This window comes from Hypanus sabinus, chromosome 24 (genome assembly GCF_030144855.1).
Source record: "Hypanus sabinus isolate sHypSab1 chromosome 24, sHypSab1.hap1, whole genome shotgun sequence".
Lineage (NCBI taxonomy): Eukaryota > Metazoa > Chordata > Chondrichthyes > Myliobatiformes > Dasyatidae > Hypanus > Hypanus sabinus.
In genome coordinates this window covers 16,301,402-16,373,490 of record NC_082729.1, presented here as the reverse complement: position 1 = coordinate 16,373,490, position 72,089 = coordinate 16,301,402, and the positions used below count along the sequence as shown (strand labels likewise).

Here is a 72,089-nt window from a genome sequence, read left to right as displayed (position 1 = left end):
GAGGATGTTTCCTATGGTGGGAGAGTCTCGGACTAGAGGGCACAACCTCAGAATAGAGTGACATCCATTTAGAATGGAGATAAGGAGGAATTTGATGAGAGAGTGGTGAATATGTAGAATTTAAAAAACACAAAATGCTGACAGAACTCAGCAGGCCAGACAGCATTTTGTGTTTTTTATTTATTTCCAGCATCTGCAGATTCACTCATGTTGCCTTTGAATGTGTAGAATTTGTTGCCACAGGTGACTGTAGAGGCCAAGTCCTTGGGTAGATTGAAGGCAGAGGTTGATAGATTCTTGATGGGTTGGGGCATGAAGGGATACAGGGAGAAGGCAGGAGACTGGGGCTGAGAGGGAAAATGGATCAACCATAATGAAAGGGCGGAGCAGACTCGATGGGCCAAACGGTCTAGTTCTGCTCCTGTATCTTACGGCCTTATTTGGCGTTGAAACAATAGGTTTTCTCCCTTTTGCGTGTAAGAAAAATCTGACTGATTTACACCTGCTGTTTAATTATAACTCTGCAGCATTTGCTGTTTTGTTTTAAGCCTCTAGAATTATTTGCTTAAACCAGCTCATCTTCAATGATCCTGTGGAATTTTTCAATCAATAAGAAGAAAGGTCTCAATTTCAGATTTAGGCCTCTGACCCTCTGGGTACTTTCAACCAGGACATTGCCTTCCAAATGTTGTCCATTCACTCTAAGCAAATAGGAAGACAAAGCAAAGATCAGGCTGGAGATTCCTGTTTCTCCGGCTACTAACAAGCATAACTACTCAAAATCGAGATTGATATCGTATCTACAAATACACGTGTGCATATGTGCCTTGAAAAAATTATTTGCATAGACAGACAGTGTCATTTAAGCAGCTTTCAATAAAAACCAACATAAATTTAATAAATTGTACGTGACGAACGCCAATAGAACATTGTGCTGCAAAGTGGTCATGGTGTTACTACAGTGAGATGGGGATTGGGATGGTGCAGGTCGATTCAAGGATCAGGCGTGTGGCATGTTCGAGGGGAAGTGGTCGGAGCAAGGGCAAGGCTCATTCGAGTTGGGGTGAGCGGAGTGGGGTTATTTCGGAGCCCGTCCACCTACATAGAGAGCTTGGTCTGACCAATCTCAGCGGAGGGCCGAGTTGGAAAGGTCAGGTATGGGCTGGAATGTGGCGACGGGGTCCAGGCACAGAGAATATCGCTGCGGCTGGGCCCGGTTCCTCGTGCGCAGGATGACCCGGTGCTTTGAACTTTGACAGGTGCATTTTAATCCCAACAAGTGCAAGGTGATGTGTAAGAACATAAGAAATAGGAGCAGGAGTCGGCCATCTGGCCCGTCGAGCCTGCTCCGCCATTCAATAAGATCATGGCTGATCTGGCCATGGACTCATCTCCACCTACCTGCCTTTTCCTCATATCTCTTAATTCCCCTACTATACAAAAATCTATCCAACCTTGTCTTAAGTATATTTACTGAGGTAGCCTCCACTGCTTCATTGGGCAGAGAATTCGACAGACTCACCACCCTCTGGGAAAAGCAGTTCCTCATCTCCATCCTAAATCTACTTTCCCAAATCTTGAGGCTATATCCCCTAGTTCTAGTCTCTCCTACCAGTGGAAACAACATTCTTGTCTCCTATCTATCCCTTCCATAATTTTATATGTTTCTATAAGCTTTCCTCTCATTCATCTGAATTCCAGTGAGTACAGTCTTTAGACAACTCAATCTCTCCCAATAGTCTAACCCCCTCATCTCTGGAATCAACCTGGTGAACCTCCTCTGCACCTCCTCCAAAGCCAGTATATCCTTCCTCAAGTAAGGAGACCAGAACTGCACACAGTACTCCAGGTGCGGCCTCACCAGTACCCTGTACAGTTGCAGCATAACCTCCCTGCTCTTAAATTCAATCCCTCTGGCAATGGAGGCCAAAGTTCCATTTGCCTTCTTGAGAGCCTGCTGCACCTGCAAACCGATCTTTTGTGATTCATGCACAAGCACTCCCGAGTCCCTCTGCACGGCAGCACGCTGCAATCTTTTACCATTTAAATAATAATCTGATCTTTAATTTTTCCTTCCAAAGTGGATGACCTCACATTTACCAACATTGTACTCCTTCTGCCAGACCTTTGCCCACTCACTTAACCTATCTATATCTCTCTGCAGGATATATTTTGGGAAGGTGTCATACATGCGTACTGACTCTTGCTTTTGTTGATGAGAACACATCCTTAGTTTTATCTCTGTTGTGTAAATTTTTTTATGTCTTTCTGTCCTATCAGTGGAGAGCAATTTTGCTTTGACAGGCCAATGTATTAAGTGAACGTAAGATGAGGATAATAATTAATATGTACTGAATGTAATGATTGTAATGTTGCCTGATAACATTGCCAGCAGGACAGAAGAACATCCAATTCTCCTTCAAGGGAAGGTGGTGCTGCCCCTGTTTTTGGGCCTCTCAACGATATGAGGCAGATTCATCACAGAACGGGAACAAAGTTGTACTGAACAGTTTGCAGTCTTCTCCGAAGAGTCATAGAGAAGTGCTGCACCGAAGCAGGCCCTTTGGCCCATTTACTCCATGCAGAAACCATTTAAACTGCCTACTCCCATCACCCTGCATCTGGACCGTAGCCCTCCATACCCCTCCCATCCATGGACCTCTCCAAGCTTCGCTTAAATTTTGAAATCGTGCTCGCCTGCACCACTTGTGCTGGCAGCTCGTTCCACACTCTCACGACCCTCTGAGTGAAGAAGATTCCCCTCAGGTTTCCCTTAGGCTTTTCACCTTTCACCCTTAACCCATGATGTCTGGTTGTAGACTCACCCAACCTCAGTGAAAAAAGCCTACTTGCATTTACCCTACCCATTCCCCTTCTACCTCTATCAAATCTCCATTCAAATTGAAATCCAGCCGATCAGAAATGTGGTAATAAAAACAGCCGTTCAAGGGGCATTTCACAATTGATCTGCTTTGCTTCATTGGATTGGCTGAATTTCAAATACCATCATCCCAGATTGTACGTTTTGTGTGGGCAGATGCCCACTTGTATAAGGGTGTTGGGCTGTCCTGTTACTAGAATTGTGTGATGTGCATGCTCACTGCTCAACCTGCACAGTTTTCTTTGCACACTGCCAACAGTTCCAGTTGAGAGATGAACATTAATTAAAGCCTTAATTAATTTTGTTGTCCTCAAGCATTCAATTCAGTGGTTCAGTTTAAAGTCAGAGAATGTATACAGCATACAACCTGAAATTCTTCCTCTTCACAGACATCCACATAACAGAAAAAAACCGGAAGAATGAATGACGGAAAACATTAGAACCCCAAAGCCCCCGCCCGCCTTCCCACCCACAAGCAGCAACGAAGTGTTAACCCTTCCCCTCACCCCACTTCCTCAGCAAAAACATCAAAGCCCCTCCACCCACCATGCAAGCAAAAGCAGAGCCCCCAGAGACCATGATCGAGAGGCCATCAAAAACCACCGTTCATCCCAACGCTTCAACATCTCCGACCAGCTCTGTTTCTCTCACTAGCAAGAGAGAGAGCGATATCGCTCCTTGCACAGCGAGAAGCTCGCTGTTTCGACGTTACAGTCCGCCGTGTCGCTTGTCCGAGTTCCCCAACTCGACGGCCGGCGGACTTCCAATTTGAATTGAAATTTATTGTTGAGGCAGATCTTCTCCGTGAAGTTTGGCCTCAGGGAAGATTTGAACTTGTCTCGCAAAGTTTGAAGCCGAGGGGCCCAAATTTGACGCCACTTTCACTGTAACGACGTTACCTTAAAGTCGGTTTACAAACAATGAAAGTAAATTCAAATTACTCCTGGATGGGAAGTGAAATTTATGTCTGAGGAAATGCAGATATCCAGGTTCTGAATAATGCATTAGAATAATTCTAATGACTCGGATTCTTGTCTGAAACCTCAGCTCATCACACAAGTCACATTTTGCATGTTAAATATTATCAGGTAATTACCGCAGCAGTTTTGAGTAAAGCAAATACATCCAAATTAAAATTCATTTACCTAAATGGAGATTAGAAGAATGGTGGGGGGGCAGATGGGGATGGAATCTCATTGAAATCTATTGACCATTGGAAGGATTAGATAGAGTGGATGTGCCGAGTATGTTTTTAATTGGGGGGGAGTCTAGGACCACAGGCCACAGAACACAAGGACGTCCAGGGGTTATTTGGCGGTCGAAAGCCACTTCCGCCATTGATCGGCCTGTTTGAAAGTTGCGGCCGCACTTTGCGGATGGTTGGCTTGTTGCCGTGGCACCGATATCCGATTCCGGGCGCCTCAGGGGTATAAGAATAGCACGTCCGGGAGGCTTGGTCTCTCTGACCTCAAGGTTGGTTTCGTACCGAGGTCACAACCGCTGCTGAAACACCGTTGTGACAGTTTGCTCCGGGCGCACACACTGTTTGTTGAACATGTAGTTTTGTAGTCTGTGTAACTTGGCGGGGTGGGGAGGGGCTTAGATGTTTGGTCGAACCTTTTACTGTTTGTAACTAAACGATTAATATCCTTATTCATAATCAGTGTCTGCGGTCTCAATCACCAAACCCTGCTTCCACGTTACAAACAGGTACGAGGAGGAACTTTTTAGCCAGTGGGTGGGAATTTGGGGATTTCATAGCCTCCACATTGGCTGTGGAGGCCATGTCGCTGGGACTGTTTAACCTGGAGATTTGTAGGTGCTTGATCAACAATAAATCAGCCATGATAGAATGGTGGAGCAAATTCGATGGGCTGAATGGCCTAATTCTGCTCCTATGTCTTATGGTGTTATGAATGCTGCAAGTTACATTGCTTGAATTTTATAGAAGGACAGGATACTTTGATACAAAAGGACCACAAAAGCAGATATAGCTTTGAAGTTCAAAGTTCAAAGTAAATTTTATTATCAAGGTACATTATGTCACTATGTACAACCCTGAAATTCATTTTCTTGTGGGCATAATAGAATAGTAACTATGACAGAATCAATGAAGGATGATGCCAACTAGGGCATTGAACCAGAGTGCAGAAGACAAGAAACTGTGCAAATGCAGATATAAATAAATAGCAAAAAATATCGAGAGCATGAGGTGAAGAGTCCTTGAAGATGAGTCCATAGGTTGTGGGAACATTTCGGAGATGGGGCAAGTGAAGTTGATGAAGTTATCCCCTTTGGTTCAAGAGCCTAAAGGTTGAGGGGTAATACCTGTTCCTGAACCTGGTGGTGTGAGTCCTGAGGCTCCTGTATCAGGACAATGTAAATTTGGTTAGCTATATTTCGCCTTTTGTTCATTGTTTTGTTTATATCTGGACAGAATTTATGTTCTGTCTATTTTGATTGAAACGACGAACTTTAAGGAACATTAATGAAAGTGAGCAATTTCAGTTCCTGGGTTCTCTGATGATTGATCCCGGACCTCACCTATCGATGCAGCCACAAAGAAGGCACGGCAGTGGCTATATTTCTTTAGGAGCTTGAGGAGATTTGGTTTGTCACTAAAGACTCTCGAAAGTTCCTACAGATCTACTGTGGAGAGCATTCTCAGTGCCTGCATCACTGTCTGGTATTGGGGGTGGGGAGCGGGTGGCTACTGCACAGGATCAAAGTAACCTGCAGAGACTTTTAAACTTAGTCAGCTCCATCATGGGTACTGGCCTCCACAGTATCCAGGACATCTTCAAGCAGTGATGCCTCAGAGAGGCAGTGTCCATCATTAAGGACCCCACCAACCAGAACATGCCCGCTTCTCATTGCTACCAACAGGAAGGAGGAACAGAAATCTGAAAACACACACTCAATGATTCAGCTTCTTCCTCTCTGCCATCGATTTCTGAATGGACATTGAACCCATGAACAGTACTTCATTACTTTTTTTAAATTTTTGCTCTAATTATTTAATATGAATATATACTTAATACAATTCGTGTCTTTTTTCTACTGCTTATATTGCATTTTACTGCTGCCACAAAGACAACAAATTTCACAACATATGCCATGATATTAATTCTGATTCCGAGAAGCAAAGTTAATTGGAATGGGAGCAATTTCTTCCCATTGCAATAACACTGGTTCTTTCAACAGCTCTTAATCCACCATCTCTTGCCGTCATCAGCCACATGACATGCTTGCTATTTCATTGAACAGGGTAATTATCAAAGGATATCCCATGCCTAATGGCACTGTGGCCGACTCTGAGTCTCAGCAGGGAAGGGCGAAGACAGGCACAGTGATAGGAATCTCGATAATGTGTGTTGTTTTGGATTTCCAGCACCTGCAGACTTTTTTGTGTTTATGATATGGCATGTTTGCCTTTATTAGCCGAGGCATTGAGTTTAAAAAGTCAGGAAGTTAATTTGCAGCTTTATGAAACTCTAGTTGGGCCGCATCCGCAGAATTGCACATCGTTCTGGTCACCCCATTATGGGAAGGGTGTCGAGGCTTTGGAGAGGAGGCAGGAGGGGTTTGCCAGGATGCTGCCTGGTTTAGAGGGGCCTACTGCTCTTGAGGAAATATGGTCTGCCTCAGGAATTGCTGCTGCAGTTCCACACTGCAGTCATTGAGTCTGTCCTGTGCACCTCCATCACTGTGTGGTTTGGAGCCGCCACCAAGCAGGATACAACCAGACTACAGCGCACAGTGAGGACTGCCGAGCGCATCGTTGGAGCCTCCCTGCCTTCTATTGTGGACCTGTACTCTCCCAGGTTGAAGAAGAGGGCAGGGAACGTCATAAAGGACTCCTTCCATCCTGCGCACGGACTGTTTGAACTGCTTCCGTCTGGTAGGCGCTTCAGATCCCTCCAGACTAAGACTAATAGGCACTGGAGAAGTTAACTGTCGGTTAACTGTCGGCTAACTATTACTTGGATTGCACTACCTGTATGTATAATCTATATTTTCATTTATATTTGTCATTATTATTGTTATGAGCAGAGAGACAACATCTGCCGGAAGTAAATTCCTTGTACGTGCACAGGTACTTGGCGATTAAAGTCTGATTCTGATTCTGATGAGCTATATCGAGAGGTTGGACAAACTTGGATTCTTTTCTGTGGAGTGGCGGAGGCTGATGGAGGTTAATAAGATTAAGAGAGAACTAAGAGCATAAGAAATAGGAGCAGGAGCCATTCAATAAGATCGTGGCTGATCTGGCCATGGACTCATCTCCACCTACCTGCCTTTTCCCATAACCCTTAATTCCTCTACCATACAAAAACAGATAGAGAAGCATAGAGGCGTAGATAGGGAAGAGAGACAATATCTTTTTCCGAAGTTTGAAATGTCAAGTGTCCCAGGGTGAGGGGGGTAATTCCAAAGGAGATATGCGGGGGAATTTTTTAATACAGAGTGGTGGGTGTCTGGAATGTACAGCCTGGGGTGGTGGCAGAGGCAGAAACATTAGAGATGTTTAATGTGAGGGAAGTGGAAGGAGAGGGACATTGCGTAGGCAGGAGAGTTTAGTTAGCTATTGGTTTACTAATTGAATTGGTTCAGCCCAACATTGTGGGCCGAGGGGCCTGTTTCTGTTCTGTGTTGTAGAAGCCACCATTCTAACCCTCAAGCATTCCCTTGCACTGTTTATCTGGCTGGATGTGACCAGCTGCGTCGCATACAATGCCACAAAATAGTATGTGTTGTCTCCTTTCTGACACACTTCTCATCTATTCCAGTCATGCCCTGAATTGCTTTTGGCCATAAGTCATCTATATTGATGTGTAATATTGAATCTGATGGGAGCTTGAAATATGTTATCTCGGAACTTGCTTTTGTTTGGAAAACCTTCTGGCAAGATGGAAAATGTAGACGGTCCCGTAACGTGATTATCTGCCTTCAAATCAAAGCATCCAATTCCTTTTATAGCTAACATAGCTGGTCCAGTTATATTTTTATAACTAACATAGCTGGTCCAGTTATATTTCTGGTTGGCATTGGTGTTCCTGAGTATTGGTACCGGACAGCTGGTCATGAATGTTGAACCAACATCAGTAGGTTTGCTTGTCGAGGCAGATAGTGACAGGAGGTCATGGAACGGCGTTAGTTGTCCTTTACAAGCTGGCGTCCAGGTTTCCTGCATTGTCCAGGCAGCCGGCAGGGCAGCGGGACATAACGTAATCCATCATCCGTGAACATCCCCACTCCTGGCTCAGTCACAGGGAGATTTAAGTGAGCAGCACACGCAAAATGCTGGGGGAGCCCAGCAAGTCAGTCAGCATCTACAGAGGGGAAGAAACAGCCGATGTTTCGGGCCGAGACTCTTCATCAGAATTGGAAGGGAAGGGGGCAGAAGCCAGAATAAGGAGGAGGAGGATTATAAAAATTCTATATACTTTTTAAAAATCCTGCCATCGTAAAAGTCCTGACTTGCATACATCCTTTACATCTGGGAGACTGCTGTGGAGCCTGAGGCATCTTCTGTCACCGTGGAAATCCTCTTTGAGGCTATGTTTCCAACGTGTGAACTGTCAGGGTTATGAACAATTCACAGGAAGAGATTTCTGCTGTAATCTGGGTGGGGATTACCTCCACTGCAGCCCGCAGGGAGCTTTCTTATTCACTTCAATTTTTCAGAGCTCCTTGTTTAATCAAAAGCTACCCATGTGTCGGGGTGGGGGGTGGAGGGGCGTGCGGGAGGGTGTCTCTCATCACCTCAGGAACGCTTGAATTTTTCTCCGTTCAAGTTCAGACCGAATGACGAATATATTTTGAGCCAAATAATCCTGGCAGAACCCAAAATGGGCATCAGTGAGCAGAGAGTGCAGACTAATGGCACCATCAAAATTAAAAAGTAAATTTTATTATCAAAGCCCAGATACGTGACCGTACACAACCCTGACATTCATTCTCTTGTGGGCTTACTCAATTAATCTAATAACTGTAATAGAATCAATGAAAGACCACACAAACGGGGCTGACAACCAGCGCGCAAATACAAAAATAGAAATAATAATAAATAAATAATCTATAACTATTGAGAACTTGAGATGGACATTCCTTGAAACTGAGTCCATACATAGATTGTGGGAACAGTTCAGTGATGGAGCAAGTGAAGTTAGGTGAAGTTATTCCCTTTGGTTCAGGAGCCTGATAGTTGAGGGGTGATAACTGTTCCTGAGCCTGGTGGTGTGAGTCCTGAGGCTCCTGTACCTTCTGCCTGGTGGCAGCAGTGAGGGGAGAGCATGATCTGGGTGGAGGGGATCTCTGATGATGGATGCTGCTTTCCTGCAATAACACACATCTATAGAAGTTTGTCGGAGGTTTGGATGTCATGCCAGACTTTTGCAAACTTCTAAGGAAGGAGAGGCTCTATCGTGCTGTCTTTGCCGATGCACGTGTGCTGGGCCCAGAACAATTCAGCTGAAATGATAACACCGAGCAATTTAAAGTTCTCAAAGGTGAGGGGGGCCTTATCTGTGATGGACAGGGCCACATCCAGTACGTTTTGTGGGATTTTCCATTCAGTGCTGTTTCTATACCAGGCTAGGGATGCACCCAGTCAGTACACTCTCCACCAAACACTTATAAAAGATTGTCAAAGGTCTGGATGTCATACTGAATCTTTGCAAACTTCTAAGGAAGTAGGGGCACTGCTGTGCTTTCTTTGTAATTGCACGTGCTGTGCCTTATGCAGGTCGTCTGAAATGATGACACTGAGGAGTTTAAAGTTACTGACCCTCTGATCCCCGATGAGGTCTGCCTCATGAACCTCTGGGTTTTTCCTCCTCGTCAACAGTCATCTCCTTGGTCTTGCTGACATTAAGTGAGAGGTTGCTGTTGTGGCCCCACCCAGCCAGATTCGTCACCATCTTTGATTCGACCAGCGCCAGTGGTGTCATCAGCAAAGTTAAGTGTGGCACTGAAGCCAAGCTTAGCCACGCGGTCATAAGTGTAAAGTGAGCAGGGCAGGGGGCTAAGCACACAGCCCTGTGGTGCGATGGAGATCGTGGAGGAGATGTTGTTGCCAATCCAAGCTGACTGGGGTCTGCAAGCAGGGAAATCGAGGACGCAATTGGACAAGGAGGTATTGAGGCCAAGGTCTTGAAACTTGTTGATTAGTTTTGAGGGTATGTTAGTATTGAATGCCAAACTGTAGTCAATAAAGAGCAACCTGATGTATGCATCTTTGCTGTCTAGATGTTCACGGATTGAGTGAAACGCTAATTAAACTCTGTCTGCTGTGAACCTGTTGTGCAATAAGCAAACTGGAGCAGATCCAAATCACCTCTCTGACAGGAGTTGAAACATTTCATCACCAACTTCTGAAAGCTCTTCATCACTGGACTTGAGTGTTACTGGATGATAGCCATTGGGGAAGGTCACCATGTCCTTCTTAAAGCTCTGGTATGTCTCGGAGAGGCTGCAGGGCATTCTGAAAGGGGAGGGTGAGCAGCCAGCTGCCGTGGTGCACGTAGGTACTAACGATATAGGAAGAAAAGGGCATGAGGTCCTACAAGCTGAATTTAGGGAGCTAGGAGTAAATGAACGAATTGGGCCTCAAAGGTAATCATTTCAGGATCATTACTGGTGCCACGTGCTAGCCAGAATTGGAATAGCAGGATAGCTAGAATGAATATGTGGCTTGAGCGGTGGTGCAGGAGGGAGGGTTTCAGATTCTTGGGGCATTGGAACTGCTTCCGGGGGAGCTGGGACCAGTACCGTCCAATGGTCTACATCTAGTCAGGACCGGGATCAATGTCCCAGGGAGAGCATTTGCTAGTGCTGCTGGGGAGGCTTTAAACCAATATGGCACGGGGAGGGGAACCCACACAGTAAAGAAGAGGAAAGTGATGCAGAGACAAAAGCTAGAGTTAATGAAGAAAAAAGTAAGAGTAGAGTGCATAAAAGTAAAAAGTAAAAATCGCATTGGTCACTAGATTATAAGAGGACAATTTATCTAAATGCCCGTAGTATTAGAAACAAGGTTAGTGAACTTGTGGCATAGATCAGTACCAAGGCATATGATTTAGTGGCCGTTACAGAAACCCGGTTGCAAGGTGGGAATTGGGAATTAAATATCCAAGGGTATCAGGTAATACAGAAGGATTGGCGGGAAGGCAGAGGAGGTGGAGTGGCGCTCTTGAGTAAAGGGGAAAAATCACTGGTGGGTGTTGTCTACAGGCCACCTAATAAAAATATTGCAGTGGCAGAGGCAATTAACCAAGAAGTAACAGAGGCTTGTAAGAGCGGAATGGCAGTTGTCACAGATTTTAACTTCCACATAGATTGGGTGCATCAGGTTGGTCAAGCAAGTCTTGAAGAGGACGTCATAGAATGCACCCGTGATGGCTTTCTTGAGCAGCATGTTAGTGAACCGACAAGGGAGATGCTATCATAGATCTAGACCTCTGCAATGAGACAGGTAAGATTGACGATCTTGTAGTCAGGGATCCTCTTGGAAAGAGTGATCATAGTATGATTGAATTTAGCATTCAGATGGAGGATGAAAGAGTTAGATCTAAAATTAGTGTATTATGCTTGAACAAGGGAGACTACAACGGGATGAGGGAGGAGTTGGCTGATGTGGATTGGGAGCACGGGCTATTTGGTAGAACAGTTGAGGAACAGTGGAATACTTTCAAAGAGATTTTTCACAGTACTTAACAGATGTATATTTCAGTCAAAAGTAAGAACAGGAAGTGTGGGGAGAGCCAGCCTTGGATAACTAAGGAAATAAAAGATAGTATCAAATTAAAAGCTCATGTATAAAGTCACAAAGAGTAGTGGGAGACTGGAGGATTGGGAAAACTTTAAAAAGCAACAGAGAACAACTAAACAAGAAATAAGGAAAGGGAAGATAGAGTATGAAAGGAAATTAGCACAAAATATAAAAACAGATAGCATAAGTTTTTATAAATATATAAAGTGGAAGAGGGTGGCTAAAGTCAATGTAAGTCCCTTGGAAGATGAGAAGGGGAAATTGATATTGGGTAATAAGGAAATGGCTAAGGCATTGAACGACTATCTTGTGTCAGTCTTCATGGTGGAGGACATGTCTAGTATGCCAAAGAAGGGCGTTATGGATGAAATGGGAGGTGAGGACCTCGATGAAATCACAGTCACTAAAGAGATAGTGATGAGCAAACTAGAGGGCCTGAAGGTAGATAAGTCTTCTGGTCCTGATGGGATGCATCCCAGCGTGTTGAAGGAATTGGCAGAGGTTATAGTAGACGTGCTGGTAATCATTTATCAAAACTCTCTAGATTCTGGGCAGGTCCCGGTTTGATCGGAAGACAGTAAATGTTTTATAAAAGGATGTAGGCAAAGGAGTGGTTCCATTAGACAGTTGCAGCATGGATTCAGAAAGGGCAGGTCCTGTTTGACAAACGTACTAGAGTTCTTTGAGGACATAATGGTAGAGGGGAACAGGTGGATGTCATATACTTGGATTTCCAGAAGGTGTTCAATAAGGTGACGCAGGAGAAACTTATAAATAAGATATGGATGCATGGAGTCGGAGGAAGTGTATTGGCATGGATAGTGGATTCGTTAACCAATAGAAGGCAGAGAGGTGGTATAAATGGATGTTTCTCCAGTTGGCAGTTGGTGGTGAGTGGGGTGCCGCAGGGGTTGGTGCTGGGCCTGCAGCTGTTTACCATTTACATTGATGATTTGGAAGAGGGGACTGAGTGTAGTGTAGCAAAATTTGCTGATGACACTAAACTGAGTGGAAAAACAAATTGTACAGAGGATGTGGAGAGTCTGCAGAAGGATATAGATAGGTTAAGTGAGTGGGACAAGGTCTGTTGGCAGATGGAATACAACGTTGGTAAATGCGAGATCATCCACTTTGGAAGGAATAATAGAAGAGCCGATTATTATTTAAATGGTGAAAGATTGCAGCATACTGTTGTGCAGAGGCACTTGGGAGTGCTTGTGCATGAATCGCAGAAAGTTGACTTGTAGCTACAACGGGTTATTGAAAGGCAAATGGAATGTTGGCCTTCATTGCTGGAGGGACTGAATTCAAGAGAGGGAGGTCATGCTGCAACTATACAGGGTACTGGTGAGGCCACACCTGGAGTACTGCGTGCAGTTCTGGTCTTCATGCTTGAGGAAGGATATACTGGCTTTGGAGACAGTGCAGAGGAGGTTCACCAGGTTGATTCCAGGGATGAAGGGGTTAACCTATGAGGAGCGATTGAGTCGCCTGGGACTATACTCTCTGGAGTTCAGAAGAATGAGAAGGGATATTATAGAAACATACAAAATTTTGAAAGGGATAGATAAGATAGAAGTAGGAAAATTGTTTCCATTGGTAGGTGAGACTAGAACTAGGGGACATTCCCTCAAAATTCAGGGGAGAAGATTCAGGATAGAGATGAGGAGAAACTGTTTTTCCCAGGGAGTGGTGAATCCGTGGAATTCTCTGCCCAGGGAATCAGTTGAGACTTCTTCACTAAATATATGTAAGATACAATTAGATAGCTTTCTACATAGTAAGGGAATTAAGGGTTATGGGGAAAAGGCAGGTAGATGGAGTTGAGTTTACAGACAGATCAGCCACGATCTTATTGAATGCCGGGGCAGGCTCAATGGGCTGGATGGCCGACTCCTGCTCCTATTTCTTATGTTCTTATGTTTCTGTGGTATACTTGAACCCTGCTTGAAGCAGGTGGGAATCTCAAAATGCTGCAGCGAGAGGTTAAGGGTATCAGTGAAACACTCTGGCCAGTTTATCAGCACAGGTCTTTCATACTCGGCCAGGTGCCACGTCTGGTCCAGATGCTCTCACGTCGGCCTCAGAGACCGAAGTCACAGGATCGCATGGGAGAGTTTGTGAAGGTTCCTCCACGGTTTGACGGTCGAAGCGAGCAAAGAAGACATTGAGCTTGTCTGGAAGCGAAGCCCTGTTGTCGCCTGTGTTGCTTGATTTCACTTTGTAAGAGTTGGCAGCGTTCACGTCATCTTGCTGACTGAGACTAAATTGGGGGGTGGGGGGTGTTATTAGCTAAGTTGCGCGTGTCCTCCGTTTATGTAGAAAGCACGTCTCACATCTTTCAAATCGGTCAACACATTGACACTTGATTAGCAAGATTAGAAATGTCACAGGACTGAAACACAGTTAAGCCGCCGCAATGGGCAGGTTTTCTCGTCTCCACTCATGTCTGTTTCCCGGTGTAGTATATGTGAATTGACTGAAGCCTGACTTCCCCAAAGGCAGAAACCCTGAGAAGAGCTGCAGATGAACCGTCCATTTGCAACTTCTCCCTGGTGACTGTTGCAGATGGGCGGGCCGTAGTTTTTGCTTTCCGCGCTGTGACCTGAAAGGATCGTTCGCGGAGTCATCCCATCCTGTTATCCTTTGACTGTCCATCGCAAGTCATGAATCAGTTTGGAAAACTTTGATTTGATCTGTTGGGTTTGAACTTTGCGTACAGTTTTGTGCAGGCCATTGACTGAAGTCTGTGAAAACTGCAGCGCTTGTGTGTGTCCAAAACAAAGAAGCAGACAGGAAAAATATCTTTACGGGCACTACCCCACACCTCCTGCAAACTGTCTTTTCCAAAAAGCTGCTTCTGGAAAGAGCTATAGGGCTATTAAAACAAAACTTCAAGCCATCTTAAAAGTTTCTTCCCCTCAGCCAGTGAATCTGACCATTCTGACTAGCCCTCCTACCCCCCCTTAACTATTACCCGCCATCACTGCACGTTGTACCGCTTGTCATAATGCTGTTTACATTGTAAATACATGCTGGTATCGATGTAGTTATGCACAGTTTAGTCCATATCCATACTTTATTTCTGCTTATTTATTTATTCTTATTGAGATTCAACACGGAATAAACCCTCCTGGCCCTTCAAGAAGTGCTGCCCCGCAGTCCCCCGATTTAACCCTAGCCTACCAGGACAATTTACGATGACCAATTAGCCTAGCAACTGGTACGTCGTTGGACTGTGGGAGGAAACTGGAGCACCCAGAGGAAACCCATGCGGTCACAGGGAGAACGTACAAACTCCTCACAGGCAGCGGCGGGAATTGAACCCTGGTCACCTGTTCTGTAAAGCGTTGTGCTAACCACTACGCTTGTCTTATTTTATGTAATTCTTTATTCCTCCTGATTGCTGAATGTTGTGCTTTGTTGCTTGTCGCAACGACGAACCACCGCAAATTCCTGATACATGTAACTGCACGTGGCAAATACAGTCGATCCCCTTGATCCCTTGCTGTTATGTCAAGGATTTAGCATGCACGGTCTTGTGATGCAAACTCTCCAGGTTGATATATCACTTTTAAACACTTGTAGCACTCCGACATGTCCTTCTCAATTTCCTTGCACCTCCGACTTTATGGTTATGGCAGGTCGGGAAGTTATAAATAGTTGTGAGATACAACGCTGCTACTGATTTGGCTTACAATGCCATTTTTGTCCTGCTAAATCTGCTATACATCAAATTAGTAGCCACTCAGGGACTTGGGCTATATTATTTGTTTTCTTTGTGACTCTTTTTCTGGATACGTAACCACGTGTGCTTTTCTGTTCCGTGCTGTGTGCTGTGGGCAACGTGCTTTGCACCCTGGCCCCAGAGGAACGCTGTTTCATTTGGCTATGTGTGGTTGAGTGATAAAGCTGATCTTGAACTCAAATGTTATTTATCACACTAGAGTGACGGGGTGCAAATGTTCTCGAAGGGAGGTGAGATTTCGTGGCAGTCAGATCGTGTCAATGCCGGAGTGCAGATACTGGAATCTGGAGCAAAAACAAACTCGTGGGAGGCACTCAGCATCTGTGGAGACAAAGGGACGGCGGATGTTTCAGATTGAGATCCTTAATCAGTGTTAGTGCCAACGTTACTGATCCTGCAATGAAATTCCAATTATTTACTAATTTAAATTGCACTGATAGAATTCCAAATCCATATGTTGGATTTCAGACCAGCCTTTCGGATAATGCCACATTGACCTGCTAATGTGCTAAAACTGGCCTTGGTACATTCTGGTAATCGTGAGCGTTTGAATCCATGTAAAAGCTCAGGCAAGAGTTCAGTGATTTTTGAAGATAATTCTGTGAATTGTGCACTTGAATATTAAATACTTGACACAGTCAGATCATAGTTTTTCTAAGAATGAAAGTCAGTTTGTAAACTGACAAATGCGTTTAGTTTAATGCTGTAATTTTGAATGTGAAGATTGGAAATTGTGGCGTTACATAAATGTAGACATCACCAATTAGGTCAGACAGCATTTGTGGAAATGAATAACCAGTTGGCGTTTTTGTCCTGAGACCCTTCTTCGGAGGGAGGGTCTTTTATCCTGAAGAAAGGTCTCAGCCCAAAACATTGACAGTTCAGTCATTTCGATAGACGCTGCCTGGCCTGCTGAGTTCCCCCAGCATTTTGTGTGTGTTGCTTTGGATTTCCAGCATCTGCAGATTTTCTTGAGTTTATAATGTTACTAATTGTTTGTTAACTCTTGTTTATAAGTTGCCCTTTTAATTGCTTCTATTCCTTATCACGCTCTTCAAAGAAAGTACTGTCTACTGCAGCTGGAGACCTGAAGTTGCAGTTGTCTTTCATTGAAATGCATTGCTTGCTCATTGGTTCAATTTAAAATCAGAGAATGTATACAGTAGATGACTTGAAATTCTTACTCCTCACAGACATCCACGAAACTAAAGAAAACCCCAAAGAATGAATGACAGAAAATATTAGAACACCAAAGCCCTCCTCCCCCTCCCACACTTGTTCCATCAGGAAGCATCAGCCCCCACCACCCACCATACAAGCAAAAGCAAAGCCCCCAGAGAGACCATGATCTGGGTCCATCAAAAAGTACAGTCATTAACCCAGCACTTTGACATGCACAGTCTCTCTCTCTCTCTCTCTCTCTCTCTCTCTCTCTCTCTCTCCCTGGAGAGGTGTCACCCCTTCTCTAGCGAGAGACCAAAAGCTCACTGTTTCCTTGCTACAGTCTGCAGCGACATTTATTTGAACTCCCCTGACCAAGAACCAGCAGACTCTCTTCCCAGAGAGAGAGAGAGCACGATCGCCCGAGTGCAGAGGCTCTCGACACCCACCCTCCCTTTATTCCAATCTACCACGACGCTTCAGTCAGGAGGCGAGGAATCTGGTCCACAGGAGCCGCCCAAGGCCGCATCCCGAAGGCACACGTCTTCCAGGCCGCTCCTGCAGACATCGAAAACAGCCAGTTGGCGAACCAGGAGCCGGAACCCACTGCTGAGAAGAAGCACAATTTGATGGCAGCTGTAGATCATGAACTCCGACAGGACCCCAGCCACCTTGAAAAGGAAAAAAGAGACAGCAAGGAGAGTGCTGCAGGACATACCCTCCATAATCTTAAAGTACGTCAGTATCTTTAAAACTATCTATTGCTGAATTTTTTTCCCAGTTTCAGAAGCTTCCATTACCACATCAATTCCTTTGTTAATAATAACGTGCCAGTCCTTAAAGTACTTCATGTACAATTACCATAAACTTTACAGTCTAGATAAATATATATGTGACTTTTAAGTGGTCTGCAATTTTAGTCAGGATTGTGTTCCACTTGCTCTTTGATGTTGTAACCTAACACTTTTAATTAAAAAGGTGAAACAAGAATTATTCCCAAGTATGGGAATACAAGGCTTGGTGTGCAGGAGTCCATGAGATCATGACAAATCGGACTCGGCTTAATGACCGAACAACAACAAATGGGATTAAAGCACCTGTTTTCCGTTTTTAACTGTATATCTGTACTGACATTCCAAAAATAATCCCATACAATTCTGTTTTATTTTGCTTCAGTCAATCATAAATTTTACTGTACCTGATTGAAGGATCTTGCCTGCGACATCAACTGTGTATTCCTCTCCATAGACGTCGCAGTTGATTGTTTACCAACAGAACTAAGTTAGGAAACTCACTGCGCAACTCTTAATTAATCAAAGCTCTCACTTTATTGTCGCTGCACAAAAACAACGTAACTATGTTGACCCCGGGCCAACAACTTAGAACATGAACTCTCCTGTTGCCTCTGTACCAATACTCACTCAGACCAATTTATAACACTTAAACAGGGGCTCTCCCGCTGGCCAGAAGATCGAGCTTTTTACCCCCAGCCCTGGCATGGGGAGGGGTTCTTCCTCATGATGATGGTGAATCTCCAGAGTTGTTGCTACTTTGTATTTGAAGCCTCTGCTTTTAAATTCATTCCTTACCAGTTCGACTGTTGCATTTTAGTGTTATTGATTATGGGTCATCTGACTGACCTTTTTATTGGCTTTGGTCCAAGCAAGCATCCATTTATTGCCCTGTTTTGCAACTGACATCTGGTAAATTATGACTTTTTATTTGTTCTAAATCAGTTACCAAACCATTAACCAGCTCAAAACACTCAAGGCAGACACAGACCCCACCAATCACAAACCTGCTTGATATATCATGTGAAAGAACACCTCACAAGTAACTTCTTATTTGGAAATGATCTCTAGTCCAGAAGATCACCTGGAGCATCATTAAAACACTGATACAAATGAGTAAAACCAATTCACAAAATGGAGGATGCAGAGCAGCTTCACAAAATGGTGGTCTCCTTTCCTTTGAGCTCAAGGCAAGAAGACATCCAGTTTATTTATTTCCACTGTCCTTCACCCATTCAGGTTCAATGTGTCCTTCTGTATTTTGTGTGTACTTATTCCTCCAAAATTCCAGATTAATTTATGAAAGCATAGCTATGCAAATAATTGTTGTTCATGTCAAACATTTCATTTTTCAAAAAATGTATAATTCAAAGGAAGATAGAAAACAAATACTGAAATGAATAGAAGGAATTTAAACCACTTGTTATTGTAGAACAAAGGCTGATTAGTACCTCACATGGGGCCAGACTGTGGTAACATTGAACCAAGCAAGTACTCAGCAGTTTAAATAATGAGAGCATTCAAAACTAATGAGGTATTTTGTGAAGAATGACATGTGAAAAGCAGTTTTGTCTGTCATGGGGTCTGTCAGTCAGAATTTTGCTTGCAGAAGATCTCATTTCCTGTAGGTGTGCATGCTGTATACATCAATAACCTTGGCAAAACATCAGCGTGTACCTATACCAATGATACAATTCCTCATTATATTCACCCCTTTTTAAAATTGACCAAAGAATACTTGGCATACTTAGTGTGGGGTACAGTATAGCCTCTCCATCCATTACTGGGGAACTAACTGCAACGTGCAGTCCACAACACTCAATTTGCTGAACTGAAGAATGCACAATGCAAGCCCACGAACTCTACCAGCCAGAAGGCCGAGAATAGCAAGAATGTTATCATCCACTCATTCCCCTCTTGGCTGCGTACAATCTGACTTGGTATCTGAGGAGACAAAACGTCTAAAATGTTAAGACCATGAGACACAGGAGAAAGAATAGGCCATTTGGCCCACACCATTTGATCATGGCAGATTTATTATCCTGCTCAACCCCGTTCAAAGTAAGTACATCTAGGTACATTTATGTCACCATATGCTACCCCGAGATTCATTTTCTTGTGGGCATTCACAGTAAATACGGAGACTCAATAGAAGCAATGGATAACCGCTCTCAAACAGAAACAACCGATGTGCAAAAGATATCAAATTGTGCCAGCACAAAAATAAAAGGCAAAGTAATAATCTTAAATATTGAGAACATGAGCTGTACAGTCCTTTTAAGTCAGTCCATAAGTTGCAGAATCAGTTCAGATTTGAGGGTTAAATGTACACTGGTATGTTAGGTAGGAACATAGAAACATAGGAGGAGGAGGAGGAACGGTGGGGGGGGGTAGTGTGTGTGTGTGTGTGTGTGTGTGTGTGTGGACTTATAATAATGTATTTATATATAAGTATATACGAGGAGTGATTGATAAGTTCATGGCCTAAGGTAGAAGGAGTCAGTTTTAGAAAACCTAGCACATTTATTTTTCACCATAGTCCCCTCCTACGTTTACACACTTAGTCCAGCGGTCGTGGTGCATATGGATCTTGGACCTCCAGAAAGTGTCCACAGATGGGTGATTGATAGGTTCGTGGCCTAAGGTTGAAGGAGATGAGTTATACAGCTCTCGTTACATGCACACGCAGGTCGACTCTTTGAGCGATTATGCAGAAAGTTTGAAGTTAATAACTCATCTCCTTCTACCTTGGGCCATGAACTTAACAATCACCCCGATGAGTTATTAAATTTACTCCTTTCTGATTGTTGATGGCAACATCACTTGCAATGTTTTAATGCTCCCTTTCTTGAGACACTTCATAGAGCTTGAATGTTGTTCTTGGATGATTTATTTTTAATTTTATTGATGTACTATTGCACCTTCAAATACTGTTCTTTTGCTGACATACCTGATATCTAAATCCTTGGTGAAATATTTGCCCTGCTTCAGAAATTTCTCCTGATCAAAGGAAATGTTTGTTCACAGTTTAGATTTCCATCCCTTAATATCTTCCATCAAAGACCTGGCTACTCGACTTGCCAATTATATTGGGAGCTACTGACTGGCAGATAAGTGATGCAAACTGTGATTGACATCCAATTCAATGATGCTTTAAAAGCTGAAAAGGAGACGAAGATCCCTCGTCCTATCACATGATATAAAGCCTTGGCTAAATAAAAAGCATGAAGTAGTGAAGATCATAAAAACACAAAATGCTGGCAGAACTCAGCAGGCCAGACAGCATCTATGGGAGGAGGTAGTGACGATGTATCGGGCCCAAACCCTTCATCAGGAATACGATCGGTAGTGAAGATCGTATTGATTGGTTCATGAATTCTGCGTCGTCTGCTCTGCACAATCTGCAATCAGACATGGAGCATGTAGTGGCGATCAGTTGTCGCCACACCATGAGTTGCTACTGAGTGGGAAACAGCATGGCAAGATGCTTAATTAATACACGAATTTCAAAGTAAGCAAGAGCCTTACAACATCGTCAATCAAAAGATACAAAAGCCTGTGGAATTTAGAAATCTGCTGCTTAAAAGAAAGTCTTCTGTCAAGGGGTCTGTCCTGATCTTCTTGGAGAAATTACTTTCATTTTCCTTGAATGCTGCCTCACCTACTAATTATCTCGTGCATTTTGCTTATTAATTGATTCAATGGATTAGCATTTTATTTTCTGCCTCTCCCTCACTTTCTTTTGTGTGCCATACTCTGCCAGAGCCTGGGCAACCACTATTTTTGCAAGTGATTGTCTTGGAGGTAAGATTCTGTGAGTGGTCCCCAAAGTCCTTCTCACAGCAAATTTCTTTTTTCGCGAGCCCGACACTCAACCCGGCACAGATGGAAGGCGTGTCCGGGTGCAGCCCGACTGCTTTCGAACTCGGGAACCTTCGCTACGGAGTCAGGCGCTGATGTCACTGCGTAATATGTTAGCTAAGAACAGACATAGGAGGTATATATATATAAAAAAAAGGGCTTGTGTGTGTCCTGAATCTGGACCAGCTATAAAAAATGGGCTGAACAATGGCGGGTGGAATTTAATGCAGACAAGTGCAAGCTGGTGCAGTTTGGTACGACCAACCAGGGTAGGTCTTACAGAGAATGGTATGAGTGCGGTAGAACAAAGGGATCTTGGAACACAGGTCCATCACTTATTGAAAGTGGTGTCACAGGTAGATAGGATCGTAAAGAAAGCTTTTAGCACATTGGCCCCCATAAATCAAAGTACTGGGTACAGATGGGATGTTATGTTGAAATTGTGTAAGACATTGCTGAGGCCTAAGTTGGAGTATGGTGTGCAGTTTTGGTCACCTACCTAAGGAAAGGTGTAAATAAGGTTGAAAGAGTACCAAGAGCATTTGCAAGGATGCTACCGGGACTGGAGGATCTGAGTTATTAGGAAAGATTGAATAGGTTAGGACATTATTCCTTGGAACATAGAAGATTGAGAAGAGATTTGATGGAGGTGTGTGAAATTATGAGGAGTATAGGTAAGGTACATGCAAACAGGCTTTTTCCACTGAAGTTGGCTGGGATTACAATCAGCCGTCATGGGACAGGTGAAAAGTTTAAGGAGAACATGAGGGGAAACTTCTTCACTCAGAGGGTCATGAGTGTGTTGAACAAGCTGCCAAGCACAAGTGGGGCATGCAATTTCTATTTCAATGTTTAAGAGAAGTTTTAAATCAGTGGATAGTAAGGGTATGGAGGGCTATGGACTGGGTGCAGATGGACGGGACTGGGCCTCTTAAATGGTTTGACATGGACTAGATGGGCTGAAAGGCCTGCTTCCAGTGCTTTACTTTTCTATGACTCTGTGTCTCTAACTCTTGACTCCACTGGAATCTATTCTGCCCACTATTAAGGATCTCTGGATTGGAGAAGGAAGTCTAAATCTTTTCGAGCATTTTAAGGAAAGATTTTTCTTTGAAAAAATGAATACTACTTGAAATGTCAGTGAAATGGTTTCATTGGGTTTAAGCAGCATATGGCCTTTCTCCTGTGCCATGTGGGAACGTGAACAAACAGTACACCTAGCCTAGGCCGAATACGTTTCACATTCACTAACAATGTCAGGTTCTGCCTCAGAATGTCAGGAACAATATGACATTGTACAAACCTAATTAAAGCAGATTTCATGACCTCTTTCCAGAGCAGCAAGATTAACAACATTGCCTTGTGAACACAGTTTCACTGCCAATCTATCTTACAGTAGTCCCATTGTGTAAGCTGCAAGTTCAGAATTAATTCAGTTTCTTCTTTATTTCTGATTCTTACTGTCATTCACCCTGGTAAAACATCTTCAACAATAAGTAAAGTATTTGATCAGTAATTGTGTTTCTCTGCCATTATTTTTTCTGAAATTCAATCTGAATATTATCTCAGATTTCCTTCTGCTTTTTGGCAACATCCTGAGACAAACAAAGCTGCCTTTTGTTGGCAGCACACACACACACACACACACACAATGCCGGAGGAACTCAGCAGGCCGGGCAGCGTCTACGGAAAAGAGTAAACAGTTGACGTTTTGAGCCGAGGCCCTTCATCGGGACTGAAAGGAAAAAGAAAAAATCGGAGTAAGAAGGTAGAGGCAGTGGAGGGGAGGAAATAAGTACAAGGTGGTAGGTGATAGGTGAAACCGGGAAAGGGGATTAAAGAGCTGGGAAGTTGTTGAAAGAGATAATGGGCAGGAGAAGGGGGAATCTGATAGATGAGGACAGAAGACCATGAAAGACAGGGAAGGAAGAGGAGCCACCAGGGGGAGGTGATGGGCAGGTAAGGAGATAAGGTGAGAGAGGGAAATGGGAATGGGGAATGGGGAAGGAGAGGGGGGGGGGGCAATTACCGGAAGTTTGAGAAATCGATGTTCATGACATCAGGTTGGAGGCTGCCCGGATGGGATATAAGGTGTTGCTCCTCCTCTGTGGCCTCGTCATGGCAGTAGAGGAGGCCATGGATTGACATGTCGGGATGGGAATGGTAAGACGAATTGAAATGGGTGGGGAAGAGCTGGCAAGACTCTGCGCCTTCGGCGTCCCATACTTTTCAGTGCTAAACTAAACAGTTGTGGGGTAGTTCCTTCCAACTAGATATTATCAATTTTCCTGCATTAGCTGTAAAACTTCCACTGTTCTTCTTCGCTTCTGTGCTACGGTGTAAAACTTCAGCAATTCACAAAAAAAAACCTGAATTGATCACCAGATTCTGTTGAAATCAGTTTCAAAGTAGCTTTCTGCAAGAACATCCCTGACTTGAGAACACACCAGACCAAGATGAGGGTGCCTGGGCAGGGGGGAGCAGTGCAGTGCACGGGATCTACCCCTGATGCGTTGGAAGAGGAGCCCGGCTTGGCGTCACCCCACGGCACCAAGAATCAGAGCGCCAGCAACTCCCACTCCAAGCAGAGCAGCAGAACACCAGTGGGTTAAGTCGTCTCCAGCAGGTCATCGGATGGAGTGGCTGCAGTTTGTGGGGGGCGTGGTCCAGATCTTTGAGGAGCCTTTGGAGGTGGGGTGTAGAAGTCTTGCAGGCTGCTCGCTGTGCGAGAACCTACTCCCTGCTTGGTGTTAAGGGGGACTGCAAAGAAAAGAGCCATCGAGACGGTCACAGAGGATTACAGAAGGCTATGGCTCGAGAGGTGTGGCCCAGGGACCAATGCTGCTGGGACACAAGTCAGGGCCTGGTCAACCCTGGGTGAAGGAGCCTGATGTCGAGTGACCCGGAATACCCGAAGATTATTATAACACTATGTGTCCCAGCATACCCTAGTATTTCAGCATCCTTCCCTATACTGAAGGTTCCTTTTATAATTCATTTGCAAAGTTTAGGGATTTAAACTGATTACTAGAAGGAGCTGGGCCTTCAGGAGAGCTCATTATTCTGTTTTTTTTTTATTTTGACTGCTTTGTTTCCCCCAGGAGCTGAGTTTATTTTCTAGCCGGTCCCTTGCCTTCCTGAGCTGGGCCGTTGGGGACCCGTCAGACGCAAGTCCAGCAGCCCGTGCATCTTGCTGGAAGCACTGGGCGCCTCGGGCCAGTCCGCTATCACAATCACTTCAGTCAGCAGAGCTTCGGCCCATGACGAGTGGCTTCTTTGTTGGCGGATCGTCGTGGCAACCGGTCACTGTAAACCAACTGACAGATAATAATCTGGGGGGTGGGGGGGGAGTTGGAAAAAGCACCGTTGGTTCAGTGGCCCTGCGGCCGATGACTCAGTTGGTAAATAACAAGCTGTTGGCTTCTGGTATCAAACTGAAAACTATTTTGGGGAAGGAGAGCAAGCACACTGGCCTCAGTTGTGACAGTGATCAGACTCTGGTTAAGTGGGAACTAGGCGAGTACAAAACCCAGATGCTGGTGCAGAATTAAAGCTGCCATTTAAACCCAAATAGCTGATTTTCCACCTGAAGAGGCCCAAGATGGTTGCCCTGAAACTATTAGTTTGGCTTACTCATCCAGGGGCGGTAGAAAGCTCCCCAAACACGAGGAAATCTGCAGATGCTGGAAATTCAAGCAACACACACACAAAATGCTGGTGGAATGCAGCAGGCCAGGCAGCATCTATAGGCCGAGTTTTGGGCCGAGACCCTTCGTCAGGACTATTCCGTTGCTATCTGACTCGATCGTTGGTTTTCCTTTGTGACGAGCGTAACATGGATATAAAAATGTCCTTTTGCAATTTTAACTTTGCCACGATCAGACATTGTATTAAAATTCTTTTGAAACAATACCCAGTCGTCCCTGGGTATTGCAAGTCTAGAACTTGACTCCCCAGTGCCATTTGCTTTGGTCACAACATTCGAAAGCAGCTGAGAACTGTCGGGTCAGTGGAAAAGGTCATCGGCTGCAGTTTGCCATCACTGCAGGGCTTTTATATGTCCAGGACAGGGAAGCTGATTGCGAATGCTACCCACCATTGTTTTTTTTTTTAAAAAACACTTTTCTGGAATGTGCTACCGGGCTTTTAAAACAAAAACTTAACGCCATCTTGAAAAGTTCCTCCCCCCCCACCCCCAGCAGTAAGTCAGTTAACTAAGTTACTTTGTGAAGCAACTGGACTGGGCCTTCGAGCCACGCCACCCCGGCGACCTCAGGGGTGCCGTGGGAACATAACGATCAGCATGATGCTACCACAGTTCAGGGCGTCCCCGAGTTCAATTCCCACGCGGTTCTGTGAGGAGTCTCTGTACGTCCCACAGTCCGGAAACGTGCCGGGTAGATTGTAAATTGTCCTGTGATTAGGTTAGAGTTAAATCGGGTTTGTTGGGGGTTGCCAGATGGCCCCAGTCTGCACCGAGTTGCTAAAGAAATAAATAACAACCCTGTCCCCCCCCCCCCAAATTTATCCGTAACCTACTCATGGGTTAATTTACAATGACCACTTCACCCACCCGGTACGCCCTCGGACTGTGGGAGCGCGTGGGGGCAACACACACACTCCACAGGGGGAATGGGCAGAGTCCTTGAAGAGCGGCGCAGGAATTGAACTCTGAAATGACCCCCCCCTCCCAAAGCTGTAATTGCGTTGCACTGACTGCTACGTTACCGTGGCGCCCAATCTGATCAACCATTCTAGTTAGTCCCTTCACCCCCCACTCCTATTTATTGCCCCGTCACTGTAGCCACTCTAAATGATTTTTTAATAATGCTATTTACCTTGTAAATGCATGCTGATATTTATGTATTTATGCACATTTTATTCCATCTCTGTCCTTTAAGCTCTCATTTCATTTTCATGTAATTCTTCTTTAATTGTTGAATGTTGTTCTATTTTGTTGCATGTCATTCCCTGACCAGCCCACCACAGCAAATTCCTAATCCATGGATACATATCAGGCGAACCAATCTGATCCTCGCTCCAGTCTCGAAACCGGGACTCGTGACCCTCTTCTTTACAGGTGGGAGTTGTGGGGGTGGGGGGGTTAGTGAGTAACTGGGATAAGTACTTGAGGCAGGTACAATTATTTGAGGCTCGTTAAAAGATGAATGTTGAAGAGGGTGGATGGAAGGGAGGGGCTCGGAGGGTTATTGGCCAATCGAGGGCAACTGGGGGTAGCAGGGGAGATGCTGTGCAGTTGGGCCAAAAGGTCGGTTTCTGTGCCATACGACTCTGACTGATGCAAAATATTTCCCGTGATAACTGAGACAGTACGTTTCCTTTCAAAGTTAAAGCAACTGAATAGTTTAATCAGTGGAAACTGGAAGTGGGGCGATGGTCACCCCAACACTGTAGCGAAGCGGTTAGCATAACGCTATAATGGCGCCATCGACCCGGGTTCGATTCCCGTTAAGGAGTTACTGTATTCTCCCTGTGACTGCGTGGGATTCTTTTGGGGGCTCCAGTTTCTTCCACGTTCCAAAAACGCTTGGGTTAGTAGGTCAATCGGTCCAATGGGTGTAACTGGGCTGGTTGGGCAGGATGGACCCTGACACCGTGAGGTACCTCCAAATAAAAGGGTGCCACAGTGGTATTACAGTGATGTTACCGTGGCCCGAGGTGTCAGAGTTCAATCCCAGCATCCTCTGTCAGCAGCACAAGGAAATCTGCAGATGCTGGAAACCCCGAGCAAAAGCGGGAGGAGCTCTGTAGGCCGGGCAGGGTCTACGGAAAAGACGTTTCAGGCCAAGACCCGTCGTCGGGATCCTCTGCAAGGAGTCTCTGTACATCCGGCCTATGGAATGCCTGGGGTTTCTTTGGCTCCTCCCACGCGTTCCAAAGGCATGCCAGTAAGTTAATTGGTCGTTGTAAGTTGGCCCGTGGTTGGATTAGGGTTAAATTGGGGCTGTCAGGTCTTGCTGGGCTGTGCATCTCGAAGCCCCAGGAGGGCCGACTCTGCATTGTATCTCCACATAAATAAAATTAAATTAAAGCAAGCAAACAAAACGCTTCGTCTGTAATATACTGGAGTGTCCCCTGTGCCGGAGAGTGCGGGTGAAATAAAAATAAATACTGATAAAAGTTTCAGCTGACGGGTAAAATAAAGCCTCTGTTTGAGAGCATTAGGAGACCTTGAATGAAATGAAGAAATTCAGAATTAGCAGGAAGTTTAGCTCAGCGCTTTACAGTACCGGCGACCCGGGTTCAACTCCTGCCGCTACCTGTAAGGAGTTTGAACATTCCTCCCACAGTCCAAAGACTTACCAGTTGGTAGGTTAATTCGTCATTGTAAATTGTCCTGTGAATAGGCTTGGATTAAATCAGATGTTGCTGGGCCAGAATGGCCTATTCCACATGGTATCTCAATAAATAAATAATTGATTTAATATTGCTGTGCGTACTGAGTGAAAGACTTGGCTTTGCAAGCCATGTATATGTATCACTTCAAAATGTAAATACTTTGGGGTAGTGACAAAGAAACAACAAAATCTAGTATGCAGTGTTACGCTTAAGGCTGATTTATACTTGTGTGTCGCTTCCACACCGTAAGTATCGTGTACTTTACGCCGTACCTATGCTGCGCCCTGTGCCGTAGGGTGACATGCACCTCTCCAGAAAGGTTACTCACGCATCGTGACAACGCAGACCGCAACAACTGTGATTGGTCCACTTGGTGCATTTCCTTCTACGCATTTCCGGTTGCTTCTTCTCCGCCATGCCTGTACACCGATACGAAATAGATGAACCAAATCATCAAATCTACCTGCCGACATGCGAAAATGTTTGAATTGCATTTCCTTGCCTATGTCTCTCACAAAGAAACTCAACACAGTGGCATAGAAACCCCACCGTCAGCTAGCGTTTTGGCGCACAACAATGCATGCTCGCTACAGCGTAGAGTGACACAGAAGTGAAAATCAGAGTTAAGGCATAGCTCGTACACACAAGTATAAATCAGCCCTTCGAGATTAGAGTTTAGAGAGCCCTTAGTGCAGTACAAGTAGACAATAAGGTGCAAAAGCCATCACAAGTTAGATTGTACGGTCAAGATTTCAACTTTAATATTCAGATGTCTAGTATAACATTTAAGAGAAGTTTGGATAGGTACTGGATAGAGGGGTAGAGAGGGTTATGGTCCAAGTGCAGTCGATGAGACTAGGCAGAGTCACAATTCAGCAATAATAAGATGGGCCAAAGGAGCTCTTTCAGAGGTTGCAAAGTCTTACATCAGCAGGTAGAAGCTGTCCTTCAGCCAAGTGGTATCTGTTTTCAGGTTTTTGTATCTTCTGCCTGATATAAGAGGGTTGGGGCAGTAGGTGAGGGGAATGTCTTGGGTGAGAGGGGTCTTTGATTTTGCCTGCGTTTCTGAGGCAGTGCCAACAACAGACGGAGTCCATGGAAGGTGCCAATGATGGAGTATTTCCCAGACCATCGATATGTTTACACAGATGTCGTTAGCCGAACTCCACTGTGTGGTAATTCCTGCATTGCTCATGCCTTTGTGATTTATTGTGGTTTTGGACTGTGCACTGAGAAATGGCAGTCGCGAGGCTGTTTGTGGTTGCTCCCAGTTTCAGATCTTAACTTCGCCGTCAAACATGACAAAGTTCCCTTGCATCATTTCCCAAATTACGTCCACACACTCGTTGTTTGGTTTTTCTTTAAAGTTTTTATTCATTTTCGGGACGTGGGCGTCGCCAGCTAAGCCAGCATTTATTGCCCATCCATAGTTGCCCTTGAGAAGGTGGTGATGAGCTGCCTTCTGGAACCGCTGCAGGCCCTGAGGTGCAGGTACCCACGGGGCTGTTAAGGAGAGAATTCCATGACTCTGACCCAGCGACAATGAAGGAACGGCGATATGTTTCCAAGTCAGGACATTGAGTGACTTGGAGGGGGATTTCCAAGTGGTGGTGTCCCAGGTATTTGCCTTTCTCATCCTAGATGGTGGCGGTCGTGGGTCTGGAAGGTGCTGCCTTAGGAACTTCGGTGTGTTGTTGCAGTGCATCTTGTAGACAGTACACACTGCTGCAACAGTTCATCGACGGTGGGGGCATTGGATGCTTGTGGAAGGGGTACCAGTCAAGCAGGCTGCCTTGTACTGATGGTGTCAAGCCTCTTGAGTGTTGACGAAGCTGCACTAGTGTCCAAAGAAACATGAAGGTAATAGGAAGAGCTGCACTTGTTTAAATGGCAGAGTACTATTGCTATTGTACCCCAACTACACAGTTCTCTGTCAGAACTGCTGTGGACTCTATCAGCTCTGCACTCTTTTCTTCAACAGGCCGAACTACTGAGGCATTGGCATTGGTTTAGTATTGTCACATGTTCCAAAACACCGTGGATGAGTAGGACAATATCTCTGCAGAAATTCCTAGTTTAGGAAGGTGAATATAGAAGGTGACCCATTCAGCACAGGGACAGGCCATTTGGCCCACAATGCTGTGCTGGACCAGCTAATCAAAAACACCCAAACACTAATCCCTCCTACCTACACCGTGCCCATATCCCTCCATCCTCCTCACATCCATGTGCTCATCCAAACGTCTCTTAAAAGCCTCCTATGGTGGCTCCACCCTTTGAACCTGCCCCCTCTCAGCTTCAATGCATGCCCTCTGCTGTTAAACATTTCAACCCTGGGAAATGGATACTGTCTGTCCACTCTGTCTATGCCTCTCATAATCTTGTAAACTCCCATTAGATCTCCCCTCAGCCTCCAGCGCTCCAGAAAACACAGCTCAGGTTTCTCCAGCCTTTCCTGATAGTACATGCTCTCAAAACCAGGCAGCGTCTTGATAAACCTTTACTGCACCCTCTCCAAATCCTCAAAGCCTCACTCCTAGAGTGGGGCGACCAGAATTTGTACCTTCAGACTGGGGAATCACCATGTTGAATTTGCACCATATGTCAGCAATCTCCAAAAATACCTGCTGTGCCAAATTCTTTCAGCTGAAACAGAATTGCCAAAATTTATCCCATCAATACTGCAGGTTTAGCTAGATCAGTCATGTTAGCATGTTAGTGAGAAAAGGCTGGTATTTGATGGGTGTGGTGTAGAAACTGGGTAAATATTGAAAGTGCAAACATGAGGAGATCTGCAGATGCTAGAAATTCAAACAACAACACACACAAAATGCTGCTGAAATATTGTAAGTACTGGGTATACATTGAAAGTATGAGCCAGAGGGCAAAGGTACAGATGGAAGGACAGAGATTTATTAATAATAATGTCTCGCTGAACAAGGTCAAAATAAAGAAAACAATAAATGGTTAAAGTTCTAAGCATTAAATCTGAATGTGAAAACAATCACAGTCTAATGGGTGACTAATGACATATAGATTTCAGCTAATAGTTATTAGAAATACTTGCTCAAAGTTACATTTAAATACAATTGACTAATTTCCATGTTGCATTTTCTTCTGATATGGGAAGAGGCAGAGTGTATTCAAGGTCTCAGAGTAATCTCAGTCCCCAACTTATTGTCCTGTCAGATGGATGTACTAATAGCCCCACCAGCACAATCTTTATCAATGCAACTACAGTCGGCCTTCCTTATCTGTGGGGGATTGGTTCTGAGACCCCCGCAGATACCGAGCAACGCGGATGCTCAAGTCCCTTATTTAACCTGTCTCAGTGCAGTGGTCTTTAGGACCCAGTGGAACCCCAGACTTTATTTAACCTGTCTCACTGCGGAGGACATTAGGACCCGGCGGTGCAGCTCTGAATCCGCAATGTTCCTGTTCACAAAAATAATCACGATCACAATTGAAAATCAGGTGGAAGTAATAAAGCGATCGGAAAGAGGTGAAATGCCATCAGTCATTGGAAAAGTGCTAGGCTACAGTCGGTCAACGATCGGAACAGTTTTAATGGAGCATGTGAAAGGCCCTGCCCCGATGAAAGCTAAAATTATTACTAAGCAATGCAGTGGTTTATTTATAGAAATACGTTTGTTTCTTAAGTGTTTGATATGCATAGAATGATAAAATATTAACTATATACTAAGTAAATGTTTGACTAACTGACGCTAAATAATACCAGATGTACCTGTTCTGACTTCAAATCCGACTTAAGGATGGACTCAGGAACGGAACTCATTCATAACCAGGGACTGCCTGTACTTTTATGTCATTTCTAGATTACTTATAATACCTAATACAATGTAAATGCTATGTAAATAGTTGTCACACTGTATTGTTCAGGGAATAATGACAAGAAAAAAATAGTCTGTACATGCTCAAACAACAAGTGCTGGAGAGAGATCTTCTGGGTTTTCCTGATCCGCAGTTGGTTGAATCCGTGCATGCGGAACCCGCGGATAAGGAGGGCCGACTGTATTACTTCCACCTTCATCTATAGCGGGGGCAATTTATCAGTGAAGTTTCTTTCTCCCAGCGGCCCAATCGTATCGAGCGAGGAGACCACACACAAGTCAGGACAAGATACTTAAAAAAGGAATGCTCATGGGTTTTCTGCTTTTTCTGGTGGTCCAATCAAATCGCGATTCATTAGTGGCAAATAGCAATAAGGTGGGGACAAGCGGAGTGGTCATTGTGTGACCGGACCAGTGTTAGAGTGGTGAGGCTTTGGCTCAACAGGCTTGGGTGAGCTAAGTTTCTGTTAGTGCACTGAGAATGGCTCCGGGGGCTGTGTTGCGTCCTTTGTGTGAGATGTAGGAATTCGTGGAGACCTCCAGCCTCCCGGATAACCATATCTCCTCGGAGAATGTGTTAAGGAACTCGAGCTGCAGCTCAATGACCTTTGGCTCCTATGGGAAACTAATGAGGTGACGGAGTTACAGGGAGGTCATCACCCCTATGTTGAGTTGCAGGAGGCAGCTGACTGTCAGGGGAGGCCAGCCACTGCAGAGTACCCCTGTAGCTGCTCCCCTCAAATGGGTACTACTGGGAGAAGGGGATCTACCCGGGGAGAGCAATCAGGTTTCTGGCACTGAGTCTAGTGCTGTGGCTCAGAAGGAAAGTGTGGAAGAAGAGGACTACAGTAGTGAAAAGGGAATCCATGGAGGAGTAGACTTGAGATACTGTGAACATGACAGACAGAGAGAGAGACACCCGGATGGTATGTAGCCTCCCAGGTGCTAGGGTCAGGGACTTCTTGAATCAGATACATTCTAAAGGGAGAGGTGGCCAGCTGGAAACTGTGGGACATATTGGCGCTAATAGCACAGTGTAGCTATGAAACGCGAGGAGACCCTGAAGAGGGAATTTAGGGAGTTAGGTAGAAAGCTGAAAAATAGGACCTCTGGGGTAGAAATCTCTGGATTGTTGCCTGTGTCACAAGTCAGTGAGGCTGATTTGGCAGATGAATGCATGGCTGAGGAACTGGTGCAGGGGACAGGGCTTCAGAGCTCTAGATCATTGGGATCGCTTCAGCTAAGCTAAAGTGGCGGGTTGCACTTGAGCCAGAGATTGACCAATATTCTTGCAAACGGGTTTGGAGGGCTGCAGGGGAGGCTCTAGACTAATGTGGCAGAGGGATGGGAACCAGAGTGATAGGGCAGAGGATGGGGAAGTTGCGATGCATAGACACAGTGTGTGGTGAGACTGTGAGAAAGAAATGACTGATGACAGAGCAGTCAGTGGAATGAGCTGAAGTGTAATATGGGGGGGCAAAATAGGAAAGGGTGACAAATACAGGACTGAAGGTGTTACATTAGAATGCACACATTATACGGTAAAAGGTAGATGATCTTGTAGCACAGTTAGAGATTGGCAGCTATGATGTTGTGGGCATCATTGAGTTGTGGCTGAAAGGAGATTATAGTTTGGAGCCTGACATCCAAGGATACACAATGTGTCAAGAAGACAGGCAGGTAGGCAGAGGGGGTGGCATAACTCTATTGGTAAAACATCAAATCAATTCCTTTAGAAAGAGGCGACATAGGATTGGAAGAGGTAGAAACCTTTTGGGTAGAGTTAAGAAAGTGCAAGGGGATACAGACCCTGATGAGAGTTATACACAGGCCTCCAAACAGTAGCCAGGATGTGGTCTACAAATTACAACGGGAGATAGAAAATGCATGGTAAAAGGGCAATGTTATGATAGCCATGCAATCCACACAAAATGCTGTTGGAACGCAGCAGGCCAGGCAGCATCTATAGGAAGAAGCACAGTCGACGTTTCGGGCCAAGACCCTTCGTCAGTTCTTCTTCCTATAGATGCTGCCTGGCCTGCTGAGTTCCACCAGCATTTTGTGTGTGTTGCTTGAATTTCCAGTGCCTGCAGATTTCCTCGTGTTTGCTTATGATAGCCATGTCAGGATTTCAATTGGTGCTGGATCCCAAGGGAGAGAATTTGTAGAATGCCTTTGATGTTTTTTAGAGCAGTTTGTGGTTGAGCCCACTAGGGAAAAGGCAGTTCTGGATTGGGTGTTGGGTAATGAACCAGATATGATTAGGGAGCTTAAGGTACAGAAACCATGAGGAGGCAGTGATGGTAATATGATAGATTGCACTCTGCAATTTGAGAGAGAGAAACTGAAGTCAGATGTATTAATATTACAGTGGAGCAAAGGGAATTAGAGGCATGAGGGAGAAGCTAGCCAAAGTTGATTGTTAGGGGACACTAGCAGGGATGATGGCAGAACACAAAAGGCTGGAGTTTCTGGGTGAAATTCAGAGGGCACAGGATAGATACATCCCACTAAGGAAGAAGTATTCTAAAGACAGGATGACACAACTCGGGCTGACAAGGGAAGCCTGAAACAACACCAAAGCAAAAGAGAGGGCATACAATATAGCAAAACAGTGGAAAGTTAGAGTATTGGGAAGCTTTTAAAAACCAACAGAAGGGAATTAAAAATCCATAAGCAGGGAAAAGATGAAAATATGGTAAGCTAGCCAATAATATTGAAGAGGAGTCCAAAATATTTTTCAGACATAAAGAGTAAAAGAGAGGGAAGAGTAGCTATCAGTGCTGGAAAATGATGCTGGAGAGGTAGTAATGGGAGACAAGCAAATGGCAGAGGAACTGAATAAGTATTTTGCACCCATCTTCACTGTGGATACACTAATGGTACGCTGGAAGTCCGAAACTGTAAGGGGGCAGAAGTGAGGGCAAATGCCATTACGAGGGAGATGGTGCTTGGGAAGCTGGAAAGTCTGAAGGTACATATGTCAACTGGACCAGGGTTCTGAAAGAGGTGGCTGAAGAGATTGTGGAGACATTAGTAATGATCTTTCAAGAATCTTTAGATCCTGTAATGGTTTTGGAGGACTGAAAAATTGCAAATGTCACTCCGGTCTCCAAGGGGGGCAGGAGACAATAAAGTTTTAGGACACTTGCCTGACCTCAAGCGGTTGGGAAGATATTGGAGGCCATTGTGGTTTCAAGGTACTTAGGGGTCACATGATAAAATAGCACTGTTTCTTGCCTGACAAATCTGTTGGAATTCTTTGAAGAAATAACAAACAGAGGAGCAAAGGAGAATCGGCGGATGTTGTGTATATCGCTTTTCAGAAGGCTTCTATCTGACAAGGTGTTGCACATGAGGCTTACAGGTACTAGCATAGATAGAGCATTGGCTGATTGGCAGGAGGCCAGGAGTGGAATAAAGGGAGCCCTTTCTGATTGGCTGCCAGTGACTAATGGTGTCCTGCAAAGGTTGGTGTTGGGACCGCTTCTTTTTACGATTATATGCCAATGACTTGGATGACGGAATTGATGGCTTTCTGGACAGAGTTGTAGACGATACGAAGATAGGTGGAGAGACATGCATGTGTTGAGGAAACTAGGAGGCTGCAGAAGGACTTGGACAGATGAGGAGAATGGGCAAAGATGTGGAAGATGGAATACAGTGTTGGGAAGTGTATGGTCATGCACTTTGGTCGAAGAAAAAAAAGTGTAGTCTAAGTGGGCAGAAACTTCAAAAATCTGAGGTGCAAAGGCTAATTTGCAGGTTGAGTCGGTGGTGAGGAAGGCAAATGCAATGTTAGCATTCATTTCAAGAGGACTAGAATATGAAGCAAGAATGTAATGCTATGGTTTTATAAGGCACTGGTGAGATTGCAATTGGAGTGTTGTCACCCAGGATGTCCACTTGGAATGGAGACAAAGAGGATTTTCTTTAGACGGGGTGGTGAATCTGTAAAATTCGTTGCCACAGACAGCTGTGGATACCAGGTCATTGGTTTTATTTAAAGTGAATGTTGATTAGGTAGAGCGTGAAAGGTTATGGGGAGACGACTCCGCACATAAAGAATGACTGAGTGTTCTATGAGTCAGTGGAGTTTTGTGTCTCAAAGAAAATTTGGGTTCCAGAAGGAAATAGACTGTGATAAGCTGATTAGATTGCCGGTGAATAAACAACAGTGAACATTGAAAGAAATCTTAAATTTCTGTGAGGTGAAAGTCCTTTAGATAAGCAATCGCATTATAGTTAACTATAGGAATTAAGACAAACAAGGAACTTAAAATCTGGCCACTGTAAACAATAAATTGGGGACTGGAAGATTTATTTCAAAGAACAAAAAAAACCCAGAAAATGACAATAACCAACAGGCAAAAAATATAAAAACAATTTTAAGAACTTCTGCAGTTGTGGGAAAGTACCCAAGAGAATGATCCCTTAGAAGCAGAGATGGTGAAAATATAATGGGCAAAAGAAAATGAATACATTTTTCCATTAAACAACGTTGTGCATCTTTCTTCACTGTCGAGGACACAAATTGGTGCAGAATAATTGATGTTGTGGCAAATGAGAAACATCTAAATAACGTTAATGAACTGAAAATACTGGAGAAAGAAGGGCGACTGAAAGTTGATAAATCTCTTGGGTTCCTAAAGTCATAAAGGGGATGGCTGTTGATATATAATGGGTGCATTTGCGACAATTTTTCACATTTCCTGAGGATTAACTGCAGTGGCTAAAGCAGGACAGGAGTCAAATGGCACCAGCAAGCCTGATAACAATTATCAAGAGACTGGCAATAGATCAGTCACGTGGAAGGCCGTGGAGCACATTTGACAGTTTTAGCATCCCAGAGCTGTTAGCATGTCCAGGACTTGAGCATTTGTCACTGATAGTGCTGAGGTTGCTAATACGCCAAACAGTTCAGAAAGGAAACCATCAGCTGAAGATAGAAATATCTGAATTTGCTGATGATACAAAAGGTGGGGAGGTAAACTATGAAGAGCACATGGCCTCTGTCCAGGAATATCAACTTTTCAGTAAGTGGTTAAGATGGCATGTAAGCTCTTGAATTGGCAAATAAGATTTTTTTACTTTGTTAGGAAGCATAGATTTGGGCGAAGGGAGGGGTCTTCAGGGTTTTGATGTTTAGAACATAAAAATCTACAGCACTTTACAGGCCCTTCGGCCCATAATCTGTTTCTATTGTTCATTCTGTTTCTTGCTGCGTGGATGTCTGTGAAGAGTACGAATTTCAGGTTCTATGCTTTATACATTCTGAGATATTAAATGAACCTTTGATCATTTCTTTGGTACAAACCCGCTGCTGCTTATAAAGGGTTAGTATGCTCCCTGCCCCATGATCGTGTGGGTTTCCTGCATGTGCTTTGGTTTCACCCCACAGGCCAAAGGTGTACTGGCTGGTAGGTTGATCGGCATTGTAAATTGTCCCGTGATTAGGCTAGGGTTAAATCAGGAGTTGCCGGAAGGTCCTATTTCACACTGTATGGCAATAAATAAAAATAAATAATAAAAAGTGTTTTATGATAAGATCTTGATTTCCTAGTTCAAGAGTTGCAGATGATTAAAATCCAGTTCAACAAGGAAGCCCTGCAGCAGAATCTTAAAGACGTCGCAATATTTTGTGCAAAATAAAAGCACGAACTGCTGGATGAAAGTGGGTCAGGCAGCGTCCGTGGAGGGACGTGACATTTTGGGTCACGATCCTTCACCTGGATTGAAGTGCATCCCCACTCTACCTTTCCGATCTAGATGTATTTTGTGTATCTCTGATGTCCTTGGCAAACAATTGATTGGATTAATTCCTGAAGAGGTGATACCAAATGGACAGAATGAGTAATTCTGCATATGGGAGGGTGAGTGACAGGTAGGTGCTGAAAGAGGATATCCTCTGCTTCGGCACCCTAGAACTGCACTTTTACAGTTTAAACATGGGGAGAGAAATTTCCTTCCTTTATAGATGATAACTAGGTGGAATTCTCTACCCTAGAAGGCTATGTGTGTATGCCTAGTCATAAAGTATAGTCAAGATCAAAATCAAACAAGGGAAAATCTGCAGATGCTGGAAATCTGAAGAACACACACAAAATTTTGGGGGAGCCCAGCAGGCATTTTGACCCAAAACATTGACTGTACCCTTTTCCATAGATGCCTGGCTGGCTGAGTTCCTCCAGCGTTGTGTGTGCGTGTATGCTGCTCAAGATCGAGATCAATAGATTTTTCATAAATTTATGTTTGGGTAACCTTCAACCTTCAACGGAACACCGATTTCTTGAACTTCCGGTAATGGCTGCCCACCCACATCTCCTTCACCATTCCCTATTCCTGTCTCTCACTCTCACAAACTTCCAGCTTATTGCATCACAATAACAACACACAATTCTTTTTAAACCAAGCATTGAAACTGCCAAAGATCACTACTAATTGCTATACCTGCACCAGCCAATCATGTGGCAGCAGGTCAATGCACAAAAGCATGCAGACATGGTCAAGAGGTTCAGTGGTTGTTCAGACCAAACATCAGAATGGGGAAGAAACGTGATCTAATTAATTCTGACTGTGGAATGATTGTTGGTGCCAGATGGGGTGGTTTGAGTATCTCAGAAACTGCTGATCTCCTGGAATTTTCATGCACGGAGCAAGGGTTCCCAACCTTTTTGATGCCATTGACCTGTACCATTATCCATAGACTCCAGCTTGGAAACCCCTGCTCTAGAGTTTACAGAAAGTGGTCTGAAAAACAAAAAGAAACTTCCAGTGAGCAGCAGTTCTTTGGACGAAAATGCCTTGTTAATGATAGAGTTCAGAGGAGAATGGCCGGAGTGGTTCCAGCTGACAGAAAGCTGCCAATATCTCAAATAGTCATGAATTACAAGAGTAGTGTGCAGAAGAGCACACAACACATTGAATATTGATAATATAGGATGCTGCTGGCGCCTTTCCCTTGTTCGATGGCATGACAGACAGAGGAGTAAGCTGCGTCCAGGAGAGGAGACGCCAGAAGTGGTGCAGTGTGGTCGGTTGAGAGCTGGCCTCTCCCATCAGTGCTGCCCTCCAGTGTTCGATTAGTGGAATGACAGGCTGGATTGCGCGAGTATGCCTTACGAGCCTGTGAGTGAATAGTTTGAGGATGTGACTGAACACATTGATGAGGGTAGAGCAGTAGATGTAGTCCATATGGATTTCATAGTATTAATGTTAAGACTCTTGGCAGTGTGGAAGACCAGAGGGATCTTGGGATCTGAGTCCATAGGACACTGAAAGCTGCTGTGCATGTTGACTCTGTGGTTAAGAAGGCGTACGGTGCCTTGGCCTTCCTCAATCATGGAATTGAATTTAGGAGCTGAGAGGTAATGTTACAGCTATATAGGACCTTGATCAGACCCCACTTGGAGTTCTGTGCTCAGCGCTGGTCGCCTCACTACAGGAAGGATGTGAAAACCATAGAAAGGGTGCAGAGGAGATGTACAAGGATGTTGCCTGGATTGGGGAGCATGCCTTATGAAAACAGGTTGAGTGAACTTGGCCTTTTCTCCTTGTAGTAATAGAGGATGAGAGGTGAACTAATAGAGGTGTATAAGATGATGAGAGGCATTGATCGTGTGGATAGCCAGAGACTTTCTCCCAGAGCTGAAATGGCTAACACAAGAGGTTTAAGGTGCTTGGAAGTAGGTACAGAGATGTCTCTGTGTTTTTTACGCAGAGAGTGGTGAGAGATGGAATGGGCTGCTGGCAATGGTGGTGGAGGCGGATACGATAGGGTCTGTTAAGAGGCTTTTAGATAGGTACATGGAGCTTAGAAAAATAGAGGGCTATGGATAACCCTAAGTAATTTCTAAGCATGGTTGGCACAGCTTTGTGGGCCGAAGGGCCTGTATTGTGCTGTAGGTTTTCTATGTTTCTAACTACACCGTCAATTTGCAGGACATGCTACTCAAGGACGTGGACTAAGTTTTTTTGCGTGACTGTGTGTGTTCGCTATTTTGAATGTGCTGCGTATGCTTTGCACCTTGGGCCCAGAGGAACGCTGCTTTGGCTGGCTGTATTCATGTCTGGGTGAATGATAATTAGACAATAGGTACAGAAGTAGACCATTCAGCCCTTCGAACCTGCACCGCCATTTTGAGATCATGGCTGATCAATTACTATCAATACCCTGTTCCTGCCTTGTCCCCATGTCCCTTGATTCCCCTATCCATATGATACCTGTCTAGCTCCTTCTTGAAAGCATCCAGAGAATTGGCCTCTACTACCTTCCGAGGCAGTGCATTCCAGACCCCCAAAACTCTCTGGGAGAAGAAACTTGAATTTGACTTGATTTTGATTTGAAGTAGATGGGCTACAGCAGCAGAAGACCACGAGAAAAGTGGCCACTTTATTGGTACAGGAAGTACTAATACTTTATTAGGTAATAAAGTGGCCACAAGTTGTAGCCCTGATTTGAGCTTTTAGATGGAAAACAGTGGAAATGGGCCAAAATGCTCTTAGCTGCATTACAGAATGAGATGTAATAGATATTGTAAATCTGTTACTCCTGTTTAGTGTAAATCTTCAACATCAATGAGTAACTTCACACTAAAGTGTAATTAATTCCATTCAGATGTTTAAATCAACAATGGTATGGAAGAAATGGACCCATGTATTAAACAGATTGCTAACTGAAGATATCCTCACTGATTTGTGTCTTCTGCAGTTCGTTGTCCAGGACATTCTTACTTACTGACACTCTGCCTCAATTGCAAGTCGTATATTTAAAGAAAAAATGTTTTTTTTCATGAACTTGCATTAGAGGAAAGATATCAGTGCTGCTTCATGTGAAGTAAGTTTTGGGGAGAGGAATTACGAAAGGTGCAATTTAAATGCAGCTTCATGGGCGCAAATCACTGAAAAGGCAGTTTAAATGCTGGTTCAGATAGGAGGCGAGAGAAGATTCTGCTCTCTCTCCGTGATGGTCATCTCCATGGCGATGAGGCTATGAAGATGGGCCCGGACGTTGTGCTCCATGCCTGCCAGTATGATGAACTGATACGCGAGGTTTCGGGCCTGGAGGCTGCCCGGGGTTCGGACCCGAAGACTCAATTTTGGTTCAGAATGTCGTTGTTCACTTCAATTGTTTGCATGATTTGTGTTTTTCTTTTTTTTTCCCTTTAATTGGGTTCTTTCAGGTTTCTTGCTTTGCGGCTACCTGCGAGCAAGGAAGTCTCAGTTGTATAATTTATGCATTCTTTGATAGTAAGTGTACTTGAACCTTGAAAGTTAAATATGGGCAAAGGTAATCTAGGCAGTTCATCAGCTGCAGATAGAAGAAGCCGTGAAAAGTTTACTCTTGAGTAACTTAAGAAATTGTGAAGAGTTTGGTCTCTGTACAGAATTGTTCCAGGTGATGGGCTGGATAAATCCAACTCGATTTGGTTCATCAATGTTTAAACACTAGAGGATTCAAAAGCTGACTGCTAAATAATAGTAATTATTAGCTTGCCAGCCCAAAAATAGCCGTTTACCAAACCGGCGTGGTGAAGTGGCAGTGCAGTCGCTTCATAGCACCGGTGATCACTGATCAGGGTTTAATGCCCGCAGCCATCTGTAAAGAGCTTTATTCTTTCTTTGTGGATGCATGAGTTCCCAATGGGAACTGCAGTTTGTTCCCATTTTCCAAATGTGCACTGTTAGTGGTAATAGGTTGTGGGCACATTGTTGCCCGAAGGGTGGCAACACTTCCGGGTGCCCCTGCCCCTGCCCCTGCCGGCACAATCCTCAGACTGTGTTGGTTGTTGACGTAAGTGCCTCCTTTCTCCGTACGTTTCGGTGTACGCGAGACAGATAAAGCTAATCTTTAAGCCTAGTTGTGGAGAAGGATCATCGATCTAAAGTGTCAACTCTGTTCCTCTTCCCACAGATATGACCCTAAGATTGGGGCAGAATTTGGCCATTTGGCCCATCTAGTCTCCTCTGCCATCTCATCCTGGCTGACCCATTTCCCTCTCTGCCTCGAACTCCTGCCGTCCCCCCATATCCCTTCATGCCCTGACTGATCAAGAATCTATCAACCTCTGCCCTAAATATACCCAATGAATTGGCCTCCACAGCCGCCTGTGGCAACGAATTTCACAGATACATCAGTATCTGGCTAAAGAAATTCCTCCTTATCTCCATCCTAAAAGGACAGCCCTCTATTCTGTGGTTGTGTCCTCTGGTTATACTCACCCACCCTAGAACACATCCTCTCCTTATCCACTTTCAGCATTCAATAGGTTTCAATGAGATCCCCCCTCATTCTTCTGAATTCTGACGAGCACAGGCCCCAGGGTCATCAAATGCTCCTCGCATGACAAGCCTTTCAATCCTGGAATCATTTCCATGAACCTCCTTTGAACCCACGCCAACGTCAGCACATCCTTTCTCAGATCACAGGCCCAAAACTGCTCTCAGTAATCCAAGTGAGGCCTCACCAGTGCCTTAAACAGCCTCGGCGTTAGATCCGTTCTAGTGGACCAGATGCATTCTAGTCCACTCAAAATGAATGCTAACATCACACATGCCTTCCTCACCACTGAGTCAACTTTGGTGGAGACGCATCTCCTCCCCGTCATTAGTGCTTCCATCCCATCATCAGTTCCCCGTTTTGCCTTCTATGAGATCGATATTTGCTTTTGCTACTCTATTTCCTTCGCACAATTAAAAAACATTACTACTGCCTTTTGTATTTTTGGCAAGTGTACTCACTTTACATTTTCTCCCACTTTCCAATTTGTTTGTTTCTGCCGGCTGCTCGGGATTACAGCTCTGCATTGCGGTTGTGCTTTCCAACTAGCATCATTACCACTTTGGTTATCCACAAGTGCATCATTTTCCTCATCATTTGATCGACAATTGAATTATTGAGCATTGTTTATCATCATTCCTGCTAATCTAATTTCTCAATCTGTTTAACTCATGGAACTGTGTAGCGGTTACTTTAAAGTAAACCAAAACTGCTCAGAGGCTGAGCACTGTCTGACACACTCCTCAAGTAATAAAGTTCTAAGCTGAAGTACATTCGATCCTTTATTCAGAAACCAGCAACGATGAGCAATCTTGTATCAATAAAAAATAAACCTTAAGACACAATGAAGTAAGCAGTCTGAGCGCATTCAAACGCACTGAAGCGTTAGCGATCTTCGTGTACTTAAACGTTAGTGTTAAGCGATAAGCGCTCACCAATGATTCTGCATTTGAAAGGCTTGTCATATGAGGAGCGTTTGATGCCTCTGGGCCTCTGCTCACTGGAGTTCAGAAGAATGAGGGGTGACCTCATTGAAACCTTTCGAATGTTGAAAGGCCTCGACAGAGTGGAGAGGATGGTTCCTGTGGTGGGTGACTCTAAGACCAGAGGACGGCCTCAGAATAGAGGGGCGCACTTTGAGAATGGAGATAAGGAGGAATTTCTTTATCCGCGGAGCGGTGAATCTGTGAAATTCGTTGCCGCAGGTGGCTGCGGAGGCCAATTCATTGGATATATTTAAGGTTGATAGATAGGTTCTTGATTAGCCAGGGCATGAAGTGATGTGGGGAGAAGGCAGGAGATTGGGGCTGAGCAGGAAGATGGATCAGCCATGAGGAAATGGGCCAAATGGCCTAATTCTGCTCCTATCTCTCACTGTCTAACAAAAAATATCATTCTGGCTGCCTCTGGTTCCAACCTCAACTAAAACTGACTAAAGACAAAGTGTAAATACGTTAACTATATTCTTTGCTTCTACCGTGCCCCAACCCACGTGACCAATTACCTGTAATAAACATGCAACAGAAAATACAATGTAGACAGACAGAAAGTAGATACAAGGCTCCCACAAAATGCTTTAGTTTAATTTCCTGATGGTGGTTATGGAATTTAATTCGATGCTCACAAATAAGGCAAAATGGTCAGATTGTAATCATGCTTCCCAAATAATCCTTGAGTGAATAGTAAATACTTATACACTGCCTTGTTTAGCCTGATTTAATGGGGATGTTACATTGTTCACACTACTGGATAGAATATCTGGGTAAGACGTTCCCTGATTATCAAATGTGGTTAATAATAAACAAAAATTCAGAATGAGAATCAATCTTTTTGGACTCAAACATTTCCATTTCGACCTGCTGATCATTACAATAAGACACAGGAGCAGAATTATTCCATCTGGCCCACTGAGTCTGCTCCGCCATTCAATCATGGCTGATCCTATTTTTCTTAATCTCCTCCTCAACTCCAATTCCCGACCTTCTCCCCGTAACCTTTGAGATGCCATGTCCATTCAAGAACCTGTCTATCTCTGTCAATGACCTGGGCTCCACAGCTGCTCGTGGCAACAAATCCCACAAATTCACCACCCTCTGGCTAAAGAAATTTTCTCCACATCTCTGTTTTGAAAGGGCGCCCCTCTCTCCTGAGGCTGTGCCCTAGACTTGTCCTGGACTCACATCTACTCTGTCTAGGCCTTTCAACATTTGAAAGGTTTCAATGAGATCCCCCCTCATCCTTCTAAATTCCAGCGAGTACAGATAATCGTATGATAACCCTTCCATTCCCGGAATCATCCTGGTGAATCTTCTCTGGACCCTCTGCAATGCCAGCACATATTTTATAAGACAAGGGCCCCTAAACTGTTCACAATACTCAAGGTGAGGCCTCACCAGTGCCTTATAAAGCCTCAGCATCACATCCTTGCTCTTGTAATCTAGACGTCTTGAAATGAATGCTAACATGGCATTTGCCTTCCTCACCACCGACTCAACCTGCAAGTTAACCTTCAGGGTGTTCTTCACAAGGACTTGGGTCCCTCTGCATCTCAGATTCCTGGATTTTCTCCCCATTTAGAGAATTCCCTTCAGATTTTTTCCCCTCTTATCTTTGCTGTTACGGTCTGGAATGATTGTACCAGCAAACACAAGTGATTTGCAGTGTGACGCCCACGGATGCTAATAAAATACTTTTTTAACCCTAGTTAGTGATCCGCTCTTCCTTAAACTGTCACTGGCCAAGTCGTGTAGGTAAAGTAACTGTGGAATGTAAGAAAAAGAGTGAGCCCACATTTACAACGTCAGATGGCAGCTCGTTCCACACTCCCACCACTCTTGAGTGAAGAAGTTCCCCCTAAACCTTTCCCCTTTCACCCTAAAGCCATGTCCTCTCGTTTTTATCTTTCCTAATCTAAGTGGAAAGAGCCTACACTCATCTACTCTTAGTTAGTAACCTGTGTCCAAAATAGCTCCTGCATTTTGAAAGCAGAAAGAGCAAGATGCAGCGTTTTGCCAAGGAAAGGTCAGCGCCTTTAAGCCGTTTTATTTCCTTCATCGTAAATCCTTCGGGCAAGGCATACTTCGGCTGGGATCAGCAGTAATGTCACATAAGAGAATTTATTACTTCAAGGAAAGTCTCTCCTAACTGACTGTGTAAATCATTTGGACTTTTGCAATACTACTTTAAAGAACTGTGTTCGCATTTCTTGTTTAAGAACTGTTCGAGCTGCCGTATAGCAGCTGACTTCCGGTTAAGTTAGTCGTTTGTTTACTTTTGGGTTTTTTATAGCAGTGTTTAATAAATGTTTTATTTGTTATAAAAACCCTGTCTCAATTATATATTCATTGTTGCTGGATCATAACACCCCCAGTAACACATTATTTTGCCACAGATCCAGCACCTGCAGTTTCATGTCTGCCTTTTACTTTGTGACTATTTTAAGACCATAAGACGTAGGAGAAGAACTGGGCCATTCAGCCCATTGTGTTTACTCTGTCATTCCATCATGGCTAATTTACTATCCCTTTAAACCCTATTCTCCTGCCTTCTTCATGTAACCTTTGACACTCTGACCAATCAAGAACCTATCAACCTCTGTTTTAAATATACCCAATGACTTAGCCATCACAGCCATCTGTGGCAATGAATTCCACAGATTCACCCCGCTCTGGCTAAAATAATTGGTCCTCATCTCTGGACTTCCTCACTACAGGAAACATCCTCTTTATGCCCACTCTATCTAAGCCTTTCAATATTCGATAAGATTCAATAAGATGCCCCCTCAATCTTCTAAACTCCAAATGAGTACAGACCCAGAGCTGCTCTATTTTCTCTGCAATTAACCTTCCTACTTTTGCCTCCAAGGTACTTTGTTCTGTTAAAGACACCAAAAGTGATGGTTGTTTAAATACTAACATCGCTTTGTTATCCTTTTCCAGCTGGTGCTACAGAACCACACTACAATGACGGAGGTGGAGCCCGTACTGGATTTTGCTACGTCGGGGCGGACAGGCCGAAGAAACGCTTTGCCTGACATCCTCGGCTCACCTGCGGGGGTCAGTCCGTCAGAACTCCCCATGAAACTGGCAGAGTTATCCATAAATGCAGGTATGCCGATAATCCCGTGCTGTTTTCGGAGCACGGGAATTTTAAGTCGCCATGAGCACCAACAGATAACTATTTTAAATGAAAGCTCAATTGTTCAAGCAGAACAGATACCTCATCAAAACAGGGTGAACACAGAGGAGCAGAATAAATCTTGTTCACGATAGGTTTCTTGAATTATCTCTCCATTTACTTCTGTACCATTAAGCTTATATCACAGACCATCCCGAGGTAAGAAAAATAGAGGGCTATAGGTAAGCCTAGGTAGTTCAAAGGTAAGGACATGCACAGCTTTGTGGGCCAAAGGGCCTATATTGTGCTGTAGGTTTTCTATGTTTCTAAACAGGCTGCATATTTATAGATGTCTAGAAGTTGATTTTTTTTTACTGTAAGTCAGAAAGTGCGCAAAAGTCAGTGAATATTCTAATGACTGGCTTCAAAAGCACACAAGATTGATAAGAAAGAATTAAATTACTAAAAAAAACTGGAAGGAGGAAGCAATATAGAGAAAGGAAAGGATATAGGGAGAAGGAAGGGAGGGGTAACACGAGGGGGAGCTTCTTTACTCAGAGAGTGGTAGCTATGTGGAACAAGCTTCCAGTAGAAGTGGTAGAGGCAGGTTCGATTTTGTCATTTAAAAAAAAGTTGGATAGATATATGGACAGGAAAGGAATGGAGGGTTATGGGCTGAGTGCAGGTACATGGGACTAGGTGAGAGTAAGCGTTCGGCACGGACTAGAAGGACCGAGATGGCCTGTTTCCGGTGTTACGAACCCCGTAACTGGGTTACTTACCAGCAAAGATAGAGACGTCCGTTGAAGTCTGATGATACTATTTTTAACTGTATTAATTAGTAAAAATACACAAAAATAATATCAATGCAAATATACAGATAATATACGTCGACAATACTAAATCTAAAAGTGCGGGTATAATAATAATCAATAAGAAATAAGCTCTATCGTTGTCTAGGGAATAATGAATTGTCCGATGGAAATATATAGTTCGTTCAGTTCATACAGGCTGCAGCCGTTGGGGGCCACTGTGTTGCAATTGTTGGAAAGAGAGAGAGATTAGGAAAATAACTTGCCGGCTTTCCTTTATGATTTCGATCCGTCAGGAGTCTCGTTGTCATGGCGGTTCAATTGTGACCTCTCCTTTAGCTAAACCGTTCTTCTGTGATAAGCCCGCCACCCTGGCAAGGGAGGACGCACACGAGCCCCCACCGGCTTTCGCTATCAAACGCTGTCACGGGATTTCTAGCGTTTCTCCTGGTGCGTCTAAAGGGGTTGTTCTCCAGACCCTCTTTTATCCTTACTCATGGGGTCTCAGATGTCAATCAGGTTGGGATGATGCAATCCCTCAACCAGACCACTCTGGTTGTCCCCTGAGGGGTTTCAATGAATAGTACAGTACTCAATACACAATTCCGTCTCCAAGAGACAATGGCCGTTATCAGTGTCACTGAGGTCAGGACACATTCCAAACCTTGTGTATTCTGGACGCCTCTCTCTCTCATTTCCTGGGTCCCAGACCCGAATTAATAGCGATCTTGCGATTCTCACAAAGGAGAAAGGACTTTGTACCCTTCGGCCCCTCAGAGTTGCGTCACATTCGTAACACCGTGCTGTAATTGTTATATGGTTATATGGATATACAGGGTAGGAGGGGGAGAGAGGGATAGAGGGACAGAGAGAGAGAGAGAGAGAGAGAGAGAGAGAGAGAGAGATCATAAAGGGAGAAATATACGGAGAGAATGAGAGAATTCATTCTTCATTGAAGAAATTTTGGCACGTTTGTCTGACTTTTAACCTCAATAATAATTTGGGAACTCATTGGCAAATAGGGAGAATCCACAAATTGGGATGATCTGTATGAATTAGAGGCATAAAGTTATTCATATTCTTGAGTTGCAGTACACTCAAGTGGTTTAATGATGGTATTACTGCTAAAACTTCTTTTTCTCAACATTTCTCCAGGCACTGTTGCAGGGTGTAGTTTAATAGACAATAGGTGTCCGCTGATAGTCTATTCTTGTTAGATGAGCTACAAGAGGTATAGTTTCTATACTTAGCGCATTCTCACCTATCACATATTAGAAGAATTGGCCTTGATTCTGCTGATTAGACCATGGTGATATAATTTCAGACAACTGCCTTTGCCTCATATCCTTCTCTACGTTTGGCTAATGTCAACAGCAGGAAATTGTATATTTTTATTGTGCCAATTACATACTAAAATGTCTCACAGTACTTTGTAAGAACGTTGAATGTTCGATTTATGAGAAGGGGAATAATTGTAAACCAAATTGTTGCTCTGTCAGAGCCAGTGTAAATCGTGAAGCATGTAATCGAGAGTCAGGTTTATTGCTGCTGATTTCAGTTGTGAAATTTGTTGTTTTGTGGCAGCAGTACAGTGAGGACAGAACAAATTACTACAATAAACATAAACGCACGGGATTAGCGAGGTAATGTTCATGAGCTCCTGGGCCATTCTTAGATTGAGTCGGCAGCTCCTCAGGTGTGTTGGTTGTCAATGCAAACAACGCATTTCACCGTATGTTGTACGTGCAGGAAATAAATTAATCTGAATCTGTCAAAATATATATATAGCATTGAAGGAATAAACACAACAGACTCTGAAAATCCAAAGCAACACAGACACACACAGAATGCTAGAGGAACTCAGTAGGTCAGGCAGCACCAACGGAGAGGAATAAAGAGTGGACTTTTTTGGTCCAGACGTTTCATCAGAAGAGGGTGTGTCCCAAATGGAGAGGATTCATCATTAGGAACCCCCATTACCTAGGTCATGGCCTTGTTTTCTTTGTGGACCGTCAGTAAGGAGATACAGGAGTCTGAAGGCACATTGCGGAACAGCTTCTTCCGCTCTGCCATCCGATTTTGAAATGGATATTGAACTCAATGATGCTACCTCAATACATTTTTAGTTCCTATTTTATCACTACTTATGTAGATTCTCTATTATATATATATATATTTACTGTAATTTACTATAATTCCGTTTTTCTTCTGTTATGTACTGCTGCTGCAGAACAAGTTTCGGCACATATGCTAGTGATATTAAATCTGATTCTTCCTTTTTGAGGATGCCCTCAGGTACAAAGGTCCAGGTTTTGAAGCTTGTGGTTTAGTACTATCAAATTGTAGCTGGGATGACTTTTTAAATTGAGGGAGTGAAGAAGGGGGGCCAAGAGTTCTTTGGAAAGGCGGCACCTAATTAGTTCACACAGGCAGATAATATTGGCTGGGCTGTTCAGTAATAGATTTAGATATTGTGTGCCCACATAGAGAGGCTGGACTGTTCCTGTGCAATGACTCACCTTGAGAGATGTTTGTACTTTGATCATTGCTCATGTCAGAAAATAGCAAATGTATGTCTGGACGTGCTACATGTTGACATTTCATTGAGCTGCAGCGTACTCAAGTGTTCAGGGATGGTATTACAGTTATCACCGCTTTTTCTTTTTCCCTCCGTTTTTTTTCTAACACTGACTTTTGCAGTGTGCTGTTTAATGGATATTAAGCGCCCACTGCTCCTTGGTCCATCCTCGAGAGACGAGCTAAGAGAGGGATCATACCAGGACAGTTTCTGGACTTGCTAAATTCTCTTCTGTAATATGTTTCAAGAATAAACTATTTAATCCCTCAAATCTGCTTTCACATGCAGTGAGACCAGAATCAGGATCACAATGATCTGAAATAGGCCCATACCGACCAAAGTGCTATCCTGAACTAATCTGATTTGCCCCATACCCCTCTAAACCAGGGATTCCCAACCTCTTTTATGCCACGGGCGTCTACCATTAACCAACGGTCTGTGGACCCCAGACTGGGAACCCCTGTTCGAATGTTTTCCTATCCTTATGATTAATTGAACTGCCTGAGCCAAACATAAAAGGACATGAGGCAAAACTTGCCTTTGCTGTTCTGAGGAAGGGTCTCAGCCCGAAACATCAACTGTTTGCTGAGTTCCTCCTGCATTTTATGTGTTCCTTTCTCGTGTTTATGAAAAACTTATGTATTTATACTGTGGCAGTTAATAGTAATAGATCTTCAGATGGTTCACTGGAACATCAAACATTGTTTAGTTGGGTTATTAAAAATACTAATAGATCCACAGATGTTAGACAAAGGAATCAAAGATTCAAAGCACACTTAGTATCATAAAACCATAGAACCATAGAACATTACAGCACAGAAACCAGCCTTTTGGCCCTTCTTGGCTGTGCCGAACCATTTTTCTGCCTAGTCCCACTGACCTGCACCTGGCCCATATCCCTCCATACACCTCTCATCCATGTACCTGTCCAAGTTTTTCTTAAATGTTAAAAGTGAGCCCACATTTACCACTTCATCTGGCAGCTCATTCCATACTCCCACCACTCTCTGCGTGAAGAAACCGCCCCCCCTAATGTTCCCTTTAAACTTTTCCCCCTTCACCCTTAACCCATGCCCTCTGGGTTTTTTTCACTCAGTGGAAAAAGTCTTGCATTCACTCTAACTATACCCATCATCATTTTATATACCTCTATCAAATCTCCTCTCATTCTTCTATGCTCCAGGGAATAAAGTCCTAACCTATTCAACCTTCCTCTGTAACTCAATTTCTGAAGTCCCGGCAGCATGTAAACCTTTTCTGCACTCTTTCAACCTTATTAATATCCTTCCTGTAATTTGGTGACCAAAACTGCACACAATACTCCAAATTTGGCCTCACCCATGCCTTACACAACCTCACCACAACATTCCAACTCCTATAATCAAACTATGTGTATCATACACCTTGAAATTTGCTTACAGGAAGACACAATCTTAAGAGTTTTGAAAAGAGCAGGCATTTTAATCTGAGGAAGGAAAGAAGGCTGGCCAAGAGTGCTTTGGAAAAGTAATGCTTAATAGATAAGGCCATGAGACATAAGATCAGAATTCAGCCACTCAGCCCATTGAATCTGCTCTACCATTCCATCAGGACTGATTTATTAAACCTCTCAACCCCATTGCCACCTTTGGCAATGAATTCCACAGCTTCACCACCCTCTGGCTAAAGAAATTCCTTCTCATCTCTGTTCTATAGTGTGATGTTTGGTAACTCCAGAAACTAACCGAAATAAAAACGCTGGAGCTGGAATGTGATATGTCTGCTTCATATGCCCTCACATATGACGTAGTGGCATAATAACATATGCCATTCACGTACTCTGTACAACCCATAATGAATTATGTAAAAAAATAAAGAATGCTTAATCAAACAGTTCATTTACAATATTGTTCAAATATTACTGAAATAGCAAATACACTATACTCCTCCTGGCTTAGCAATAAACTCCAACTCTATATAACCATATAACAATCACAGCACGGAAACAGGCCATCTCGGCCTTCCTAGTCCGTGCCAAACTCTTAATCTCACCTAGTCCCACCAACCCGCACTCAGCCCATAACCCTCCACTCCTTTCCTGTCCATATACCTATCCAATTTTACCTTAAATGACACAACTGAACTGGCCTCTACAACTTCTACAGGAAGCTCATTCCACACAGCTATCACTCTCTGAGTAAAGAAATTCCCCCTCGTGTTTCCCTTAAACTTTTGCCCCCTAACTCTCAAATCATGTCCTCTCGTTTGAATCTCCCCTACTCTCAATGGAAACAGCCTATTCACGTCAACTCTATCTATACCTCTCAAAATTGTAAATACCTCGATCAAATCCCCCCTCAACCTTCTACGCTCCAATGAATAGAGACCTAACTTGTTCAACCTTTCTCTGTAACTTAAGTGCTGAAACCCAGGTAACATCCTAGTAAATCGTCTCTGCACTCTCTCTAATTTATTGATATCTTTCCTATAATTCGGTGACCAGAACTGTACACAATATTCTAAATTTGGCCTTACCAATGCCTTGTACAATTTTAACATTACATCCCAACTTCTGTACTCAATGCTCTGATTTATAAAGGCCAGCGTTCCAAAAGCCTTCTTCACCACCCTATCTACGTGAGACTCCACCTTCAGGGAACTATGCACAGTTATTCCTAGATCTCTCTGTTCCACTGCATTCCTCAATGCCCTACCATTTACCTTGTATGTTCTATTTGGATTATTCCTGCCAAAATGTAGAACCTCACACTTCTCAGCATTAAACTCCATCTGCCAACGTTCAGCCCATTCTTCTAACCAGCATAAATCTCCCTGCAAGCTTTGAAAACCCACCTCATTATCCACAACACCTCCTACCTTAGTATCATCGGCATACTTACTAATCCAATTTACCACCCCATCATCCAGATCATTTATGTATATTACAAACAACATTGGGCCCAAAACAGATCCCTGAGGCACCCCGCTAGTCACTGGCCTCCATCCCGATAAACAATTATCCACCACTACTCTCTGGCATCTCCCATCTAGCTACTGTTGAATCCATTTTATTATTCCAGCATTAATACCTAACGACTGAACCTTCTTAACTAACCTTCCATGTGGAACTTTGTCAAAGACCTTGCTGAAGTCCATATAGACTATATCCACTGCCTTACCCTCGTCAACATTCCTCGTAACTTCTTCAAAAAATTCAATAAGGTTTGTCAAACATGACCTTCCACGCACAAATCCATGCTGGCTACTCCTAATCAGATCCTGTCTATCCAGATAATTATAAATACTATCTCTAAGAATACTTTCCATTAATTTACCCACCACTGATGTCAAACTGACTGGTCTATAATTGCTAGGCTTACTTCTAGAACCCTTTTTAAACAATGGAATCACATGAGCAATACGCCAATCCTCCGGCACAATCCCCGTTTCTAATGACATCTGAAAGATCTCCGTCAGAGCTCCTGCTATCTCTACACAAACTTCCCTCAAGGTCCTGGGGAATATCCTGTCAGGACCTGGAGATTTATCCACTTTTAAAATTCTTAAAAGTGCCAGTACTTCCACCTCTTTAATTATCATAGGTTCCATAACTTCCTTACTTGTTTCCCACGCCTTACACAATTCAATATCCTTCTCCTTAGTGAATACCGAATACATATAGAATACATCTCAACTCACATATGTAACATATTGCTCTCTAGACATTATATAATATAAAATATACATACAATACAACTACTATATTGATATCATCAGCATAGTAAACTAAATTGTCTCATTGAGGCCTAAAGATTTAGTTGCTGTGGAAGATTTCTTACTTTTATCTATTTATTTATTTATTAAATTTTATAAGATTACAAAGAATAAATGTAATTAAAAAAATGAAAAATGATATTGATCCTCCCCCCTCCCCTTAACCCTTATCTAAAGAAAGAAAAAAAAAGAAAGAAGAAAAAAAAGATTGCCTGGATATCGGAGGATCCCCACATGCTCCAAGGAGTTCAAAATAATTTTAATATTTATTTTTACTTTCCCCAATTACTTTATAATTTTATCTTCAAAGGACCTATATATTTAATCCCATCTTTTGTAGGTATGGGAGCGAAATTTTCAAAAATATATCATATTCATTTCTTAGATTCTACGTAATTTTTTCAAGTGGAATACAACTATATATTTCATTATTCCAATGATCCATAGTTAAATATAAATCAGATTTCCAAGTAACTGTGATAACTTTTTTAGCTACTGCCAATGCAATTTTTATAAATTTTTTCTGATACTTATTCATTTTAGGTTTCGGTATTATCCCTTCAATATCTCCTAATAAAAATAACATTGGACTATGTGGGAGTTGTACTCCAGTAATTTGTTCCAATAAAAGTCTTAGATTTATCCATAATGGTTGAATTTTAAAACAAGACCAAGTAGAATGTAAAAAAGTACCAATTTCTTGATTACATCGAAAACATTGGTCAGACATATTTGAACTTAATCTATTTATTTTCTGTGGTGTTATATATAATTGATGTAAAAAATTATATTGTATTAATCTAAGTCAAACATTTATCATACTATCAGAACAACTTTTTCCATCAATTTTAACATTCAAATCAGATTACCATTTTTGTCTTGATTTATGAATTCCTGATTCAATTGTCTGTTTTTGAAACAAATTGTACATACAAGATGTAAATTTTTTAATTTTTCCTTTTTGAATTAATATTTCTATTTCACTAGGTTTCGGCATCAACATTATTTGGCCCAGCTTTTCTCGTAAATCAGCCTTTAATTGAAAATAACAGAAAAGAGTGTTGTTTGATATTTTATATTTATTTTTTAATTGACCCAAACAACATCAATATACCCCCTTCAAAACAATCACCTATTTATTTAATCTCCTTTTGGAACCAATTATGTAAAAGTTTATTATCCATTGTGAAAGGAATAAGCCTATTTTGAATTAAAGTTCTTTTTGCTAATAAAGATTTCTTTATCTCATCATCCATATTTACCTTATTCCATAAATCAATCAAGTGTCTTAATATAGGGGATTCTTTTTTTTCCAGTATCCATTTGGATTCCCATTTATATATAAAATCTTCTGGTATGTTTTCTCCTATCTTATCTAATTCTATTCTAATCCATGCCGGGTTTTTTTCAGCAATAAATCTAAGTTGATTTGCTTTATAATAATTCTTAAAATTTGGAAGTTGTAACCCTCCTAACTCAAATTTACACGTCAATTTTTCCAATGATATTCTTGACATCTTTCCTTTCCAAAGAAATTTCCTTACATATTTATTCAGTTCTTGAAAAAACTTCTGAGGTAATTGTATAGGTAAAGTTTGGAATAAATATTGCAATCTAGGAAATATATTCATTTTTACAGCATTAACTCTACCTATTAGTGTTATTGGTAACATCATCCATTTATCAAGATCCTCTTTTATTTTTTTTAATAATGGCAAATAATTTTGTTTATATAAATTTTTATCAACTCTAATACCTAAATATTTTATCCCATTTATTGACCATCGAAATTGAGTTACTAATCGACATTGATTATAATTTCCTTTGGTAAGGGGTAAAATGTCACTTTTATCCCAATTTACTTTATACCCTGATACTTTCCCATATTCTTCCAATCTAAAAGATAATCTTTGCAAAGATTGCAATGGGTTTGTTAAATAAATCAAAACATCATCAGTAAATAAATTAATCTTATATTCTTCTGGATTAACTCTAAAGCCCCCAATGTCTGAATCTGTTCTAATTAATTCAGCTAATGGTTCTATTGCCAACACAAATAAAGCAGGTGATAATGGGCAGCCTTGTCTAGTTGACCTCGTTAAGCAAAATGGTGTTGAAATCTGACCATTTGTAACTACTTTAGCTTGAGGATTAGTATTTAAAGTTTTAATCCATTGTATAAAAGATTTTCCTAACTCATATTTTTCCAATACCTTAAATAAAAAATCCCATTCCAATCTATCAAATGCTTTTTCTGCATCCAAAGCAACTGCCACACTCATTTCCTCTCTTTTTTGTGCCAAATGAATTATACTAAGTAACTGGGTTATATTATCCATTGATTGTCTGTTTTTAATAAAACCGGTTTGATCCACATGTATTAATTTTGGTAAATATTTAGATATTCTATTAGATTAAATTTTTGCTATTATTTTATAATCTGTATTCAACAAAGAAATAGGTCTGTATGATGTTGGTTTTAAAGGATCTCTATCTTTTTTTGGCAATACAGTTATGATCGCTGTTAAAAAAGATTGTGGGAGTTAATGCATTCTTTCCACTTGATATATTAATTCCATAAAAGGAGGAATTAATAAATCTTTAAATTTTTTATAAAATTCAGGAGGAAAACCATCTTCTCCTGGGGATTTATTACTCTGAAGTGATTCTGAAGCTTCTTCAACCTCTTTTAATGTAAAGGGCATATCTAATCCTTTCTGTTCTTCCAAATTTAATTTTGGAAGGGTTATTTGTGATAAAAATTTATCTATCTCAGCAATCTTATTTTGTGATTCTGATTGATATAGCTCAGTATAAATTTTTTTTAAAGTTTCATTAATTTCTAAAGGTTTATAAGTAACCTTATTTACACTTGTTCTAATTGCATTTATTGTTTTAGAAGCCTGTTCTGTTTTCAACTGCCAAGCAAGAATCCTATGTGATCTTTCACCTAATTCATAATATTTCTGTTTAGTTCTCATAATTACTTTTTCTGTATGATATGTCTGGAGTGTATTATATTCTAATTTTTATTAACAAGTTGTCTTCGTTTTTCTTCTGTCATATATCTTTGAGATTCTTTTTCTAATTTTATATCTTTTTCCAATTGATCTATTTCTGCCATGTATTCCTTCTTAATTTTAGATGTATAACTTATAATCTGATCCCTTAAATATGCTTTCATTGCTTCCCATAATACAATTTTATCTTCAACTGAATGTAAATTTGTATCCAAAAAAAATTGAATCTGTTTTTTCATAAAATCACAAAAATCTTGACGTTTTAATAAAATTGAATTAAATCTCCATCTATAGATCGATTCCTCCTTATCCATCATTATCATTGTCATTATCATGGGGGAATGATCTGACAGTATTCTTGCTTTATATTCCACACTTCTCACTCTATCCTGAATATTTTTTGATAATAAAAAAAATCAATTCTTGAGTAAGTTTTATGTCTATTTGAATAAAATGAATAATCTCTTTCTCTTGGATTAATTTTTCTCCAAATAAATCAGGTTTAAATCATTCATTAATGATAAAGTTAGTTTTATTACTTTTGATTTTGTAGCAACTTTAGTTGACCTATCCAAAACTGGATCTAAACAAAAATTAAAATCTCCACCTATTAATATTTTATCGTGCATCAGCCAAATTCAAAAAAACTTCTTGTATGAATTTTGCATCATTTTCATTTGGTGCATAAATGTTCATAAAAGTCCATAATTCTGAAAAAAATTGACAATGTATAATCACATATCTCCCCACAGAATCAATTACTACATTTTGTATTTTAATTGGTAAAGTTTTATTAACCAAAATTGCAACTCCTGTCGATTTTGAATTAAATGAAGCTGCAATGACATTTCCAACCCAATCTCTCTTTAATTTCTTATGCTCTGTTTCTGTTAAATGTGTTTCTTGTAAAAAAGCTATATCTTCTTTCATTTTCTTAATATATGTTAAAACTCTTTTTCTTTTCGCAGGTCCATTAATTCCATTAACATTAAAACTTAAAAAATTAAGTAAATTAATCATTCATAATACCTTGGGAACTCTGAAATTCTCCATGTTGCTATGAGTCTCTCCCCAACCATCCAGGCAAAAAAGAAGAAAAATAGAAAAAAGGTAACTAATATATAAGAAAAAAAAACAAAATACCCCCCCCACTAATGTTGCAAATAAAAAGAACACAACATTACCCCCCCCCCCCCCCCGCATTTTACGGGTCAATGCAGTCACCATGATTGTACACGTGAAACTCGCAGCCATCGATCAGGAGCTCCTCCAACTCCCCTGCAAAAAAAAAAGAAAGAAAATAATTAATGTCTTTACTCCCAATTAATACTCCTCAACTATTTTTGTTTTCCTTATAAATGTCCATCAAGTCCAACCTTATTTCATTCTTCATCATCAGTCCACTTCGTTTCTATAATTCTTTAGTCCTCTTCGTGGACATCAAATAATTCTTGTACAAATTTCTCCGCTTTCTGGCAATCAACGAAAGATCTTCTTTCTTCGTTATCCAGGAAAATTATCAATTTTGCTGGGTAGCTCAATAAAAATTTAAAGCCCTTTTCCCATAAAGATTTTTTCACTGGATTAAATTCCTTCTGCCTCTTCAGAAAATCATATCTTACGTCTGGATTAAAAAAAACTCTTTTCTATTGTCAATGGCCCATTTCTCTTTTTAACACCTTGAGTAGCTGCCTTCAAGATCATTTCTTTATCTTGATACCTTGAGCATTTTATCAAAATTGATCTTGGATTTTGATCTTGTTGAGGTCTTGGTCTTAAAGCTCTGTGTGCTCTTTCAATTTCAATTAATTGGCTTCCTTCTTTCATTTCCAAAATTTCCGGAATCCATTCTTGAAAGAATTTTATTGGATTTTCTCCCTCTGTACCTTTCATAAGACCAACAATTTTAATATTATTTCGTCTACTAGAGTTTTCAAGCACATCTATTTTTTCCAAGATCCATTTTCTTTCTATTGTCCAGGCAAGATTATTGTCTTCTATCTTATTTATTCTTTCAGTGTTTTCTTCCATTTTTACTTCCATCTCTTTAACTTTATTATCCATCTTCTTTTGTTTTTCCACCACATTATCGAGTGTATTCTGCATCCTTCTTATATCTGTTCTTATAGCTTTTAATTGATTCATCATATATATCAGGATATCTCTTATGTCTCCTTTAATCTCTTCTTTTCCTCTTCTTCATCCTCTGTATTTCCCAAAGAGTCTGATTCCACTTCCGATTCACTTCCAGCCACAGTTGGGATTTGAAGTTTTGTTAATATCTGTTCATGCATACTTGTTTCTTCGCGCATGCGTTGTTCTTGCCGTTTCTTCTTGGAGACCGCCGACATTGCTGCAACTTCCTGTCCCACATCATCAGAAGTACCATGCACTTCGCCGGGAGGAGATCCAACTTGAGTCCGAGGCTTCACCGATACGGTTAGGCCTTCTTCCCCGCCGATTTGCGTAGTCTTCAAAGTAGTAGCTTTCTTCTGTTTCGGTTTAGGAGCCATATCCAAAAATAATCCTGAGTTACTTATAAACAGTTTCTAGCAGGTATTTATTAATTCTTCTTCATTTAAACCCTATTTCATTACTTTTTACGAGGGAGCTGGATTCCCAATGTCTCGACCCGACGTCATCACGTGACGTCCCCCGGATTTCTTACTCTGATGGGATAATGTCTTTCCTAACAAGTGCATCAAGTTGTAGTTGTCACAGCCAGTCATGGCCCCACAATGTTGATCTTTCTGTTTTTACCATATTGGTTGTTGTATTTCACTGTTACAAATCTCATTCCCGCAGGAGTTATCTTTTCTCCAGTGTAAGTTCTTAGCTGGATATCAGCAGACTTCAGTTCAGTATTTTTGAAACGCCATTCAAACTCATTTTGTGGAATCATTGAAACAGCCGAGTCAGTGTTCCATTCCATTTTAATTAACTTGCCATCTACTTCTGGTGAAAGCCATTTTGCTTGTATCCTATTTAGTTTTCACGTTTTAAATCTCAAGGTCACTCAGTCCTGTATCTCTCTCTGTCATCACTACCAGATTTTTCATCAACAGTAGGCAGTTTAGTGTTCTTTTTGAAACTGCAATTTGACTTTTTTTTTTAATCTTTTTCTCTTCCCTGTGCAGTTCATTTATTTTTGTCTGTTTGACATGCTCTTAGTACGTGTTCTACTTTGTTGCATTTTCTACGAGTTTCACCTTTAAAGGCGTGAGCCCCTACCACAGCAGTAACACGCCTTGTTCAGTCGGGCCGCTCACACTCACTTTCATTCCTGACTGCAACTCAATTGGGTCTGTGGCTGCAGATTCAATCGATACAGCGATTTGAACTGCTCTTTTAAGTGTGAGTTGTGCTTCAGTTAGGACCTGCTTTTGAATGCTGTCTTGTCGGATAACACAAACTAAATGATCCCTCAGTGCAACATTAAGCCCATTACTGAACTACCAGTGCTCAAACAATTCCTTCAGTTCAGCCACATAAACTGAAACGTTACTCCCTTTTGATTCAGTTCGTGAAATCTAAAGTATTCTGCAATCAACAATGGTTTCTGTTCTAAATGTTTCTGCATTACATTCACAATATCAGTACAGCTCATTTCAGCTGGTTTGGTTGGAGCAGTTTATCTTCTAAGCAAACTATATGCTTTTCTACCTATTGCACTCAGCAAAACTAGCACTCATTTCTCTCTGGCTATTCTATTTGCTTTAAAATACCATTAGGTTAGAATCTCTGAGGATCAAACCTGGTCCCAACATATTGATGTAGTTACAAAGAAGGCAGGACAGCAGCTATGTTTTATTGGGAGTTTGGGGAGATTACGCATGTCAACAAATACACTCAAAAAAAACTTCTGTAGTTGTACCATGGAGAGCATTCTGACAGGCTGCATCACTGTCTGGTATGGAGGGGCTACTGCACGGGACCGAAAGAAGCTGCAGAAGGTTGTAAATCTAGCCAGCTCCACCTTGGGCACTAGCCTACAAAGTACCCAGGACATCTTTAGGGAGCGGTGTCTCAGAAAGGCAGCATCCATTATTAAGGACCTCCGGCACCCAGGGCATGCCCTTTTCTCACTGTTACCATCAGGTAGGAGGTACAGAAGCCTGAAGGCACACACTCAGCGATTCAGGAACAGCTTCTTCCCCTCTGCCAACCGATTCCTAAATGGACATTGAATCATTGGACACTACCTCACTTTTTAAAAAAATATAGTATTTCTGTTTTTGCACACTTCTAAAACTCTATTCAATCTACGTAGTTGATTTACTTGTTTATTATTTTATTGTTTTTTAATCTCTCCTAGATTATGTATTGCATTGAACTGTTGCTGCTAAATTAACAAAGTTCATGTCACATGCTGGTGATAATCAACCTGATTCTGATTCAGCGTGTTCAGTACATGTGATCCAGTTACCTGTTGTGCAGTGGCACACATCTACCTTTTCAACACAGCCAGCCATTTCTGCTCTATCTATTTATTTGTTTGTTTGTTTATTATCACCCAGTACTCATTGTTTATGAACCCGTGGCTATTTTCTACCTGTTTTTTTTTACTCGAGCATCTCTCTGCCCTTGCGAAGAAAAACTGTGCTGTGCTTCAGCAGGTGGGCAGTCATCTCTGGTTCATTTTAAAACCAACTCCAGAAACTAATTGAAAGAAAAATGTAGGAGCCCGGACGTGTTTTGCCTGCTTCATCTATCTTTAATGATGTGCTCACATATGACATGCTGGCATAATGACAAATGCCATTCACGTACATCTAACCAATAGCCCATAATTAATTATGTAAACAACCCAAGAAACCTTAATCAAACAACACATTTACAACATTAGTCATATATTACTGAAATAAATATACTACATAAAGGGACAGCCTTCTATTTTGAGGCTAGACTCCCCTACTATAGAAAACATCCTCTCTGTACCCACATCCATTCTATTGATGCCTTTCAACATCCAATTGGTTTCAATGAAATTTCCCATTGTTCTTCTAAATTCCCACGAACAATCAAACACTCAAACAGAACACCAAAAAGGCATAATTAAGGAATTTTACAGCAGGTGAATTAAAGCAGGAATGTGGTTAAGTGGAAAAGAACAACAAAAAATGCAGAACACACTCAGCAGTCAGGCAGCATCAGTGAAGGAGGAACGGAGTGAATGTTTCAGGCTGACCATTTGCAGCATTTTCTATTTTTGTTGTAGAGCTGGGTGACTTTTGCAGAAGTAGAAAGAGCCCATTGTAGATACACCTGATTGTAATCTCAAGCAAGTATAGATACATCCAAATGTAGCCCAAGAAGCAAATTTGACACCAAGATTGTGGATAACATGAGACAGGTTCTGGGAGGAAAGATTGAAAATAATCAGACTGAAACTCAGCAAGTCAAGCAGCATCTATGGAAACAAAGAAATAGTCAACATTTTGGACTGAGACTCTTCTTCAAAGGAAGGGGGAAGACACCAGATTAAAAAGGTGTGGGGTGGAGGAGAGGAAGGAGGGTAGCTAGAAGGTGATAGGTGAAACCACATGGGTGGGAAAAGTAAAGGGCTGGAGAGGAAGGAATCTGATAAGAAAGGAGAGTGGACCATAGGAGAAAGGGAAAGAGGAGGAGACAAGGGGGACAGGCAGGCAGGATAGGCAGGATAGGCAGGTGAGAAATAGTAAGAATAGAAGAAGAGGGGAGGGGGAGGGATTTTTTTTAAACTGGAAGGAGAAATCAATATTCATGCCATCAGATTTGAGGCTACCCAGACAGAATACAAGGTGTTGCTTCTCCACCCTGAGGATGGCCTCATCTTGGTATAAGAGATGGCCATGGACTGACATGCTGGAAAGGGTATGGGAATTGCAATTAAAATGTTTGGCCACCATGAAGTTTTGCTTTTGGTGGATGGTGTGGAGGTGCTTGAAGTGGTCACCCCAGTTTACGACAGGTCTCATCAATGTAGAGAACTGATACAGTAGATACCCTAGCAGATTTGCAGGCAATCTGGGGATGTGAATAGAGGTGAGCAAGGAGTTGAATGGGCAGGTGTAACACAGGCCACTTCAAGGGATAAGTACCGAGAGGGAGATTAGTGGGGATGGACAAATGCACAAGGGAATCATGGGGGGGAGCAATTCCTGTGGAAAGCAGGGAGTGCGGGGGTAAGATGTGTTTGGCAGTAGGATCCCTATGGAGATGGCAGAAGTCACGGAGAATGAGGTTTCGGATGCGGAGGCTCATAGGGTGGTAGGGAAGGACATAAGTATATTCTATTTCGGATGCTGGATTTGCAACATCTGCACAATTTCCTGTGTTGAAAATAATCAAATTCGATAGACAATAGACAATAGGTGCAGAAGTAGACCATTCGGTCCTTCGAGCCTGCACTGCCATTTTGAGATCATGGCTGATCAATTACTATCAATACCCAGTTCCTGCCTTGTCCCCATATCCCTTGATCCCCCTATCCATAAGATACCTATCTAGCTCCTTCTTGAAAGCATCCAGAGAATTGGCCTCCACTACCTTCCGAGGCAGTGCATTCCAGACCCCCACAACTCTCTGGGAGAAGAAGTTTTTCCTTAACTCTGTCCTAAATGACCTACCCCTTATTCTCAAACCATGCCCTCTGGTACTGGACTCTCCCAGCATCTGGAACATATTTCCTGCCTCTATCTTGTCCAATCCCTTAATAATCTTATATGCTTCAATCAGATCCTCTCTCAATCTCCTTTATTCCAGCGTATCCAAGCCCAGTCTCTCTAACCTCTCTGCGTAAGACAGTCCAGACATCCCAGGAATTAACCTCATGAATCTATGCTGCACTTCCTCTACAGCCAGGATGTCCTTCCTTAACCCTGGAGACCAAAACTGTACACAATACTCCAGGTGTGGTCTCACCAGGGCTCTGTACAAATGCAAGAGGATTTCCTTGCTCTTGTACTCAATTCCCTTTGTAATAAAGGCCAACATTCCATTAGCCTCCTTCACAGCCTGCTGCACTTGCTCATTCACCTTCAGTGACTGATGAACAAGGACTCCGAGATCTCTTTGTATTTCTCCCTGACCCAACTCTACACCGTACTCTACAACTCTGCCTTCCTGTTCTTACTCCCAAAGTGGATAACCTCACACTTATTCACATTAAAAGCCATCTGCCAAGTATCTGCCCACTCACCCAGCCTATCCAAGTCACCCTGAATTCTCCTAACATCCTCATCACATGTCACACTACCACCCAGGTTAGTATCATCAGCAAATTTGCTAATGTTATTTTTTATGCCTTCATCCAAATCGTTAATGTAAATGGTAAACAGCTGTGGTCCCAATACCGAGCCCTGTGGCACCCCACTAGTCACCACCTGCCATTCCGAGAAACACCCATTCACCGCTACCCTTTGCTTTCTATCTGCCAACCAGTTTTCTATCCATGTCAATGCCTTCCCCTTGATGCCCTGAGCTTTGATTTTACCCACCAATCTTCTATGTGGGACCTTATCAAATGCCTTCTGAAAATCGAGGTACACTACATCCACTGGATCTCCCCCGTCTAACTTCCTGGTTACATCCTCGAAAAACTCCAACAGATTAGTCAAGCATGATTTACCCTTGGTAAATCCATGCTGGCTCGGCCCAATCCTATCAATGCTATCTAAATACGCCACTATTTCATCCTTAATAACGGACTCTAGCATCTTTCCCACCACCGATGTCAGGCTGACAGGTCGATAGTTCTCTGTTTTCTCCCTCCCTCCTTTTTTAAAAAGTGGGATAACATTAGCCATTCTCCAATCCTCAGGAACTGATCCTGAATCTAAGGAACATTAGAAAATGATTACCAATGCATCCGCAATTTCCAGGGCCACCTCCTTTGGTACCCTAGGGTATCTTAGACCAGCTGGACCTGGGGATTTGTCAGCCTTCAGTCCCATCAGTCTTCTCATCACCGTTTCCTTCCGAATGTCAATCTGTTTCATTTCCTCTGTTACCCTATGTCCTTGGCCCATCCAAACATCTGGGAGATTGCTTGTGTCTTCCTTAGTGAAAACAGATCTAAAGTACTCACTAAATTCTTCTGCCATTTCTGTTTCCCATAATAATTTCATCCAATTCATTCTTCAAGGGCCCAACATTGTTCTTAACTATCTTCTTTCTCTTCACATACCTAAAAAAGCTTTTGCTATCTTCCTTTATATTCCTGGCTAGCTTGCTTTCATACTTCATTTTTTCTCCCCGTATTGTCTTTTCAGTTAAGTTCTGTTGATCCTTAAAAACTTCCCAATCATCTGTCCTCCCACTCACCTTAGCTCTATCATACTTCCTTTTTTTTAATGCTATGCAATCTCTGACTTCCTTTGTCAACCACTGTGGCCCCTTTCCCCCCTTTGAATCCTTCCTTCTCTGGGGGATGAACTGATTTTGCACCTTGTGCATTATTCCCAAGAATACCTGCCATTGCTGTTCCACTGTCTTTTCTGCTAGGCTATCCATCCAGTCAACTTTGGCCAGCTCCTCCCTCATGGCTCCATAGTTTCCCCTGTTCATCTGCAACACTGACACCTCCGAGCTGCCCTTATCCTTCTCAAATTGCAGATAAAAGCTTATCATATTGTGATCACTACCTCCTAATGGCTCCTTTACTGCGAGATCGCTTATCAAATCCTGTTCATTACATAACACTAAATCCAGAATAGTCTTGTCCCTGGTCAGCTCTTGTACAAGCTGATCCAAGAATGCATCCCGTAGGCACTCTACAAACTCCCTATCCTGTGGTCCAGCACCAACCTGATTCTCCCAGTTCACCTGCATGTTGAAATCCCCCATAACTACTGCGACATTACCTTTGCCACATGCCAATGTTAACTCCCTATTCAACTTGCACCCAATATCCATGCTACTGTTTGGTGGCCTGTAGACAACACCCATTTGGGTCCTTTTGCCCTAACTGTTCCTCAGTTCTATCCACACAGACTCTACTTCTCCTGACCCTATGTCCCCCCTTGCAAAGGACTGAATCTCATTCCTCACCAACAGGGCCACCCCACCCCCCTCTGCCCACATTTTTGTCCCTACGATAGCACGTATACCCTTGTACATTCATTTCCCAGGTCTGATCTCCCTGCAGCCATGTCTCCATTATCCCAAAAACATCATAGTTACCCATTCGCACCTGGGCTTCAAGCTCATCTGCCTTATTTCTGACACTTCGTGCATTCAGATATAGAATTTTTAACCCATTTCTCCTCTCTCTGTTTGAATCGCTGCCTATTGTGCTTAACCCAGCTCCCCGAACTCCCATCGGGCTATACGCCCCTAGAATTTTGTTGTCCTTCCTAAATTTACCTATTCTTTCAACGTATTTAGCTCCATGTTCCGTCAGACCATCCCTCTGTACATGAGTCCTCCTTATCACTTGTTCTGCCCCACCTTCCTTTACTACATACTTAATATTCCGGAATCGTGTAGTCCCCACCTGTCCTTTATTCTTCCTCTCGCTATCCTCCCTCACATTCTGGATCCCTGCCCCCTGCAAATTTAGTTTAAACCCCCCCTCCAAGAAGCACTAGCTAACTTCCCTGCAAGAATGTTAGTACCGCTCCAGTTCAGGTGTAAACCATCCCTTCGGAACAGATCCCACCTTCCCTGGAACAAAGCCCAATTACCTACAAACCTGAAGCCCTCCCTCCTGCACCATCCTCTCAGCCATGTATTAAACTTTATAATCTTTCTGTTTCTTGCCTCACTCGTACATGGCCCAGGGAGCAATCCTGAGATTGTTACCCTGGAGGTCCTTCTCTTCAGCTTCGCAGCTAACTCCCTGAACTCCCTACGCAGGACACCCTCACTCATCCTACCCACGTCATTGGTCCCTACATGGACCACAACATCTGGATTCTTGCCCTCCCTCTCAAGAATAACCTGCACCCGATCTGAGATGTCTCAGACCCCAGCACCAGGGAAGCAATATACCATCTGAGACTCCCGATCTTCCCCACAAAATCTCCTATCCGCCCCCCTGACTATAGAATCCCCTATCAATATCGCTCTCTTCTCTTCCCTCCTCCCCTTCCTAGTCAAGGGTCCAACCTCAGTGCCAGAGACAGAACCACTGCAGCTTGTTCCTGGTGGGTCATCCCCACCAACAGTATCCAAAATGGTATACTTATTTTTGATGGGAACGGCCACAGGGGTGTTCTTCTCTCTCTGTCTGCTCCCCCTGCCTCTCTTGACTGTCACCCATTTGCCTACCTCCTGTCTTTTCGGTGTGACTGCCTCCCTTATCTATCTCTGCCTCTGCCTCCTGAATGATCCGTAGTTCATCCAGCTTCTGCTCCAATTCCCTAACTCGGTCTGATAGGAGCTGCAGCAGGATGCACCTATTGCAGGTGTGGTCATCAGGAACAACTGTGTTGACCCTGACCTCCCACATACTGCATTCGGAGCACACCACTGCTCTAACTGTGTCCCCCATTACCTGATCCTAGATTAGTCCGAATAAATGAAAAACAGGCTTCTTGTCGAAGTCCTCTTGTGCCGAAGCCCGCTGAGCCAAAGCCCAGCACTCTGCTCCTGCGCACTCCGCTGCCTGCTCCTGAAAGTGGGTCGCTTTTTAAAGCCTACAATTGATCTTGTATCAACTATAGTTTGCAGAAGGGTATCCAAATTCACTATAGAATTGTTATTTAACTTTACTCTGAAAAGTTCTGGTTCTACATTTTGGTTTCTGACTCCTAGCCAGCAGAAGTATTTTATGTTTGGCTCCCACAAGAATCCATAAATATTATGAAAACTTTGATTAAACCATCCTTGAACCATTCCAAATTATAAGGCGTACAACTTTAATCTTTCTTTGTAATTTAATCATTGAATTTTGCACGGCGTTTTTTTTTGTAAATCTGTTGCACATTTTCCAAAATTAGTATCTTTCCAGTGATTGAATGCCCAGATGAAAACATGGTGAGGGCTGGAAAGGAAGCGGGGAAGGCACCAGAATAAGAGAGTGGTGGAAGGGGAAGGTGTACAAGATGTCAGGTGATAGGTGAAGGCAGGTGAGGGTGAGGATAGGTGGGTGGGGGAGGGAGGGATGAAGTGAGAAGCTGAAAGGTGATTGGTGGAAGAGATAAATGGCTGAAGAAGAAGAAATCTGATAGGAGAGGAGAGTGAACTATGGGCAAAAGGGAAGGAGTACAAGTCCTCAGTGAAGTGAAGGGGCAAGCAGAGAGCCAGAGTGGGGAATGGAAAAAGAAGAGAGAGAAGGGGGAGAAATTACTGGAAATTAGAGAAACCACAGGTCTTTAACAATTTTGTGCTGCCTTGTCTATCTCAAGCTCATTCTGAAAATCGGTTTAGAAGATATTATAACAAAACATCTAATTTTCTTTGTTGTTTTTCTGTTGTGAATGAAGAAGGAGCAGAAGGCGCTCAGACACCTTCGACAGAGGTACCACCAGAATCAACAGAGAGTCCAGAGCTGAAAGATGCATCGTAACATGCTGAAAGGAAGCCCTTACACTAAAGACAAAAAAGTGTTAATAAAGCTTTAAATAAGTGATCTGAATACTGTCAGGATTCCTTGAAGCTACATGCCAAGTTTACCTGTGAGGACAGCACAACGATGGGTGGTGATAATGTATAGAAATGAACAAAAATAAATAATTCAATGTTACATCTTGAAAAGGAAGCGTGGAAGATGTTCATGGAGGAAGATGGAGTCAGGAACTTAATCTTCAAGCTCAACTTTTAATGAACTATCACTTGGATTAAGATTTGGAGAACAATGGCATATCGTGTTTCAGTTGAATTGCAACCTGTCTCTTTGTGTTCTAGAGCAGATGTTTTCCTTTTCTCGGTATAAATCCTGATATATCTGTCAAAGCAGCAATTAGATGTATACAACTACTCCTAAATGTATGACAACCTGGTTTTAAAGTCTTCAAACCGCATTATGGACTTCTATTCCCAACCCTTCTCCCTCCCCGAGTGTAAAAAATGATTTAAAGATTTCAGCTGACATATCAAGAAGTCCATTTTGTATGCCTGCACTTGAGGTAGTTGAGACATTTTGAAATGTTCTTTTTTTTTTGAAGTAACCATTGGGGCAAAATGTTATTTGTCTGAATGTCTTCTATCTGGTGTTTCAAAGAGATAATAACTCATTGGGAAAAATCGCTGTCTAATTTTATCCTTTCATAAGTGTTTTTGCTTGTTAACCAAATATTGCAGTGTACCTGGGTGTTCCCAGGTTACAAATGATCTTACTTATGAAAATCTGAGCATTTTTAAAACAGGTAATAATAAAATATTTCATGGTGTTCATTAACAACTGGATACAGTATATATTCCATTGATTTAATTAGGGGTAACATTGAAGTGATTATTCAGTACAATTGGAGTATTACAGCAATTGTGTATACAGCAATACAACATGGACATATAGAGAACGCAGGGCTGTTCTGACTCGTGTTCTCAAGAACAAAATGCTCATATAACCCTGAGACTGTCTGTATTTAGCACATCCCTCTACTGTCTGCCACTTGGTTAGTACATCATATTCTTAAACAGTTATACTTTCCTTCACCAACAGTTCGAACTATCTTTTGGCTACGTATCAATATGCAATAATTCAATTGTTGTTCCCATCCACGCCTTTTCGCGCATTTGGCGGCAACCTTGCTGTTTCTTTAGCCAAGTTGATGCTCAACCACGCACGGATGAGAAGTGTGCAAGGAGCCGGCCGGATTTCAACTGGGGACGGTTCACCCCAAAGTCTGGTGCAGATGCCACTACACCACCAGCCGGCCAAATAATTCACTTGGAGCTGGTAATATAAGGGAAATTTTAGAAGTGAGATTAGTAACCTATGTGGCAAATGATCACACAAGTTGTATTTTCTCCTGGGAGAAGTCAAGTAAGTTGGTTTAAATTTCTAAATCAAAATGATTGTTTGAATTGGGAGTTTGCTTTGCTTCAACAGAGTGTTTTATTGGCAGTGAAAGGTTTACTTAAACTTAATTTGTCCTAATTTCCTTGCCTATTCCAGCTCTGAATCCGGCTAAGAATTACTTTGAGAGGGTGTGACTTCATGAGAAAACAGTGTGCTATATCAAATTGCAGAATATTCAAATGGATTATAAAATGAGTTGGAACAGTACACAGTAAACATATATCAGAACAGTGGGCCTTTCAACAGAAATTTAATAGCAAATTTATGATCAAAGTATGTTTATGTCACCATTTAGTACCCTGAGATTCATTTCCTTGTGGGTACAAAAGAAGCATAATAGATAGACTGGAAAGCCATTGCTTGCTCTGCTGCAATGGTCACTCCTGTTTCCATGCACTGAAGTTATGAAGACTGCCCCGGCTGCTGTGCTCTGTGCCCACTCATATGATGGACTGATATTAAGGCTTTGGGCCTACTCCGGGGTTTGGATCTAAAGATTCATTTTGATTCAGGATGTTGTTGGTTGCTTCTATTGCTTGCATGACTTGTGTTTTCCCAACCCCCCCCCCACCCCACCAGCCCTTTCTTCACGCATCAGGTGTTGGTCATTACTTCTTTTAAAATTGGGTTTATTCAGGTTCCTTGTATTGTGGCTACCCATAAGCAAACAAGTCTCAAGGTTGCTGTGTCATTTAAACATTATTTGATAATAAATGTACTTTCAATCTTTGAATTAATTAAAAAACTATACACAAACAAAATGGGCAATGAGCGTTCCAAAGACAACAAACTGTGCAAATACAAAAGAACAGGATTTGACGACTGGTTCTTCGCTTGGTCCATAGAAGCGATGGTATGGCTGTTGGTGACTGTAGGACCCAGATCCAGATCAGCAGGCTCTGGAACAGTAGGAACACAGGAACAGCTGGGATGTGGGCGCTTGGATAGTAGGATCCTTCCTGCGTCTCCTCTTCACTTCAGTAGTCGCTCTTCTGGATGCCTCCACCATAGACCAGCGGTCTCTGTCACAAGCCAGCTGCTGCCACTCATCGTCCTCAACATTAGCCTGAGGGAGCTGCTGCTTAGGTTGGTCTTTGTACCTCTCGTGCGGAGCACCACAGTCTCTCTTGCTCTGAGAGTTCTCCGTAGAGTACTGCTTTTGGTAACCTGGAGTTGTCCATGCGAGACACGTGGCCTGGCCAGCAGAGCTGCTTGAACAGAAAAGTGGCTTCAGTGCTTGGAACAGACACAAAATACGAGAGGAACTCAGCAGGCCAGGCAGCATCTGTGGAAGAGTACAGTGGAGGTTTTGGGTCAAGACCCTTCAGCAGGACAGTGCTTGGACCTTCTCAGACCTCGTTGTTGGAGACAATGATCCTGCCGGCTGATACCCATGATTTAACACTCTAGGATAACGACCTAAGAGACTACCACTCTACTCCCTCCACAGCAACATCTCTATACACTGTAAATGTAAGAGGCTGTGCCTGTCATAATATCTGATAGTTTACAGTAACAGTCTTTGTCAAGTACTGCCAATGCTTCTGTGATCTTTAATACATACCAATTGTATAAATTGTAAATTAACCTCAAAACGGCATTGGTGAGGCCAAATTTGGAGTATTGTGTACAGTTTTGGTCACCGAATTACAGGAAAGATATTAATAAGGTTGAAAGAGTGCACAGAAGGTTTACAAAGATGTTGCTGGGACTTGAGAAGCTGAGTTACAGAGAAAGGTTGAATAGGTTAGGACTTTATTCCCTGGAGCGTAGAACAATGAGGGGAGACTTGATTGAGGTATATAGAATTATGATGGGTATAGATGGAGTGAATTCAAGCAGGCTTTTTTCCACTGAGGGTAGGGGAGAAAAAAACCAGAGGACATGGGTTAAGGGTGAAGGGGGAAAAGTTTAAAAGAAACATGGGGGGGGGCTTCTTCACACAGAGTGGTGGGAGTTTGGAATGAGCTGCCAGATGAAGTTGAAAATGTGGGCTCACTTTTAACATTTAAGAAAAACTTGGACCGGCACATGGATGAGAGGTGTATGGAAGGATATGGGCCAGGTGCAGGTCAGTGGGACTAGGCAGAAAAATAGTTCGGCACAGCCAAGAAGGGCCAAAAGGCCTGATTCTGTGCTATAATGTTCTAAGTTCTAACTCATTTTACACTGGTTCTATGACATGTTCTACAGGGCATCTCCAAATGATTTGTGAATTTGTGTGCCAAAGGCAGTGAGTGGGAAACAGTTAAAATACTGAAGAGTGTAGCTGGAGTACATTTAAACAAAGGCATGCTGAACTAACAGATACATACAGGAGGTTAAAAACAAATTGTGGACTTCATCAAATCTCCAATTGCATTCATTGTAAATTAAATTTAACAGACCCACCAAAAAATGTGACTAATCAATAATTTTTTTGTGTGCAGTTAGGATTGTGGATCGATGCACAATACCTTAAGTGTGAAAATGTAACTGTGGTATGGGCCCCCAAATCCTTTCTACAGGGGCACAATTGAGAGCATCCTGACTGGCTGCATCACTGCCTGGTATGGGAACTGTACATCCCTTAATTGCAGGACACTGCAGAGAGAGGTGTGGACAGCCCAGCACATCTGTAGAAGCGAACTTCCCATGATTCAGACCATTTACAAGGACAGGTGTGTTTAAAAAAGGATCATTGGGGCCCCAAGTCACCCCAACCACAATCTATTCCAGCTGCTACCATCCAGGAAGCGGTACCGCAGCATAAAAGCCAGGACCAACAGGCTCTGGAACAGCTTCCTCCACCTGATGAACTCACGCTGATTTGAGAGTACTCTATATCACATTGACTGTTCTATTTATTATAAATTATCATAAATTACTATGATTGCACATGGCACATTCAGATGGAGATATAACAAAAGATTTTTACTCTTTATGTATGTGAAGGATGTAAGAAATAAAGTCAATTCAATTCTCATCTCACTGGTAAACCCCTTGATGATGATGGACTGTAGGTAAGTGAAGATAAGAATCTATCTATAATGCTCAAAGTAAAGTTGAATGATCAAAATAAATACAATGTCACCATATACAATCCTGTGATTCATTTTCTTGTGGGCATACTCAATAAATCTATAAAACAATAACAATAATAAAATCAATGAAAGATCA

At 42.6% G+C, this 72,089-nt stretch overlaps 1 protein-coding gene across 1 annotated transcript; it reads left to right on the top strand.

Annotated features, from left to right (window-relative positions):
* Window positions 1-17,163: 17,163 nt before the first annotated feature.
* Window positions 17,164-68,283, top strand: LOC132380499 (cAMP-dependent protein kinase inhibitor alpha-like). The gene is made up of 3 exons (XM_059949355.1): window positions 17,164-17,297; window positions 45,644-45,812; window positions 67,393-68,283. The coding sequence occupies exons 1-3, from the start codon at window positions 17,193-17,195 to the stop codon at window positions 67,473-67,475; spliced, it is 357 nt and encodes a 118-aa protein (XP_059805338.1). The 5' UTR covers window positions 17,164-17,192; the 3' UTR covers window positions 67,476-68,283.
* Window positions 68,284-72,089: the final 3,806 nt, after the last annotated feature.

What these genes read in the sequence shown, in the direction of transcription:
- LOC132380499 (XM_059949355.1), top strand. Translation starts at nt 17,193, where the DNA reads ATGGCAGCTGTAGATCATGAACTCCGACAGGACCCCAGCCACCTTGAA. An exon ending in ATACCCTCCATAATCTTAAA is followed by an intron (nt 17,298 to 45,643) that starts GTACGTCAGTAT and finishes ATCCTTTTCCAG; the next exon opens with CTGGTGCTACAGAACCACAC. An exon ending in AGAGTTATCCATAAATGCAG is followed by an intron (nt 45,813 to 67,392) that starts GTATGCCGATAA and finishes TTGTGAATGAAG; the next exon opens with AAGGAGCAGAAGGCGCTCAG.